This window comes from Lissotriton vulgaris, chromosome 8 (assembly GCF_964263255.1).
Source record: "Lissotriton vulgaris chromosome 8, aLisVul1.2, whole genome shotgun sequence".
Lineage (NCBI taxonomy): Eukaryota > Metazoa > Chordata > Amphibia > Caudata > Salamandridae > Lissotriton > Lissotriton vulgaris.
Genome location: NC_141696.1, coordinates 679333176 through 679405264, shown reverse-complemented (window position 1 = coordinate 679405264; position 72089 = coordinate 679333176).

Here is a 72089-nt window from a genome sequence, read left to right as displayed (position 1 = left end):
CATCTGCACGAAAGACAACAGAAACATTGGAGGCTGAAGAGGATTGGCTAGCTCTGCGTGGGTTTGGTTCTCAAAAGGTCAGAGGCACAGCAAGAGCTACGCAAAGTGGAGGAACCTTGGAGGAGGACCTTGAGTCGATGGTGAAGGACTATCTGAATGACTCCACAGAGGTCTATGTTAATTCTGACCCATTGGCGTATTGGCATGGGAAAAAAGAATTGTGGCCACAGCTCACCAACCTGGCTTTAAACTACTTGTCTTGCCCACTCGCAAGTGTGTCTTCTGAACGGGTTTTCAGTGCGGCTGGTGGGATTGTAACTCCCAAACGGAGCCGCCTCTCGCCCAAAAATGTGGAGAGGTTAACAATGATCAAGATGAATCAGCACCTCATACCACCAGATATAAGAGTACGAGAGAGCGTGCCGGATGAAGAGGAGGTGGCCAGCACCATAGATGAGGGAATTTCTACTCTGTCAGGTGGCACTGACCTCACCCTGGCTGAATTCGCAGAGTATGATGACGAAGCCTTATTCTTATTCCTGGACCGTGATACCGACTTCGAGCCCTGAAAATGAGACAACGAATCAATAACTTTCTTTTTCATCCTTATTCACTTTTATTCCTGTGTGTCTGTCTTTCTTTGTTGTGCACAGTTAATATAATTCAAACTTTAATCAGATAATCACAAAAACAAGCCCATCAGCAGAACTGTCTTCACTTGTTTGCTAATTTATTTGAAGGTGCCGCAGTCTGCATTCCTCAGGTTCACAAGTTCAGAAGAACATGCTCCTCTATCCTCCTCCTCCAGACTCCTATTTCCATCAAAGCAGAGGGCTGGTTTACGCCCAATGAAGAAAGACTCAGCACTTGTGGGGGTGTTGTTCTACCTCTTTGCAGGTGAGTTGACGGGTCTGGGGCCATTGCTGGGAAGCACTAAAAGTGGTTTGTGCCAAATCCGAGGCGGAATTTTTTTGGTGTTTTTGATGACTTGCTTGCCTTTGAGGTGCTCTTAGGGGGGGTTCCGTCTGTTTGTGGGTGAGTTTCGTGGTCTGAGAGCATTGCTGGGACACTCTAATCTTGATTGCATTTGCTTTTCAGGAAATCCGTCGTGCCAACCCCGACTTATGGCCTAGCTACGCAGCGCGTTTGGACCGAAGGCCCAGAAATATTGCAAGTATGAGATTTTGCTTTTGGCCTGTTTGGGGGTGTTATGCTTCTTGGCGGGTGGGTTGCCGGGTCTTGGGGCATTCCTGGGAAGGTCTAATACCGGGTAGAAGTGGTTGGGACAAAATCCAGGCCGATTTTTTTTTGGGCTATTTCTGACATTTTGCTCTATGTAGCGTTTTCGGGGGCCTGTTTGGGGGGCTTCCTGGTGTTTGTGGGTGAGTTTCGTGGTCTGGGAGCACTGCTGGGACACTCTAATCTTGATTGCATTTGCTTTTCAGGAAATCCGTCGTGCCAACCCCGACTTATGGCCTAGCTACGCAGCGCGTTTGGACCGAAGGCCCAGAAATATTGCAAGTATGAGATTTTGCTTTTGGCCTGTTTGGGGGTGTTATGCTTCTTGGCGGGTGGGTTGCCGGGTCTTGGGGCATTCCTGGGAAGGTCTAATACCGGGTAGAAGTGGTTGGGACAAAATCCAGGCCGATTTTTTTTGGGGCTATTTCTGACATTTTGCTCTATGTAGCGTTTTCGGGGGCCTGTTTGGGGGGCTTCCTGGTGTTTGTGGGTGAGTTTCGTGGTCTGGGAGCACTGCTGGGACACTCTAATCTTGATTGCATTTGCTTTTCAGGAAATCCGTCGTGCCAACCCCGACTTATGGCCTAGCTACGCAGCGCGTTTGGACCGAAGGCCCAGAAATATTGCAAGTATGAGATTTTGCTTTTGGCCTGTTTGGGGGTGTTATGCTTCTTGGCGGGTGGGTTGCCGGGTCTTGGGGCATTCCTGGGAAGGTCTAATACCGGGTAGAAGTGGTGGGGACAAAATCCAGGCCGATTTTTTTTTGGGCTATTTCTGACATTTTGCTCTATGTAGCGTTTTCGGGGGCCTGTTTGGGGGGCTTCCTGGTGTTTGCGGGTGAGTTTCGTGGTCTGGGAGCACTGCTGGGACACTTTAATCTTGATTGCATTTGCTTTTCAGGAAATCCGTCGTGCCAACCCCGACTTATGGCCTAGCTACGCAGCGCGTTTGGACCGAAGGCCCAGAAATATTGCAAGTATGAGATTTTGCTTTTGGCCTGTTTGGGGGTGTTATGCTTCTTGGCGGGTGGGTTGCCGGGTCTTGGGGCATTCCTGGGAAGGTCTAATACCGGGTAGAAGTGGTTGGGACAAAATCCAGGCCGATTTTTTTTTGGGCTATTTCTGACATTTTGCTCTATGTAGCGTTTTCGGGGGCCTGTTTGGGGGGCTTCCTGGTGTTTGTGGGTGAGTTTCGTGGTCTGGGAGCACTGCTGGGACACTCTAATCTTGATTGCATTTGCTTTTCAGGAAATCCGTCGTGCCAACCCCGACTTATGGCCTAGCTACGCAGCGCGTTTGGACCGAAGGCCCAGAAATATTGCAAGTATGAGATTTTGCTTTTGGCCTGTTTGGGGGTGTTATGCTTCTTGGCGGGTGGGTTGCCGGGTCTTGGGGCATTCCTGGGAAGGTCTAATACCGGGTAGAAGTGGTTGGGACAAAATCCAGGCCGATTTTTTTTTGGGCTATTTCTGACATTTTGCTCTATGTAGCGTTTTCGGGGGCCTGTTTGGGGGGCTTCCTGGTGTTTGTGGGTGAGTTTCGTGGTCTGGGAGCACTGCTGGGACACTCTAATCTTGATTGCATTTGCTTTTCAGGAAATCCGTCGTGCCAACCCCGACTTATGGCCTAGCTACGCAGCGCGTTTGGACCGAAGGCCCAGAAATATTGCAAGTATGAGATTTTGCTTTTGGCCTGTTTGGGGGTGTTATGCTTCTTGGCGGGTGGGTTGCCGGGTCTTGGGGCATTCCTGGGAAGGTCTAATACCGGGTAGAAGTGGTTGGGACAAAATCCAGGCCGATTTTTTTTGGGCTATTTCTGACATTTTGCTCTATGTAGCGTTTTCGGGGGCCTGTTTGGGGGGCTTCCTGGTGTTTGTGGGTGAGTTTCGTGGTCTGGGAGCACTGCTGGGACACTCTAATCTTGATTGCATTTGCTTTTCAGGAAATCCGTCGTGCCAACCCCGACTTATGGCCTAGCTACGCAGCGCGTTTGGACCGAAGGCCCAGAAATATTGCAAGTATGAGATTTTGCTTTTGGCCTGTTTGGGGGTGTTATGCTTCTTGGCGGGTGGGTTGCCGGGTCTTGGGGCATTCCTGGGAAGGTCTAATACCGGGTAGAAGTGGTTGGGACAAAATCCAGGCCGATTTTTTTTGGGGCTATTTCTGACATTTTGCTCTATGTAGCGTTTTCGGGGGCCTGTTTGGGGGGCTTCCTGGTGTTTGTGGGTGAGTTTCGTGGTGTGGGAGCACTGCTGGCTATATATACTTTACTTTGCAAGAGGTTTGAAGCAAATCCATGGTGGCTGAGGGGACTTAGGGCCTAGCTGCAGAGTGCGCGCGGAGTGATTTGGGAAATTTGTGAAAAAGTGACTAAGTCCCCATTTTTGTACTTTTGCTCTTTGGCTGTTTGGGGGTCTTCTACTCGTTTTCTCCTGGGTTGACGGCTCTGGGGCCATTGCTGGGAAGCTCTAATACCGGATAAAAGTGTTTTGGACCAAATCCCAGGCGGAATTTTTTTTGTGTTTTTGATGACTTGCTTGCCTTTGAGGTGCTCTTAGGGGGGGTTCCGTCTGTTTGCGGGTGAGTTTCGTGGTCTGGGAGCACTGCTGGGACACTCTAATCTTGATTGCATTTGCTTTTCAGGAAATCCGTCGTGCCAACCCCGACTTATGGCCTAGCTACGCAGCGCGTTTGGACCGAAGGCCCAGAAATATTGCAAGTATGAGATTTTGCTTTTGGCCTGTTTGGGGGTGTTATGCTTCTTGGCGGGTGGGTTGCCGGGTCTTGGGGCATTCCTGGGAAGGTCTAATACCGGGTAGAAGTGGTTGGGACAAAATCCAGGCCGATTTTTTTTTGGGCTATTTCTGACATTTTGCTCTATGTAGCGTTTTCGGGGGCCTGTTTGGGGGGCTTCCTGGTGTTTGCGGGTGAGTTTCGTGGTCTGGGAGCACTGCTGGGACACTTTAATCTTGATTGCATTTGCTTTTCAGGAAATCCGTCGTGCCAACCCCGACTTATGGCCTAGCTACGCAGCGCGTTTGGACCGAAGGCCCAGAAATATTGCAAGTATGAGATTTTGCTTTTGGCCTGTTTGGGGGTGTTACGCTTCTTGGCGGGTGGGTTGCCGGGTCTTGGGGCATTCCTGGGAAGGTCTAATACCGGGTAGAAGTGGTTGGGACAAAATCCGCGCGGAAAAGCCTTTAGTTTTGGCACTTTTTGTAACTTAGGGTTCGTTAGGGTTAGCCCTAGCAGCAGGATTGCATGTGTTTCGGGGTGTTCTAGATTTTTCAAACTGAGTTCTGGGGTCTTAGAGCACTCGTGAGAATGTGTAATTTTGGTTGCAAGTCATTTGAAGAAAATCCATGGTGGGAAAGGGGGGATTTGGCATAGTTAAAGAAAGCCTTTGCCACTATTCTTAACTTAGCGTTCGTTAGGGTTAGCAGTATTTCTATTGCATGTGTTTGAGTGGGGGGGATTTCGAGTCTTGGAGCGATGCTGGCTATGGCTACTTTTGCTTGGTTGCTTGCAAGTGGTTTGAATGCAATCCACGGTGGGTAATGGGTAATTAGGGTACTTCGGCCTACTTTTACTTTCAAAGTAAGTTTTGTCACCAGTTTTCTGCTAGGCCTCGTTTTTTGAGATTTGATTGGGGGTCTTCTACATTTTTGCGACTGGCTTTAGTAAGGGTCTGGGTGGGAGCACTGCTAGGAAGATCTAATTTTGTTCTAAAACACAGTTTACAGTACACCTAGCTTGAGGGGCAAGATCCGATACATTAATTTGCCCATACATCCTTCAAAAGGTGACTCAGAGTACGCACTTTCAAAAACATTGTACTGTCTACTAGGAAAAACAAATTGTGACTTTTTGCACTCCACAGCCTACATGCCTTATATTTATTTATCAGTGGTGTTGTAATATTATATCACTTCCTGTTTTTCGTTGAATAATTACAGGCCGGGTTTCAGTCTCTGCAATGGGGAAAAAAGGATGGAGTCAGGCTTCACAGTAGCGAGCCACAATTCAGCATCAGGCAGGCAGTGGACAGGGTGTCTTCTGGTGACCAACATCGATGGACGAAGCGTCGGCTGCAATGGAGGAGTGCCGCTAATAGGAGGATTTTTTTTCTGCGGGCAACTTACTTACCACTTCCAACAGGACCACTACAACCACATAGATACAGTATCCCTTGCCTTTTTCTCTGACTGTGACTGCATTTCTTGGCTCTCTCTCTGCTTCTACATTGATCCCTTAACACATCACTTAGTCCACTCCACTATCACATCTGCACCACACATAGTCATTTGTAAGTGCTCCTACGTAATTCGCAAGTCGCAGCACGCCCCAGGCCGTAGAGGACTGGGATGGCCCCAATGATGAAGCATGTCACCAAGGGGCAACCCTGGTGAGTGAGGGGACACCTAGAAAAAAAGCAATTTCTCCTTTTCTATCTACTATACCTTCTGTCAGGTTACGCAGCCCCTAAGCGCCTACCGTACTATGAAACTACATTTCCCATGAGTAGGCGGGAGACTTGCAGACTATTTAGTGAGACTATATGAGAGTACCCTTGTATGTTAGGACAGCACTTCACTGATGCCTGTCTTGTCTTCTGTTACAGGTATCCTTTCCCTGCTGACCCTACCTTTACCCATCCCACATTTTTTATTTTAGTTTGTTATTTTTCTCCCCCGCCTAATGCCTCGAACACCCTGTGTTTACACTTCTGGGTGTTGGTGACATTTGGAGGTGGAACCATATTTGCATCGACTGGATCACGGGGAGTAAACCTGACACCTTCCAGACCAACCCCATTGAGTGTTGTTGTGAATGGATTTATAGTGACCAGCAAGGCTCTCAGGTATCTGGCTACAGAGACCTTATGTTGAATATAGTTATCAATATTTCCACCCACGCCCTGTACTGTCGCATTCTTTCTTCCACAGTTGTCGAAAGTACTAATTACTTTTAACTGACATGCATGCAGTTAAAGTAGTGTATGCACTTTCAAAGATTGAGGGATAGGTTTGTACCCAAAGATTTGTTTATGTTCACAATTGTTCGTCCATGCTGTGCTACTTTTTCTTGTCTCCCAAAACCTTTCCCAAAAACCCCCGTACCCATCCATTTTTCAAACCCTAACCCTCTTCCCCCGGGCTGTGTGGTTTTGATTGATGTGTGACTAAATTACAGCAATAAATCCACACACTTGCTGGGGAGGATAAGGTGATAGCAACAGGCTGGTGAAGAAATCCGAGGATATATTCTTACTCTGCTTGACAAAGACCCATGGCTAATGTCAAAGAACTTCAACCGAATTAGTTATACTTTAACATTTGTTAGGCTACAACGTGGCACTGTTCTAGTCTACTTCTGTCACCTGCTATATTCTGTATTGTACCTTTGTATTGCTCAGGAGGACAAACCAGATTTCATTTTCTTTTTTTCATAGGCAAGCAACTGCCACTGTGTCACACCAGTAGTACCACCGCTATGAGGAAATTTTATCCGCCCAGGATTGCCAATGCCAACCTTATTTGCTGTTTCCCGTGGAGCCAGCCCTGGGCCTAGCCCTACTTGCAAACAGAAATTACAGGTAAGATAGGCGTTTGGTTGGAGGTAGTATAATGGAGTATTAGGAGAGACGAGAGATTTGATTGACGGTAGTACTACTAAAGTCCTAGGACTATTCAGGAAAACAAACTTACTGTTATGTTAAACCCCCACCCACCAGACTCAAAAGCAGTAAAAAACAGGTATGGTCAGATAAAGTTTCAAAAAGTATATTTTTATAGCCCTAACAAAAGAATCTCCCGCAAGACCCTCCCTAACCCCAACGATTGTCCTTCAAAAGTCCCCAAAAATCACAACTCCCAATTCCCACCCCCCAAAAGTCTCTAAAAAAGGGGCAAGGGACACTATGGCAGGGTGCTGTTGGAATTAGCAGCCAGGGCATCATGCTCCTTGCGGAGGGTGGCAAGTTCGAAGCGGAGGCCCTCCACCACGTTCTTATAATTATGGACCTCCTGCTCCAGGTAGGACAGTCTGAGGGATAAGCGGCGCCGGTGTGCCTTGCAAATCCTGTGAGGGGCAGCTGCTTTCTTTGCTGCTGGGCGGTGGCGTTTGGCTTTGGTAGCCCGGCTCCGTACCGCTGGAGCACTGCGCTGGCTGGCAGCCCGCACGGAGGAGGAGGCAGCTGTCCCAGTGGACGTTGTTGTTGTTCCAGACTGCGTCTCCTCCTCCTCCAGGGCCACCAGCCGCCGATATTCAGCAACAGTGGCATCCAGCCTCCGTTGCCGGGCCATTCGAGCCTGCTCCTTCCTCCTTGATGGTGTCTTGGATTTGGAAGGAGCAACTACATGAAAAAAGAAAGACATAGTCTGTAACCAATGCTCCTTAAGATTAACACAAAATGATTGAGCAGAAAGTTGTCACAGTACAAGTAGCAAATTGAAAGCACAGTGCATAACTATTGAGGACAGTATCTATGTAACCTCCGACTTCTTCATCCTTGCTCTAACATTAGTGGGAGTTTAAGGAACAAATTCTACGAGCACTATGGACTTCTATTACAGTCGACTATGACAGTACACCACTCTTATTCTTCTTCTTCTCTCTTGTTTAGGAAAATTGGTACGTTATCTTATGCAAGCCGGCATAATGCCAGCGCAGTGAACTTGCACCCGAGAAAAACAGACGCACACCATGGTGAGTGAGACAGACTTGCGTTACTGTACCGGTCCAGTACATGCAGGTGGTGAAGCTCTTACTTTTCTATTACGGGTGGCACTGAGAATACTCTGTTAAAAGGGCTACTGCTTAATTAATTTAGCTTTCACCCTACAGTGCAAATGAGTATTAGAAAAGGAAAATGAAGAAGCTAAATTATCTGATTATCTATCACTTCACATGGGATGTATTTGATGACATATGGGATGACTTTAGGTGCTTTGCTTATTATTGAGTGAACAGTGATACCCCCACACATGAATGACGTACTACTACTAAACTAAAGTTATTAAGGGAGGTAGGGAGTGCCCACCGTAATAACTGGATATATGCTGTGCTTGCAGTTGCAATACAAACTACTGCTACTATTCATGGTAGTCTTTGGACAACGTTACAACTTCTTTTCCTTGCCTTTCCTACACTGGAACGGACGTGCGGGTGCGGTGTTACATGCTCTTCAAAGTAACACTTAGTTCATCCAGTGACCGTCTACTCTCTCTAGATTCACATATGCTATCTAAGAGTCAGATAGTACCATGAATGATCCAGGCATCCATCCATTCAAAGTATATTGCACACATACAGTTTCTGTCTCACCCACCCAGGCTGTTCTCCTTCCACCCATCCTTGCTTCATCATTCACCCAGCCATGCACCATACCATTTTCTTACCTTCCCAGCCACCTCGGGGACCAAGCAAACACATATCATTCTTCTTTGCCAGTCATCATTACATTTCTCGTGCTTCCACACTTACTTACACCCTTCTTTCGCTTTTCGTTCATCCCATCCATCAAGTTCACCTCAGATCTGATTGGGATTCTTCTCGCCAAAAACTTCACAGCTAAGTCGAAGTACATTTAGAGGAGGCTACTACCTGCTTTTTTTATAATACACCCGTGCAGAAAGCACACTCTGCAGTCTTCAATCTCAATGACTAAGGAATGTATAGCTTACCTCTGCCCGCCACCACCGTGTGAACCCTCACAGGCATGTCCTTTTCCGGCACTTGCACCGCCTCCTCCCCAGAGTTGTCCTCCTCGTCCAATGCCACCACCTCCGCGCTGGCCCCGTCTCCAGATGTTCCACCTACAAAGTACATTTAATAATGTTAGAATACACCACTCACTACTATATAATATTTGGTCTAGGAGGAAGAAAGAAATGTGAAAAAAAGTGTACAATTTAATAATTTTTGACTGTGTACTCTAGAGTAAAAATGTCCCTTTTTCCAGGGAAGGCTGTTGTCTTGCTGCACTTTTTGGCACAACTGATGAATGTTTGCTTTTTACTTTTTAACACGCACCACTTTTTCTCCTAACAGACAGAACCTTGACTTCTAAGAACACGAGCAGGATCAAGTTCAAACCAGGTGAGAGCTCGGCTCGACCACAAGAAATGTGTCCAATTAATCGTCAGCACTAAGCACTTTTCCATTTTCAGTTACACGTTCACTTTTATGACAAACTTGAATTTAATAAATGTGTTTACTTTTAATAAAGCTTTTAAACTTAAATAGACTCTGTGGTTTTTGGTCCTCCAGACTAGAGTGGATGAGCTAAAGGTTTTCGAATTTTTGCAAGCATGAGTCCGTGCCTCTGCCATCGGTGACTTTGGGAGCTAAATGACTCTGCCACACTATCTAGTCAGTAAGGAGATTGGGGCCGGGGTTCAACTACAAAGTCTGTTATCACTGAGGTATGTGGAAAGTCTAACAGTTACAGCACCTATTATAATTGATAAGCTAAGCGATGCATTATTTAGTGTCCATAGTTCTGTTTGTGCAGATTTGTCCCTGCAACAGTAGTAGAATGGATTGTCCTATCCAAACCAAAAGTAAAGTAGTATCTTATTATTTCTTGGTGGTGGTCATTCACCTTTTTATTGTTGGCAATGGTCAAAGCATAAACATTTAGAATACTTGAAAAGACAATATGGACAATCCCAGAGGACTACACTCAGTGCATAGAGCTATTGCTGACTAGAATGGGAGTCCAATGGAAATGCCAAATGTGCAATCTTAGTTAGCTACACAGACAGACTAATAAGAATAATCTAGTAATACCACACGGAGTCATAGGGATAAGAATTTAGATCCTGTCTACAAGAAGATCAAAGACGATTTAGAAAAAATCGAATGAGGAACGCTAGGAAAAAATAAGTACTCTATATTAAAATTAAAACTTACTGGGGCCAGCAAAGGAGCCCTCGACTGCCCGGTCCTGGCCTGCATCGACAACAGCACCCTCCTCCTCCTCCTCCTGTGTCCTCCTCTTGCCCCTGGGGGAAGCTGATGTACAACATGAAAGAAAGAAAAACAGAAAACATGGATGATATTTATTTCTCAACCAAATCAAACATTTAAAAAAGAACTAACAAAGTAACAAAATATTTTTGCGAAATAGCAAATAGGGAACGACTCCACAGGATATATTATTGACCAATCTCATGTGGTCGACTACGTCATTACTTTAGTATTGCTTGATTTGCGGACCGTCGAATTGGAAACTACCCTATGTAACTCACTAAACAAAGTACTAAAAAGGTTTGCCTAGGATTGGCAGGCAGCAGTCCGCAGCACGCAAAGTGACAGCCAAAGTCCATCGTGATTGAAGATCAGCGACAACACTAAAGTTTCCTACTACATTCACCAGTCATTAAAATACTCAAACTATTAATCCACCACCACTATTTCTTCTTATCGCCATGTGTACAAAGGAAGGACTGGACTTGAGTCTGTAGGGGCTGATTTATAAGGCCCTTGCGGCTCTTTTGCTCCATTGTTGCGTGACTTTTGTGACGCAGCGACAGCACAAAAGAGGCGCAATGGTGCGGCGTATATTAACAACGTGACGCATCTGGGAGATGCATCACGTTGTAAAGCCCTGCGCCAATAGGGGTGTTCCGGCGCAAGGGAGGGCGTTCCTGCGCAGGAACGCATCCTAAAAGTGGCTGAGGGAAATCTACAAGATTTCAATCAGTCACTTTGAGGACAATGATGCGTGACTCAAACCCTGCGCCTGCTTGAAGCAGACGTACGGCTTGACGCAGCATTGGGGAGATAGGGCACCCCAGAGAATTGATGGAGCTGCACCATCGTTGCGACGCAACTCCAGCAATGCGCCACCTTTACGGCACAGATGCGTAACGCTTTGGTGACGTTTTGGGCCCATGGCGCGCCGCATTGTAATACGGCGCACCATGGGTGATGGTGGCGTGACGCACAATTACTGGCGCATCCCTGCAACTTTGCAGGGATGCGCCGGTAATTAAAAATCTGAACCTTAGTGTGTAGCATTGCGCAGTTCTTTCAACTACACTCATACATAATTTCACAGGCCAATGAAATGAACACAAAATCTAAAACAAATAAGCATAGTAGCAACACTACTGAGAAGGAGAGCAGTGTACCTGAAATGCACAGAAGATTTTGAAATAAAATGTACCTACAATGTAATGAGCAGCATTATTGCTCTTGGTAAAAAACAAAAATTTGCAATATAATAACACAGCAGGAGAAAACATAGTAGTAAAGACATAGCTACTACTACTCACCAAGCCCGGGGATCTCAAGGCCAAGGAGGTCGAGCAGATCTCGCTCACGGGTCAGGACATCCGTCCAGCGGTGGGTGGCCTGGTTGTAGGTGCGCCAGACCCGAGAGTGGTGGTAAATGGCCTGGCACACCTTCTCCCACCGCTTCCGGCGCTCCCGGGCCCCGTACCCGGCACTGATCTTGCCGCCTCCCATGATGGTCCTGGGGAGGCGGCGCTGAACATAAAAAATGAGTTGGGCCACCTCCTCCGGGGTAAAGATCTCCCGTGGCATCACTAGCTCCCCCCTCAAACGCCCGCACGGGAGCCGGACACGGGGTGCGGGACCCTTCCCCTTCTCGGGATGCTTCCCGGCTCCCTTCACCATGGTCTGGGCGGAAAGGAATAAAGAAAATAGAATAGGGAAGAGAAGAAAAGAAAAGAGTTTACAAAAGTAGTTTAAAATTAACCAAAAGTAGCAGTAAACACAAAAATATAGGGCTAGAAAAATAGAGGGATAGATAATAAGTAAAATAGATAAAAAAAAACTTCAAACAAGCAAAGGATGGCAGAGATTGACAGAGGATACAAAGACCATGCCCAGAACCATAGCAATGAATGAGAAACAAGATGGCCGCGCCCGTTCACGACCGCGCGGGTAAGTTCGCGCGAGATTTTCCTTGCGAACACGCGCAAGACTGTACTGGCAAACCGCGGACTTTGCGAGATTACACTTCGCGCCCGGAAACGGAAATACGTCAGGCAAACAAGATGGCTGCGCCCTTGAACGACCGCGAGGGTAACTTCGCGTCTTGCGCTACGAGCGGCTCGCAAAAACGCACAAAACCTTGCCAACTAACACGCCGCAAAAAAAACAAATTGCATATTCGCACGAATTTGCGGCTTCCGAATCCGATCTTGCGCGTGTTCGCACCCCGCGAACCCCGCGAAATTGCAGAAAAACGAGTTTTTCAAAAGTGAAAGCACTCGGCAGGGGCAAGAGTTCAAACTCATCATTAGTAACAATTCCCGGTAGTGCTTCCTGACTGGGGCCCCTCCAGAATTCAGTTGCTAGTTGCAACAATTGTATGACCCTGCTCTGACCCTCACAGCAGGCTCATACAATAGCTACAAGTAGGCCACAAAGAAGGTCCTGGGGAAAAAAAATGCACTGCAACAGAAAGCAAAATTACAGATAAGGAAGCAGGTGCCAGACTGGAATTTTAAAACAGTGACACATTAATAAACTAACCCCAAATTAATTCATCTGAGTTGAAGCAGGGATGGTGTGCTTGCTTTCCCCCCCCATAATCTACAGTAATGATGAACCAGAGGGTGGCATTGATGTAACAGAGGGTTGCAGTGGTGAAACAGAGGGTGCTGGGAACCTGTGATGATGAACTAGACGTAGAAACAACATAATTCGCGACCGTTGCGCGACGAAATGTAAGTTCGCAATTGCGAACTGGTACGAAACCCTCGCGAACTGGCAGAAATCCTTGCGAACACAAAAAAAAAAAAAAATCCGCAAATTCGCAAGAATTCGCGGATTTTGCGGATTGCGAGTTCAAAAATCCGCAAATTCGCGAACGCGAGATCCGCAAAATTCGCCCATGCTTACCGCAGAGGCGGTCATTGGATGCATTTGAATGATGCACCAACGGGGTAGCGCACACCAGGCCCCAGCAGTGTGTCACCGCCATGGAGCATGCCCTAGAGCCAATGGGAACGATGATTGCGGTGGCATGATGCAATTTTGAAAATCGCGGTAGGCGTGCTCTGCCACTGCAGAAGTGGCCATTGAATGCATTTGAATGATGCACCATCACGGTAGTGCACACCGGGACCGAGCGGTGTGTCACCGCCATGGAGCATGCCCTAGAGCCAATGGGAATGATGATCGCGGTGGCATGATGCAATTCTGAAAATCGCGGTAGGGGTGCTCTGCCACCGCAGAGGCAGTCATTGGATGCATTTGAAAGAGGCAGATCTGGACTACCAATTGCTGCAGCTTGGCACCTTTGAAACGACCCCAGGGGGATATATATGTGTGGGAGAGAGGCTCACATTTCCACTGCTATCAGAGCCTGCTGCCTGAGACCCCTGACCTGCTGCTGCTGCCTCCAGAGACTGCTCCCTGAGACCCCTCATCTACTGCTGCCTCCAGGGACTGCTGCCTGAGACCCCTGACTTGCTGCTGCTACCTCCTGGGACTGCTGCCTGAGACCCCTCATCTGCTGCTGTCTCAAGGGACTGCTGCCTGAGAACCCTTATCTGCTGCTGCCTCCAGGGACTGCTGCCTGAGACCACTCATCTGCTGCTGCCTCCAGGGACAGCTGTCTGAGACCCCTGACCTGCTGCTGCTGCCTCCAGGGACTGCTGCCTGAGACCCCTTACCACCCAATTCCACCACAGTTGTTCCATGTCCACAGGGATGGCAAGGACAGAGAAAATCCATGCCAGTCCATTCACAAGTGACTAGCTTGAGGTCCTAGTGGACGAGGTGCTCACACAGTACCCAAGGCTGTATAGTACCCCAAATGTTGTGGTAAGTCACCAAAAGTGGAGGTGTAGGGTGGAGGTGCACACATGTAGTTGGACTGATGCAGTATATGCCTGAGGGTGTGGGGTTGTGTCATGAATTGACAAACATGCTGTCTCCAGGGGGAAGGAGTGTTTTTTCACAATGTCACAGGTTTCCCTGCTTGCAGTTGTAGGTATGAGTGAAGTGTGTTGTATTGTCAGCCATATAGTGACGCAGTATGTTGGTCATGCAGGTGCCAGGACAGTCATTGCTTGGCTAAATGGATGTGTGTGCCCCTGTTGTCAATCTCAGTGTGAGCCCAGATGGTCAGCACAGTACCCGCCCACCAAGATGAGGTCACATCACTTCACTTACTGTGTCCTTACTAGTTTTCTTCTCATTGCACTCCAGCTATGCACCATCTCATCCCTGTAGATTGCACACAACTGGACTTGTGTTGAGGTTTTTTTTGTTTGTGAGTCCATGTCGCTCAATGCCACACACATGACATACTCATAGATTCACAGGACAGGGACATTGAGTGCTGCACAAACTTGGAAACAGTGAATTCACCCCCAGACACAGGTTGATATGTGATGTATGGGGTGCCCAGACATGCAAAGGACTGGAGATGTGTGCAAGCCACATTGGGGTTTCAGTGCTGGCATCCTGCATGCGTGTGAGATTTACAGGGACTGTAGACCCCCTCACAACTGCATGCAATCACATCAGGTAATCCCATGCACATGTCCCATGTGAGATGTACCCTAGTGTAGGATGGACATATCGCAGAATTTGTAACGAGTTTGCATCTTGCTCCTATACTGGTATATGTCGGTACATACCACTGTGTCACTGATCATATCCCCCTCTTGTATCCCATGCCTGCAGCTCAAGGTACACCAGCGTGAGGCCGTGTGGAGGGCCATTGCAACAAAGGTGCGAGCTCTGGGGGTCTCTAACCAACGGCCTACCAACTGGCACAAGAGGTGGGACGATATCAGCTGGCTGGCAAAAATGTGGCAGAGATGACCTTGGGGCTGATCCTCGCACTGGGCAGTTTGCACGGGCAAGCATGACACCACTGATGGGCCACATCTTGGAGGTGACTCAGCCTGAGCTGGATGCACATCTGACGGAAAATCAGCAGCAAGGCAGGGGTGAGTATTTGGAGAGGGTGGCTGGGAGCGGCTGCATGTGTACAGGGCGTGTGCCAGCACTGATCTATGTGATGTTGGTGGAGTGATGCAGTGTCATGTAAGTGGCTGCTGGGCTGGGTGCCAGTGTCATGCATTTGCCCAAAATGTTCTTACAAAGGTAATTCTCCATGCTGTGCATTCCCATTGCAGTCTGAGTTGTGCTCTTCAGGTTTCTTCAGCATTGGGGTAGTCTGGGGAATCACATTGGGAGGGAACAGCTGTGTTCCCAATCTGAGTGTGAGTTCATCAATGCGTCCATTGCATGCACCCAGAATGTTGAGGCCTAGACATTAGACAACAATGTGCACCAGTCTTTGGGCCTCAAAATACAAAATGGTGGTTGTCATGGGCTATTTGCCATTGTGGACTGTCATGTTGTAATCAGTGTGTGTGTTATACCCTCCTGTTCCATCCAGGTCTGTTAGTGGTAACAAGTGGTGTGCCCCAATCATGTCCCTAGGTGTGTTTAGAGCTAGTTGTGTGTCTGGTAGACTACAGTCACAGGCAGGGTGTTGTGCTATGTGACCATCACATGGCTCAGTCATAGCAGATAATCAGGGTTCCATGCACTATTGGGGTCTATGTAGTGACTTGCCGCAATGTGATTGCAGAGTGTGGTGTGCAACATGTCGATTTGGTCCTCTTTTGTACTGCATTGATGCATTGGTTTGTTCTGTTGCTGCCACAAAACTGACCCAGCATCTCTCTTTCATGCAGATTCACCAGTGGTCACGGAGGGACAGGAGCCGGACACCAGTGGGGTGAGACTAGCACGACAGCTGCACAGGAGCCCAGTGACACAGATGTCACCAGCGCCTCAGAGGGAGGCCAGAGTCTGCAGGAGGAATCCCAGCCTGAGACGCAAAGTACCACATCATCTGATGCCAGTGGTGATGCATCCATGTTGGCGGGCACAGGGAATGGAGAATCTGCATCATCTTCAACCACACAGCAGCCAGTGCCCACCCTCCCAGCCACTTCCTCTGGTGCTGCCGGTGTCCGAGTCAGTAAGAGGGCATGAGTTTCCTTCACACCTGGTACCGCTGCCCCGTCCCCCCTGCTGCCCTAAGTGCTGAGTCCGGGGAGATTTTGCGCCAGCTGTGTGTGGGCCAGACAGCTCTACTCAATGCATTCAATGACCTTGACAAAAAATTAGCCCAGGTGGTTGCTTACATGGAGGGCATACATTTCGACGTGGGTGGGCTGCACCGTACTGTCCAGGCTTTGTCCTCCACAGTGACGTCTGCCCTTCAACAGGCACATACTCCAATTCCTGCTCCAGGGCCTTTGTCTACCCCCCAGGTAGTGGCAACATCTGATGATAGTGACAACAGTTCACATGCGTCACACTCACGATACAGCACACGAAGCACACAGCAGAAACAACCCAAGCAGTAACGCCCACAGACACCATCCCCACAGAAGAGCAAAGCTAGCCCAGAATGCAAAGACTAAAGCCCGTCAGGCAAAACCAAGGCCCAAAAAGGAAAAAGGCAGACCTAAGGCTCACAGGCCTCAGAGGCATCCCCAGCTAAGGACTCCCCTGTCTCTAAAGCATCTCGCAAAGAGAGGCATACAGTTTCTGTGCTGACAGAGGAGGTGGTGCATGGCAAGGGTACACCTAAGAAGGGCTCCAAGGCAGATTCACCCACCACCTCGACTCCCATTCCAAGCCCAGTGAAGCAGTGGAAGGAGGGCACTGTAGGAGGCACATCTGGCAAACTGGGGAAGGAGGGTCACAGACGAAGCCAGATGAAGTGTTCGCTGAATTCAGCACGTCCCCAGATGGAGTGCTTGTGTATGCACCTGATGAAGCTTTGTTGGAGTCTGTGCCTGTTGTGTCCACACCAATTTCCATCAATCCCTGTACAGGGAAGCCATTTCAAATCCCCAAGAAGTGGAAAGTCACACCGCCACAATCTCCCAGCCACACTGTGTCTCAGGTCTGCATGACTCCACCTCCACGTGCCACTACACCACCTGGTCCAAGCAGCCCTCTGGCTTGCCAAGCCACTGATAGCACTACCTCACCTGGGCCGCTCTGTCCCCAGTCAAGTGCTCTAACTGTCCCCGACACACAGCAAGCTCCCAGTCTGCATGACAGCCAAGTCTTAATGGTAGTTCCCCTCACACACCTGTCTCTCAAACAGGTGGACCTGTACTGCCCATTGTTATCCCCCTGACTGTATTGCCGCCCTTGGAAGGGTACAGTCGCATACACTCCCTGTGCAGCCTCTCATGTACTAGCTTTGCACATTGCCGTGTCCACTGGGCTTCCTGTTCTGCCCTTGCCTGTGCAACCTCTCATGTACTCGCTCTGCACTTTGCCCCGGACACTGGCCTTGTTGCTCTTTGCTGTGTTGAACTGTTACCTGTGCAGCCTCTCATGTACTCGCTCTGCACTTTGCCCTGGACACTGGCCTTGTTGCTCTTTGCTGTGTTGGACTGTTCCCTGTACAGCCTCTCATGTACTCGCTCTGCACTTTGCCCTGGACTCTGGCCTTGTTTCTCTCTGCTGTGTTGGACTATTACCTGTGCAGCCTCTCATGTACTCACTCTGCACTTTGCCCTGGACGCTGGCCTTGTTGCTCTTTGCTGTGTTGGACTATTCCCTGTGCAGCCTCTTATGTACTCGCTCTGCATTTTGCCCTGCCCACTGGCCTTCCTGTTTTGCCCTTGCCTGTGCAGATTCTCATGGATATGCTGTGCACCCTGAACTGGCAACTGGCTTTCCTGTTTTGACCTTGTCTGTGCAGATTCTCATGGATAGGCTCTGAATTTTGTGCCTTGTTCTTTTCTACTGTTAGTGCCTATCTGTGCAGTTACTCATGTTGTCTGTTTTGTCAGTGTCCTTACTGAATAAAGTTATTTTGGTGTGTGCATATGGTTGACTGTGCCCCATGTTTAGTGTGCCAAAGTCTTTGCTCGCCTACTCTTTTTTCACAGGGGTGACAGGGACTTCAGTTCTTTCTGACACTGATAGTTGTGGTGTCTGTGATGTCAATTTTAACTGTAATGCAGTTGTCATGTTCAATGTTTGTAAATGTTGGCTACATTCTTCACATGTCAGGTTGGGAGACACTGAAAGCACAGAGTGTGATTCTGTGCACAGGTTTGCAGGCAGGCTGGGCAATGCCATCATGTATGTGTGTTATTCCATTATGTGTGCCCGGCAGTGTATGTGTATGGTCAACTTGTGATGGCCCGTCATCCTGGTCCCCTGGCCTACCTGAGATCTGTTATCTTGGGTAGTCAAGAAGTGTGCAGTGTGAAGGGTGTGACTTTGTAGGGAGTGTTGATGTGTGTGTGCCCCTGCATTTTCAACCACACACATGTGTATCCTGCAAATATGTATTGTGATTTTATGGTAGATTGTTTTGTTTTTAAATTGATGTATACTTTTATGATTTCCTTGTGGAATCGAAATAAAGTTATTTGAATCGAATCGTGTCACCCAGGAGTTGTGTGCCTGTTGTTTTGATTGTTCAGCCCTGTGAATATGGTTGTATGCACATGTGTGAGTTGTATATTGTGCACTGTGCAGTGTGTTGGTGTGTCCATGCAGTTCTGTCTGACTCCTATGTGTTGTTTTTGTCACTTGTGAGTGTGCAGAGTGTGTGACTGGCACATCGGTGTTGTGTTTGATTGATCATCCATGTGTCTTGATTCTGTTTGTGTAGACTGTGCAGACCTGCTGCTCCACACTGCCATTGTGGTTGTGTTTTCTCATGCATTGCTGACACATGGTGCCTTTTTGCCTCCAGTATGGCATGTTGTGTTTGGTATATGATCCAATTGGAATATGGATTGTAGCACTCCTTATTCTCTTGATGTAGTGAACTTTAGATAGTAGGTGGGTGCCGAAATGGTAAACCCTCCTGGGCTTGAGGGTGATACACTATGTAGAAACACGTGCTATTTCCCTTTGGAGTAACGTCTCCAACTAGGCACTCCTTCTTGTGATTTCATATATTTTCAATAAAATTCTCCAACAATTTTTTCAATTTGTAGTGTTTTTTATTCTTTCATCTTTGTACTATTGAATCCATAGTATCTCATTTAACAATTCAATTTCACTTATTTCCACCCAATGCATTTTGGACTGGGGCCCTTCTTTAGGGAACTTGACTTCTTAAAGCATATAAGGTGTGACTTTTTTGAGCACCGACTCAAACATTAATACTATCACATTTGTAAAAAGTGAACACAAAAGAACAGTCCTAAATCATCTGTCTTAAACAACCTAATGCATGCCATTTTATCATGTCTTCATATATAGTGGTATGTAGTGTACTAGTAATTATCTGAACGCAATCAAAACTGTGATCATACTTTAAAACCATCCTTATAACCCGATGTGCATAAATGCGCCCGACCGGTGCTTCCGTTTTACAATGAGTGAACACAAAACCCGAGTGAACGTAAATGTGAGTGTATCTCCAAAAAGTTAAACAGAAACCTGGTCACTTGCATAATTCGATACTTCCCTTTACCTTGCGGATAGCAGGTAGTCTTTTTCGAGATACACTCACATTTACGTTCACTTGGGTTTTGTGTTCACTCATTGTAAAACAGAAACACCGGTCGGGCGCTTTTATGCACATCGGGTTATAAGGATGGTTTTAAAGTACAATCAAATTTTTTGATTGCGTTCAGATAATTACTAGTGCACTAAATACCACTATATAAGAAGACATGATAAAATGGCATGTATTAGGTTGTTTAAGACAGATAATTTAGGACTGTTCTTTTGTGTTTACTTTTTACAAATGTGATAGTATTAATGTTTGAGTTAGTGCTCAAAAAAGTCACACTTTATATGCTTTCAGAAGTCAAGTCACCTAAAGAAGGGCCCCAGCCCGAAATGCATTGGGCGAAAGTAAGTGAAATTGAATTGTTAATTGAGATACTATGGATTCAATAGTACAAAGATGATGAAAGAATAAAAAACACTACAAATTGAAAAGAATTGTTGGAGAATTTTATTGAAAATATATGAAATCACAAGAAGGAGTGCCTAATTGGAGATGTTGTGTGTGGTGTCATGCCATCTCCTATGTGTGCTTCTAATGCCTACCCATTGTGGGTCTGGACTCCCTATGTTTGGTGCATTCCTGCCATGTCCACTACTGACGTGCAGTACACTTCACTTAGTTGTCGGCTGTCCCCTTGGTCTGTATATGTGTGTGCCTCCTCATCACTTCATTTGTGACATTGTGCTGTGTGGTGCAGTTCTTTGGCCAAGAGCTATGTGCCACTCAGGATGTTTCCCCAATTGTTTATTTGTGATGTTCTTGTGCTGTTTGGCAGTCATGGATGCTCATCTGCTGTTCAGCTGCGTGTGCTGCCCAGTCCTCTGGTCAAGTTGATTCCACCTTTGTATCCCAGATGAGTTCATCTGTTGTTGTTGGGTTGGATGTATGTGTATTGGCTGTGGTATTGCTTCACTCCCTGGGTGTGCTGTTGTGTTTGTGCTGTGCTGATTTGTGTTGTGTGGGTTGATGTTGTGTCACTCATGTCTGTGTGTGACTGGTATGCTTGGTGTGCACACACTGCTTGTTGTGCGTACAGTGCTGTGTGTATGTTGCACTGTCATTGCCTGGTGTGCATCTCCTGATGTCCTGCAGTGTTTGTTCTGTTTCTTTGCCTTTTCATCTGTTGTTTATTTGATGTGGCTGTGCTGTTCTGTGATGGTGCACTACTTGTGTGTGTTATGGTATGTTGTGTGTGCATTGTTCTTGAGTGATGAAGTTGTGCACTCCTGTTGTGCCTGTGCTCCCATTGCCTTTCCACAGTTTGACTGCACAGTGCATTTATGTTTTTGTTGTGGGTCTTTGTTTTCTAAAACTAGACGATATGTATTGTTGGGTTTAGCGACAGGAAACAAAGGATTGTTCATTGAAGAGGTACATTTTTCTATGACCCCCTGGTATTCCGACCTGTTTTTTTTCTTCTTGCTTTATAGGATATTGCCTCTGAGCATTAGGTGAAACTTTTAATGGGATCACGTGGTAGGTTGAGTTCTCATCCCATCCTGCATTATTTTTGTACTGTGCTGGAGCTTGGGCTATTGCCCAGTCCTGCGCATAGGCATGTTTTAAGTGAACGGGAACATAGTTGGAAAATGCAGGAAAAATTATAATTTCTCCCCTGGGGCACTCCATAACAATTGAAGGCGGCCAATATTGTTCTGCTAACAGGATGTCATAACCAGATGATAAGTTCTTCCAAAAAAGAGCTTTCACTTTCCTGGGCTTGTCCCCCTCCAGCCGGAGTGTTACTTCATATAACCTATGTGGGACGCTCACCTTGGTGTCTGGTGTTTCCACTGTGATGTAATCATTCAACTCCGCTGTCACACGAAATTCTTTCAGGTTCAGGCGAGCTATTGTTACCTCTGCCGCACTGTCTAGCATCGTCAGAGCTCATTCCTCGTTCAGAAGTTGTGTCCTCAGAATTTTGGGCACGTCTGATTTCAGACCAGCAACTTTCTTTTTCTTAAAGTGAGGTTTTGGATTTTGCTTATCTTCTTTTTTAGAAGTAAAGTCTTGAGCATGCTGCTTGTCTCTGGACTGTGTGTGCTCCTCTCTATTTTCTGACCGTCCTTCCGTTTCGGAGCTTTTCTTCGATCCCTGAAAGGAACTAGAGGAACGTATATCAGTATCCTGATACCATTAGATTTCCTAATATTATCCCTATTCCTGAGGTCATACCTCTTTTCAGAGGGCTCCTGAGGAGGAGACCTACCTTGGGACTGAGATCTCTTGTATTTAGAGTTTTCTTTTTAATTATCCCACTTCTTTTTAGAAGAAGTAGGTGCTTGTTTAAAATTATCCTTCTCAGGACTGCCCTGTAGTTGAGGTTTCAAAGCTTTTCCCCCCAAACTATCCCTGCCTAATTCTGCATATGCAGTGTCAATTATTTTGGGTAGTTCAGCCTCCTGATTTACTGGTGAGAACTCCCTTAGGCGTTGACGGATTGCCACTGATGCTGCTTCCCCTTTAATATTAGCTAGTATTCCGCACTTCACGGGCGGCGTTTCCTCCGCGTTTGCAGCGTTTTGAATCTACGCGCTCACCGCGCTACACTTCTGAACACATTGACCCCCTGAAGAAGAGCTCTTTAGCTCGAAATGCATCGGGGATATTGACCCATGTTGTTCATATTTACTACTACAATGTATTGAACTTTTGTGAATAAGGAATGATTATGGCACAACCAAACAACATTTAATTTAAACCATCTTCATTCAAAAAAATACGTTTTTGATTCAGAAGGATGAATCATGTTGATAAAATTACAAAGTGAATAAAACTTTGAACTTTTGAACACTACTGCGTAATTTGCATTTATATAGCATACAGGAGTGCTCAGGTTTCTCACCTTACGCCTGTAAGGTCCTTCTTCAAATATTGCTACCTTGCCCCTCCCGGACAGAAAGGGGTTCACCCTGAGCACCCTAAACGATTGAACTCCATTGATATTCGTTAAAATCATCATTATTACCATGGAATGCAGCGGACTTCATCTTCTTGTCTACTAGTATTATGGCTGACACCTGGTTGTAGTCATCCCTAAGTTTAGAGCAGGTTCTGCTCCATAGTCATTTTGTATTTGTCTTAATACATTTGGTACTACTTCTAATGAAGGAATACCATGTGTTCTGGTACATATGGCATCAAAGACGGTACCCCAAGAGGAACAACCTTCTAACTGTGGTGTAATCCCCATGTGCAAACAGGTTGTTAACAAGCTATGTTTTTCAAATGGTGTTGTATTTGGAAAAACTGCATCTTACCGGGTTATCTTTTGAGCTACCCAGAAAGGAATTTGTGCACATTTTGTGGGCACTTTGCCCATTACTGCGTGTAATGTTTGTGGAGTAATTTTAGTACCTGAGCTCTGTGTAGGAGCTGCAGTAGTTGTGATTACTGTAGGTTGGACCGCTAGTGTCCTTAAGACAAAATGTTTCATGTTTCTGTAGAGTTTTATCAACTCTTTGAGTTGAACAAGTAGTTCATCACCTGGCATTTTGTTAATGTTTGGATGTGTGCACAGGTCGCTAATATCGGCCATGTTGCTCCTGGAATCTCTAAAGGACCAAGCCTTGCTCTTGTTTTTATGTGCGGTAGGGTGCTAATAAACCAGAAAATATGTTCCTGGAAAGTAAGTGGAATCTATGTCTCCTCAAAAGGAGTGTAGACCGCTTGAATGTCATCATGTATGTAATGATGAAAAGTTTTTGTTACAGCATTGGCTGCAGGGAATATAACCCATGAGTAGAATACCTCTGTTTTGAAATCTTCATGTGCCTCTATCACAAATATTACTACACCTCCTCTGAGTTGTAACCCATGTTTGAGTAGTTTGACTGTAAGTGTTTGTCTTACTTTGGGTGCAATATGTATTGCATCCGTATCTACCTCACCAGACCTATTAGGCCCCTCGCCTAGAAGGTTTAAATCTTCGTCTTGTTCAACCATTGTGTTTTTAGAATGCAGGCTAACTTTCCAAGGAAGTTTTATGAAGTGTTTTATACAAAGGTTTTATGCACAATTTTAGGGATTTTTCCTTTCAAGCTTGATTAACCAACAGCCAATACATTGGATATCTTGCCTACTCAGCTATGGCGGAGTTTTTTCCCAACTACTCCAGACGTTTCTGGGTTTTGTAAGTAGGGTCTCTAAGCACGACTGAAGTACTCAGATTCTACTGTTGAGTATGTGCGCCATGAATTTACCACGTTGGGCAAACCATGTTTGCCGCTTTGTGTGCCATTAGACCACTTTGGATGTCATGTAGTGTACTCCCAAAAAGTACCCTGTCATGCAGGACCAACGACGATTTCGGATAACATATACTGTGGGTCTGGTGTCAGACTGACTCTGTGTATACCCCCGCTGCATATATTAGCCTATGGTTCACATTAGCTAGCTCTCAGTGCCACTAGAATCTCCTGTTATCAGAGAGATTAGTTTATGCAACTTTAGAACATAATGACCTCAGACTTGTGGAAACAATATATTATTTTTCACCGAGTAACTCGTGCTTGCTTGTTTTTACTCTCAGAGAGATACAGAGATGAAACAGTCAATCGTGTTTACAATAAGAATTTATTGTACAGTAGTTCTTCTCATGTAGAATAAGTACGCTGTTACAACTGTAACACAGTAACAGAGATATAGAGCCAGCAGTACAGTGAATAAGAAGAAATAGTACTGTTGTACCATTTTGCAATGGTCACGAACCTATACATGAATATAGAATGCATTTATAAAATAAAGTGCGTACTCCTAAGATGCCTGTCTAGTCGTACCTAAGTGTACCTAGCATGTGACTAGGTGAGAAAGAGCTAATGAGCCTTATAGCCTAGTAGCCTAGATTCTAAAAGCCAAGAATCCAGCTAGGATTTAGTCCAATCCCGATACCTGAATAGTGAGAGTGTGGGACTTTGTCCCGGTCTCGAGTTGGGCACCACGCAAGGGATGGTGAGACCACTGTCAGCTGGAGCAATGTCACGCCGAATCCGCAGCATTTCTGGTCAGTGTGTCGGCCTTGAAGTCTCGGGTTCCTTCTGCTTAATGATAGCAAGAGGTGCATGTGTTACACATTGTTCAGTATGAGGATGACGTTTGGAGAATAAAACTTGTGCGTCAATGGGGAGCTGAACTGTACCTCCTGGAGAGTGTACTCATTAATTATTCATATGTACTAATGATGTTGTCTTAGCAGTATAGATCGGGCAGAACCCACCCTCGTCATAAACTAGATGAAAGGTTCAGTCCATAAAAGGATGCAGACATTATAAGGCGTTATGTCCTTACACAGCAGTCTTTCCATATTTGGAGTGATGTCCTTATAAGGTTTGTTCATATGCAATGACGGGAGCTGATGTAGGGAAAGTGTATGATGTTCCCTGGACCTATATTAGGGTACCAATATTGAATATAACAATTCCTCCCTCACCATGAACCGACAGGTCAACGCTGTACCTTCCACATGTTGCAATACCCTGCGCATCCTCCACACGACCTTCAAATGGATCCCCCCCGAATCCAGAAAGCCTGTCACCCATGCACTCATAACCAGTAGACTGGACTACGGGAATGCCCTCTACACTGGAATCAACAAATCTCTACTCCTTTAACTCCAGACCATCCAGAACGCCGCAGCCAGACTTGTTCTTGGCATCCCACGACAAGACCACAAAACCCAGCATCTACAAGACCTCCACTGGCTCCCAGTCGAAAAGAGATGACCTCCAAGCTGCTCACTCATGCCTACAAATTGCTCCACAACACTGGACCCCAATACCTCAACGAATGAATCTCCTTCTACGCTCCCAAGAGAAACCTCTGCTTCGCCGACCTTTCCCTGGCTGAAATACCACACGTCCACAGAGCCAGAATGGAAGAAAGAGTCTTCTCCTACATCGCAGACAAGACCTGAAATGAATACCCCCTCAGCATCAGACGAACCCCCACACTGCAAACATTCAGGAAGACCTGGCTCTTTAGATGAGACAGAGCTCCTTGAATCCCTCCCCCTCCCCAAGCGTCTGAGATCCTCATGGGTGAGTAGTGCACTTCACAAATCCCTGAATGATTGATTGATCCAGGATTATGTGATGGGTCCTGAAAATTATGGAAATCTCGTACACCATTGAGTCGTTCCGGAGTGTAAGCACAGAGTAGTCAATAGACAAGGGAATTGTTTAGAAGAGAGTTATTGGTTGTGCCTGCAGCATTAAGGTCACGCATTCTGTGTCTGGCACATGAAGGCCTTCTAGTCATGAGTGAGTCTAAGCATAGAATAAGGGCAAAATATTGGTGGCCGAGACTGGACAAACATGTGGTAAGGGTAGCTAGAGAGTGCTTGTCGTGTGCATGGAGTGATGCATCAGTGAGGGTGATGATGCCTGAATTAAAGGAGTGCCCAAGCATGTGGAGGTAAGGAAAAGCAGAGTATATTGCATGCCAAAGCGGTTTGAGGATTTCGTTATGGACCCTTGAGAGCTTGGGACTTGTCATATTTGTACAGTATCACTTTATCCTATTTGTAACTTTGGTAAATATGAACATGGTTATTCTACATCTGTTCAAGAATTCATTTGCTTATGTTATGTATATATGTGTATAATTTTAATGTAGATTCTTTGAAACCATAGATATTCTGTATAGTCTTTGCACCTAGCTCCATGTTAATTTAAATTTTGAATATAAGGGGGTAAGATGTGTTGTATTGTCCCTCCTGAGCCGACACATTCCATGATTCTAAGGAATGTAGGGATCGGAATGGAAAGACTCTGGAGGCTGTTATGTGGACGGTTGTGAAGCTGGCTGGGAGCTCCCTCCTGGCGATATGATAACACCTTGAATAAAAGGGATCTTATACTCATCGTGTTGTCACTTCTTTTCAGGAAACTATACTCCTGCATCCCCCCTGGTGCCAGCATCTAAAACCCTAAGTGTCATGCCCCAGGGGGAAGTCTGTGTTGTTAAGGATTGGCCGAATCGGAGAAGGGAATGTTGACTGTTGTGAGGCCCACTGGGAGAACAACGCTGTCCCATATTTTGAGTGTTGATGCCATCACCAGTGAAGAGTACAAGCCCCAGATCAATGTTTGCAGGGGAGTCAGCCCTCCTTCCAGATATTGGTGCTGGCAAAAGCTTGATCCATGAAAGGCCAATGCTTCTCCAAAGCAGAATGGTTCCATTCTACCAGATATCCAAGACTGGTGACTTAATAGTAATGGATAATAAAGGGAAAATCCAACCCACCCTCTGGCTTCTGGTGGCATGGCCAGAAGAGGCTAAGGTACAGTTTCTTGTTATCCCAAAGAAATCTTTTAATAGTATGCTATAATGCACGGAGGGTATTAGGCAGGGGGTCAGGGGGTCAGGGGAAGCGCTTGAAAATGGAAAAGTATGCGACAGAGAACTGCCATTTTAACTGCTACTCTGCGACCGGTTCATGATAGTTGAAGGCAGCCCCAAGAGGACAGAGTGTTATTTGTCTGAGAGAGAAGAGTATCATAATTTTAAGCTATAGTTTGAGGCAAAGTTTTCGCCACCCGAATTCCCAGATAGTTGATAGATTTTTCGATCCAAGCAAACAGAAATTGAGAGCAAAGTGAGGCTTTGTGTTTGGGAGTGACTGATAGGTTCAAAATCCGAGATTTTTATAGGTTGCACTTGAAGCCAGAGGTCACACGAAAGAGCTGCTGCCAAGAGTGGAGGCAGCGAGGTCAATGGATCGGACAGCGCGAGGATGACTTTGTCCACATAGAGGCTAATAAGCTGTCACTTGTTACCAAATGGGATCCCCGAGATATGTGGCTTGTCTCTCAGGCGTTGTGCCATTGGCCCAGCAAAGAGAAGGAGGTAGAGGGGGCAACCCTGATGGATTCAGCGAAGAATGGAAACAAAGAGGGTGACATTCCGTTGACTTGCACAAAGGCACGGGGAGCACTACATATGCTACTGACCCATCAAAGGAATGTGTCACCAAAGCAGAATGGTTTAAGAGTTGCAAACACATAGGGCCAATGGACGCAATCAAATGCTTTCTCTTATTTGCTAGATAAGAAGAGTGCTTCCTTCCCTTACCATGCTATTTTATCTTTAAGGTGTAAGAGGCATTTAGTGTTGTCACCACATTGTCTTGTCGGTATGAATCTGGATTGCTCTGAGCCCAACAGTCCAGGCATAAAATGGTCCAGAAGCCTTGGCAGAATCCCTGTAAAGAGCTTAGCATCTTTATTAAGAAGCGAGATGGGCCTATATGAACCGCATAATGTAGGGTCCTTGCTTGACTGGAGAATAACCAAGATGGCTGCCTCCAGCATAGCATCAGTCAGAGAGCCTGTATCAGCACATTAATTGTACAGCCTCATCAAAAGGAGTGCAACCTTGTAACAGAATGTTTTTTACAATTGGGCTGTTAAACCTTCAGGTCCTGGTTATTTCAAGGTTTTTAGGCGTGAAATGGCGGAAATCACCTTGTCCACACGCATAGACTGGTCGAGTGCATTTGCCTCTGCAAATGGTAGTGGAGTCAAGATCACGTTCCGTAAGTAGTGTAAGGGGTCCCCAGTATGGCTGTCAGAGAAAGAAAATAGAGAACCATAAAAGGCCTGAAACCGATTTTTCCATTTGCCATCGCTTATCCCGACGCTTCTGATTCTCGTCTAGAGAGATGGCTATAAGTTCTCCTCTGGCCGCTACTTCAACACTTTCCATATCAACGATAAAGTAAGCAGTGCATTGTCATTAGTGTTGAGATAGTCTGTCAAGGTTTTCTGTAGAGCCACAACTGTAGTGGAAGACTGCAGGAGGGAGTCTCTAAATCGTCAATAGTGTAAAGTGGGCATAGAGATGTCTTGACGGAGAATCACTGATAGTGGTGCATGATCAGAAAGGGACCGGGAGCAATGGTAGCTCCTGCAACGTGGACCAACAAGGCTGCAGATTCTGGGATATAATCAGAAGGGCATACGTCTAGTGTGCTGAGAAATAAAACTTGTAATCTCTGAAAGAGGGATTATGTCTGCACCAGACATCACTCAACACACAGTCTGCCATCCACTGCAGGCCCGAAGAAGAGAAAAGCTTCACTGGATTAGAGCGCAGAGTCGAATGATTCAAGTTTGGGTCCAACACTAAGTTTAGATCACCAGGAGTTGAAAGGGACGTCATTAAAGAATTGAGAATAAAGGATTCCTGGCATTCTTTCTGAACATAAAAGTTCACTAAACTAAAGCAGAAGGAGCCTGATTGCTAACAGGTGACTCTTGAACGGGGTAGCTATGCCTTTCTTTCTGTACGTTCCCAAGGACCAGAGTTGGTAGGGGAACCAGTGTGATTACATTCTGACAGTGTATATTGCTAATAAGTGAATTTCTTGTAGCTAGCATATGTCGCAGCCCAATTGATTCAACAGCGAGAGCACTGCAGCCTGCTTCACTGGATTGTTCAGGCCCCAGACATTACAACTAAGGACCTGGAGGTTGTGGAATCGGGACACTAGGAGGGGTAGCTAAATAATGGTCCAGATCCTTAAATATCCCGCAAAGAGAAGGTGGGAAATCTAGAATGTAGATGTCGCACAGAAGAGCAGTGCTAAGGGTGTGCTTAGGAGCAGAAAGAAAAAGGAAACAAAACCCCACAAATAGTAATAAATCTTGAACAAATTTAAGAAACCAAGATAACAATCACAACAGTTCATCATAGTGGTTTACATCTCAGGGAACATGAGCCAGATGGCAAGTTGGACGAATAGTTTCAATCCACTGAAAAAGCATGGGTTCCAGAAAAGAAGGTCCTTGAAGTTGAGCGAGGACCATGGTGAAGGCCACCCCACTCTCCACGCTGTTGTGTAACCTCCCTGCCTGAGTGTACCAGATATTGCTAATTTAGGATCATAAACTTTATTATTATTCTTTATGTTCTAAGCCCTCCCAGAGTATCTTAATAAGTACAGATTGAATCTCCTTTGCCATAGTGGTAGGGTCTAGTTTAGATCCAGCAGTAAAGGCCTTGGCAAGCCGCTATCTGAGTCTTGTGCTTGAAGGGTTCTTTTGTGAGCCTCTATACAGATCCTTCGGAGCGGGATCTGTGATACTTAGGATGTTGCAGGCCTCTTTGAGCAACCATATGTGATGCTGTTTTCAGTCGTAGTGTAATATAATTCGAAAGGGGTGCCCCAGAAGTATGAGATTCTCAGTTTGCGTAGGTATGCTGTTATAGAGCGGAAGTCTTGTCGCTTCTGGATGGTGATCGTTGATAAATCTTGATATAGTACCGGTTGGTGAGTGACCTCTAAATTGAATCGGATGAAGCTCTCGGGCCTTGCAAAGGATATTTTTGTTTGTTTGGAAATTGTGAACGCAAATGAGGTTGTCAGCATCAGGATCCCCCAATACAAACATTATTTCTCTGTGACCAGTTCTCCAGGTCCTCAGTGTGTGCATGTTGGTTGACGTTTTGTTCCTTTAGGCGTAGGACCTCTTGATGAATCCATTTGATTTCCTCATCTCATGAGGTTTGGGGGTCCTCCATTGCTGAGACCCTCTCAGCCACTTCTTCTAGGTCGCGTTGAACTTCAGGAGTTCTGAGGAGAGTTCCATCTTCATGACTTGCAGATCTTCACGGATGGCCAAAAAAAGAGTTTACAGGAAGATTGTTGTCGCCATGTCCTCTGGGTCTGCTGAGGAGACCACATCAGTTAAAGTGATTTGGTGCCTCCCGCTGACCCTGTGGATTTTATCAATAAGTCTTTGACGGATCACTCCTTTTTGGAAATCGTCACGTCGAGCATCCCTATACAGCTAGGATCAAAGACTGCCTCTTGTTTAGGATTGTACTCAGGACGAGAAAGGGCCCAGATTTCAACCAAAAGAGATGTTGTTTCCACCAGGTAGAAGGCAAGAGACCAAGGAGAGCACAACCTCAGTCTCCCAAGGTTTAGAGCTAGGCCCACAAATCGTAAGGCAAAGACTCATCCCGCACAATGTGCAAATGTACCACTGTGTCTCTGTCGTCTTCAGGATCTATCAGGAGTGTCAAGGACTTATAATTAGGCATTCCCAAGGATCAAATGGCCCTCCGCAGAACCACTCTAGCAGGAAGCAGGCAACCTGGGTACTATAGGGCACAGCAGGCACTCAGAATGCATGGAGTACCAAAGGGGTCTTTAGGTCAAAGCTTGGTTGCCCCATGACTATCCGCATCTGAGCAAGGGGGTTGTGCAGATCCCTGGCATGGCCACTGCCACCCCTACGCCACTAACAGGAGTCTACAAGGTAGAAGAGGCACAAAGGAAGCCCTGTGGCCGACATCCTCCAGTAAGCTGCCAGAGGCCGCTGCAGGGTCCCAGACCAGAAATGCATTGTCCTCCTTTGTGCTGAGCATCCGCGTCCCCCAGCGGTCCCTTGAGCTGAAGTCAGCCAGCCTTACTTGGCCTCAGTCTACCACTGGGCCCCCAGTTATCTCAAAATGAGTGTGAGGCAAGAAAGGAGGAGGGGTATGCCACAGTGTCTTCCATCCCCCAAAAGCAGCAGGAAGGTCCCAGCGACTCCTACCCTGGGTCACTACGCCAGGCTTCGCATTCCGCTCTTACAGCCCTCGCCCAGAATGGAAGCAAGAGGGACCCTGTAGGAGAGTAGGATCTGCTTACTATGGTTACCCCCATTTTTCATTGTGTTTCACTGTTTATCAACTTTAATCTGGCTGGAGCCCTGCTATTCAGGACCCCAGCCTAGATGCTTCCTCTCTGAAATGATTGCATGTACTTTAGGTACATTCCAGATTTGTTACTGGATTACCCTTGTATATGTAAACATGTAATATGCCACCACTGGGAATCCTTCCATAATGGCACCAAAGGTCTGCTACTGCATGCACCCCTTACTAAGATATAGGTTACCTATATCTATCAGTCACTCCTTTGGCAGGCCTTGTCAATCCTGAAGGCAGAGTGCTTGGTTTTGTGTGAGAGGGTACCCATGCATGAGCTGGGCCCCTCTGCAGCTTTTAGAGCCTATTCTCTGAGGCTGTTCTGTGATGCAGCCCAGACCATATACTCTTAAGTGCATTATAACCTCACAGTAAATGCTAACTTTGGAATGGCTGCATGGAAACATGTTGTGTTTGGTGTCAAACACTTTGGAATTCTACCCCCCCCCCCGCCAGCCCTGGCAGCGGGGGTAGGATTCCACCCTTCTAGAGGGAGAGACATGAACACACAACGGAAGGTACGTACGGTGTCCTACCCTTCTCCTCTACTTCACTTGTGTTTTCTTGAGCAGTTCTTTGTCAGGTTCTTGCTCTTCCCAAACCTTTGCCTGTTTTCCTGTCACTTATTCCTCAGTACTCCAGTATTCCAATAGCCTTGCCTTTTCTGTATGAATATGCCAATGCATCTCAGGCTTTCTGAGCCTTCATGGATTCAAGGCATCTAAGTCTTCTGGATCCTTCCTAGATCTTTCTTGGAGGATTTAGCAAATTTGGCTTTATTCCTCTTTGGGGTGCCTTTTGGAAGGCACTAACTTCTAGGTCCTTGTCTGTGTCAACTGTATTGTGGCTACTGGAAAGGGCTGCCCTTATCTCTGGAAGACTAAGGGGCTGTTTATGGTTATGGCAGATGCGATGTTGGTGCAGGTAACGCCGCACTGGCAATCTAACCCCCCTATTTCGAATTTGGCAGTCAGACCACCAAAGAGCTGTTGCTGCTGCTGGGGAGCACAAATCCCTGTTGGTGGGGCAGAAGTCTGAGGGCTAGCAGTTAGTTTCCTGGCTGCTACAGGTTTCATGGTGGTTATCCCACCAATGAAAGTGTGGTGTTAAGGAAACTAAGGGTGTCACTGTGCATGGGGGTCCAAGCAGGGAAGCGCATGCTGTGCAGGAACATGCACTGGCAATCCCATTGAGGTGCCTTGTTAAGGCTTACATATGCAGCTGGAGGACCGCCTGTTGGACTTTAACTCGTAATCTGTCGGACGGTGTCTGGACAATTTTGGCAGTCTTTAAACAGGGCGCTGGCATGGTGGCCTGATCAAAGACTGCAAAAGTCATAATCATTTGCTAAGTCTGCAAAGACTAGGAGATTGAGGTTGAGAAGTCGCATAGGAAACCAGGCATCAACACCATGACACTAGCAGCCAAAGCTCATTTTAGTGTACCATTGGCTCTCAACCACATTGTTTGATTTAGGGCAGAAAGGGTGCGAGTACAGAAGTTGCACTCCTTCAGTTGTCATAGCATCCCTGTATGCCTTAACAGCAAATGCAGGACCATTATCTGAGTCAAATGAATGTACTCTTCCTTCACTACAAATCCATGCAAGTCTTTTATCATTACTTAAGCAGTATCAGTATCAGACTTTTGTGGCCATACCCACTTGAATCTAGAAAAGAAATCCACCACAACAATTGTGTACTTATATAGATTGACTCCTGGTTGGGGGCATCAGGTATGTAACCTTCAGTCTGCAATTCTAGTCTGCATAGCCTTAACTCCACAGCCTTCAGTTTGCATGTGCCTTTACTCCACATGCTTTTACTCCACATGCTTTTACTCCACATGCCTTTACTCCACAGGTAAGGGTTTTTATTAGGGTTAAAGTGGGTAGCGGTAAAAGGGGTAAAGGTGTTTTTTTCAGGTTAAAGGGTGGGTAGAGTGGGCAGTTGCATCTGGTGCAGATAAAAATGACGGGACAGTTCAGAGGGGTGAAGTTGACAGACAACGAGGGAAAATATAAAAAGAGAACCACTCAAATTGCGTTTGCTGCACTGCATCGCAAGTTGGCGATGCGATGAGTGCAAGGTGAGTGGTTTTCTTTTTCAAATTTTATTTTTCCTCATCGTCGTCTGTCGACTTCAAACCCCCTGTCCCCCGCCCCACGTCCCCACTGCTCTTACCTGCACTGGCCACGACTGAAAGGGGGCATGGGTAATTTTAGGGTTTAAGGGGGGTAGATGTAATCGAGTAAGGGTTAGTTTAAGATTTAAGAGTGGGTAGAGGTAAAGGAGGGTAATGGGGATGTTAGGGTTTCGGAGAGAGTAAAGGTAAAGATGGCAAGGCAGATTTTAGGGTTAAGGGATAGGTATAGGTAAAGGGATTACGGGGTTAAGGGTGATTTTAGAGTTAAAGGGTGTGTAGAGGTAAAGTGGGTTAAGGTTGATTTTAAGTTTAAATAAGCCACCAATTTTGATACTCTAGCTTTAACACAGCAGTACCAATGTCAACACGAGACAAGGCTACGCCTTCATTAGCTGCCCTAATCAGATTGAATCTTGCTTGCTCATTAGGTGTATGGTTGTAACCATCCTCAGATATCAAAATGATAGGAATGTTTTTTTGGTGAGGCTATAAGAGTATGGGGAAGAGAAACAATCAGGAGGATTTTCTTCTCTCAATGTTGCTTGTATTGCCACCATTATGTCTGAATTGATCCTTGTCTGCGATCAAGTTGCAGCAACTTCCATCACGGTTTGTATTGCTGTCTTTGCAGCAAAATCAGCTGCACAGTTCCCTTTAGTGTGAACTATGTCACTTTAAATTTTACTAGACATGGTGAGCTGTACATAAACTAAAGACCTCTCCTGTAAAACAGCTACCTTTCACCAATGCTTTTTTGCTTTTATCAATGTAGCTTTTGAATCTGTGACTCTGTCCAGGCATTATTATAACCCTGTACACAGGATGCTAAAACCACCAGTGTTTGAATGCATCAATCAGCTTACTGAAGGGCAATCAAAAGAGCATTCGTGTTTGCTATTTGTGCAGTGGGATCACCTGAAACGTTTGTGTATGTATATTACCTTAAAAGTTGCCATCTTTCAGAATTCACTCCATTGCAGGACAAGCTAGAGAATATTTCTGCTTAGTGCCGATCGCAGGCTGTGCAGAATAGAGTGGGCACTTATACTCATATATTGACAAGCTATTTTGAGTGTATGGGATTGTTTGTTTATGGTGTGAAAGCCCCTGAGCCCTAAGTGCAGATTGTAGTCAAACTTTAAACATTCAGTTTTTGTGCATTAGGAACACCTCAACTGTAAGTCCTGGGCAAACTATGACACTCTACTTTCTTTGTGTCAGAGGATTCTCCTTCAAGATTGCTGTCTGAACCATCTTCTTGAACAATAGTACTTAGGGGAATGACTGACATTAACACAGGGCATCTGCAAAGCCCAGTCTAGTTGCTACTGGTCAACAGGTCACTTAAAGAAAATGTCTTTTGCTTTTTATTTCCCTGTATCGAAACAGGTGGTGAGCCAACTGACCCTTACAGTTCACTTCACAGTCCTTGGTACAAGTTGGAGCAATATGTGATAAAAGGATGATACAACGTCCAGCTGTATAGTTGAGTAATCCTTTATTGTAAGTTGGTTCCAGGATAGGAGAGCAGGAGAAGATAGATGATACAAGCACAACCCCACCTGGAGCAATGTCCTAGCAGCTCAGCTTGAGATGACCAACTGACACTCTAGACACAGATAGGCACTCAGGCATTCATTAATATCATGAACATTCCAAAAGGGCAGAACAGTGAGGAATAATAGAGAAGTAGTTTACCACACATCATCCTTCCTTGGGGAGCGACTGCAGAAATAAAGAGAAAGACAAGTACGATACCTCAGAAATAACATTAGCATCAAAGGCAAAACATTGAGATGTAAATATCAAATGGTGTAGTACATGAGGTATCAGAAATCCTGCTGTTATAAGCAGAAATGCATTAAAATACAGAAATAATTGAAAGCATTAAAAGTGCATACAATTGCAAATATCAAAACTACATGCCCCATTCCCCTCCCTTATAAAAAAACAAGGTAAGAGAAGGGTGGTCACTCCCATAACCTCCCCATACGCGGGTACACCACAGGGTTGAGACCCTGGCAAACAAAGGTGGGTGTTGGCAAAAAGGGGCAAACCCTTGGGACAAAAAAATACAACATCCACAAGACCCAAAGTGTATAAGTCACTCTAGATAACAGGAAGAGTGCAACCTCCCCAAGAAGGGTACACCAGAGAGGAAACGCTCTGGAAAAGAACAAAAGTTCCCCTGATTAGGGTAGAAGGCATGCTGACACCGAAATTTAGGATAAAGATCCATTATGGGTGATGGAAGAGGTCTAAACACTAGGGAGAAGCTTCTCACTCAAAGTCCTACGAAAGTGAAACCCTTGGCCGGGATTTCCATGCAGGTGGACTTCGACCGGAGCATAGTGCCATGATGAAAGGATGCTCCATAGGTAGTAACCCTTGGAACTGACAAAACACCTTCCCCCAAACAAGAGAACAACATAGGGTACTCACCCTGGAAAATAACACAACCTCCCCTAAATAGGGTACACCACAGGATAACCACCCTGGAAAACTACACAACCACCCCTAAGTAGGGAACACTACAGGGTAATCACCCTGGAAAATTGCACCACCTCCCCTAAGTAGGGAACGTCACAGGATACACACCATGGAAAACTACTCAAATTCCCCTTAGTAGGGTACACCACAGTATACTCACCATGGAAAATTACTCAACCTCCCCTTAGTTGGGTACACCACCGGGTACTCACCCTGGGAACTGATATGGGACATTGACCACCCACAAACAACACAACCTCCCCTAAGTAGGGTACACCACAGGGTACTCACCCTGGGAACTGATATGGGGCATTGATTACCCACAAGCAACACAACCTCGCCTTAGTAGGGTAAACCGGGTACACTGCAGGGTGCTCACCCTGGGAACTGATACGGGGCATTGACTACCCACAAACGACCGAACCTCCCCTAAATATGGTACACACTTGATAAACAACAAAACTGGGGAACTAACTGTCCGCTCAAGACACTATGCTAAACACTGAGCGCTACCCACAAAATGAAAGCACTGTGCTTTACAGGACATGCATAAAGAATACAGACGTTATTATCACAAAGCACTTGTTAAGCACCGGTGAGCGGTTTCTCACCCGGGATCCCTACAGACAGTTCTAAGCAGTGGCCAGCATCAAATGGGGTGCAGTGAAGGCTTGACAAGAGCCGAATACTTGCAGTGAGCAGACACTGAATTTCGCAATAAAAGTGAAGAATCACGCCTACTATGGAATGTAACATCTGAAAAAGGGTCAAGAGTTGTGGTCTCCATTCTCTCTTGAACCAAAGTATCTCGTCTTTCGCTTGTCGCTCAGGCCGTTTACAACCGGAATGGACTGTAGGACTGACCATGCAGGCCAAACAGGGGTGGATCAGAAGGCAGACAGTAAGACCCTTGCAGACGCTTTGTGGCTGTGATTGCCAGGGTGAAAGAAGCCCAACTAAAATGGCTGGCAAGTGGCAACATGGCTAACATATAGCGTGAACCCGGGCCAAACACAAAATGATGGTACACTTCCAGACGGCACGCCGGGTGGCTCACGGCCGTTTGTGCAGTAGAGTGTCAGTCAGCAGCTGGGAGAATGTGAAGCCGTTGGAGCATCCCTAGTGATGCCACGAAGAATACGTGACGGAGGTAAGGGCGCGCACTATAGCAGGCATGGGAATATTTTGACAAATGCAGCTCACACTGAGATCCAAAGTCAAACCGCTTCGCAGCAACAAGACTCTGTGTGGTCTGGGCAATGCACAAAAAATAAAGTTACCTTATTGATGCTGTCCAGCCACTAAATCCACTGAAATCCCCCAGGGCTGGCAATAAGAGAGGCAGAAAGCCACAATCTGAATATGCTGGCAAACGGCTCTTCAGAAGAGTCTCCCAAGCTCCAAGTCCTATTACCAAGTCCGCTCAAAGTACTCCAATTGGCATAGACTATGGAGGAAAGAAACAAAGCTCTTTTTCCACAGTAACACTTGTGAGCACCCTGCAGTGTACCCAGAAGAACCCAAAGAGTCCGCCTCCCCCCCTTCCGTTCCGCGGCCACCGAAGTCATCTGCGGCGTTCCTCAAGGATCCTCCCTCAGCCCCACCCTCTTCAACGTCTACATGAGCCCTCTCGCAGTCATCGCACGCCAACACAACCTCAACATCATCTCCTACACTGACGACACCCAGCTGATCCTCTCCCTCACCAACGACCCCGCCACCACCAGAGCCTGCCTCCAGGAAGGAATGAAAGACGTCGCGGGAATGGATGAAGCTCAGCCCTCTGAAACTGAACTCAGACAAGACAGAAGTCCTTATCCTGGGACCATCCCCCTCTGCCTGGGATGACTCCTGGTGGCCCTCTGCGCTGGGCACCGCCCCCAAACCAACGGACCATGCACGCAACCTGGGCTTCATCCTGGACTCACCCCTCACGATGACCAAGCAAGTCAACGCCGTCTCGTCATCCTGCTTCAACACCCTGCGCATGCTCCGAAAGATCTTCCGGTGGATCCCCACCGATACCAGGAAGACGGTCACCCAGGCCCTCGTCACCAGCCGACTGGACTACGGGAACACCCTCTACACTGGAACCACAGCCAAACTCCAGAAAAGACTCCAGCACATACAGAACGCTTCTGCACGACTCATCCTGGATATCCCTCGTCACAGCCACATCTCTGCCCATCTGAAAGACCTACACTGGCTCCCCGTCAGCAAGAGGATCACGTTCAGACTTCTCACCCATGCACACAAGGCTCTCCATGACATGGGCCCCAAATACCTCAACAGCCGCGTCACATTCTACACACCCTCTCGCCAGCTCCGATCCGCCAGCCTCGCTCTCGCCGCCGTCCCACGAATTTGCTAAGCCACCGACGGAGGAAGATCCTTCTCCTACCTGCCGGCCAAGAAATGGAACTCCCTCCCCACCCCCCTACGGCTGACCCAGGACCATCTCTCCTTCAAAAAACAACTCAAGACCTGGCTGTTCGAGCAGTAGCAACACCCCCCCCCCTCCCAGCGCCTTGAGACCCTAGCGGGTGAGCAGCACGCTATACAAATTTTCTTGATTGATTGATTGTGTTGCCTCTCGAGTAAGCGCCCATTTCCACACACAGGGCAGACACAGGCAGAGTAACATGCAGCGTCATGGGGCTATTGATGTTTCTCTTTCCACACACAAAACTGTTCACACTGGTAGACACTTTGTTCACAAGACTTGCTGTTGGGCCAGGACAATTCCCACATGGGTTGAAGAATGTTGCTGAATTGCTTAGAAAATTTTCCAGGGGACAGCAGAGTCTTGGGTGATGGAACCACAAACGCTCAGGTTGCAGGCTGTCCAGAAGGTACAGGACTCTGGTGGGACTGTCCAGGGCGTTTTTCTGTGTTTCAGTTGACATTTTGAAAGTCCTTAATGTCTTCGGTTCCTTGTCCTTTAGTTCCTTAGTTGTCCTTACTCCTTACTCCAAGCGTAAGTTCAAGATCGTCGCCAAAATGCAGTAAAATATTGATACAGAGTCCAGCTGTATAGTTGAGTAATCATTTATTGTAACTTGGTTCCAGGATAGGAGAGCAGGAAAAGATAGATGATACACGCTCAACCCCACCAGGAGCAAGCTCCTAGCAGCTCAGCCTGAGATGACCAACTGACACTCTAGACACAGATAGGCACTCAGGCATTCTATGATGTCATGAACATTCCAATAGGGCAGTACAGTGAGGAATAATAGAGAAGTAGTTTACCACACAGTCCCAGCCCTTCAAGTCTCCACACCATTCCCAGTCAGCAGGTCAAATTCTCTTCTATTCTCCCCCAGTCTAAAACGTGTTCTGAGAGGCTGGGGGGAGGTGCCACTGTTTTTCAATGCATTAGCTCCTTTCCCTTTTTTTTTTTTTAATAATTTTTATTGACAAACTGATGAGGAAGACATATCAATGTACATATAATAAAAAACCCATTGTTTACAAAATAAATGTAACTCGTTCCCTAACAAGAACTTGTTTCAGTTTCCACTTGGAACACATTGCAGCATAATTCATTTTGTTCATACAGAAAGCAAAAACAGCAAAAAGAATATAGTTGTATACAAAATCAAAGTATCTATCCAACAGACAATGTTAGGTAGCCACAAAGCCTTCATATAAAATTACCCCAAATTTTCTAAAACATTTTTAGTGAGCGAACTCCTCTAAGGTTTGCTAGCCCAAACTCCATAGAGTGAATGCCATTGATTAGTGACCACCATTCCCAGATGTTAGGGGGTTTGAGACAAATCCAAGCTCTAGCCAATATAAGTTTAGCACAAGATATGAGAATCGTTACCAGAGCAGACTGGGGAGGGAGACAGGATGTATATCAAGTAGTACTGTTGAAGCAGTAAGAGAGGGTAGAAAGATCTTCTTGATTTCCAAACCTTTATATATTTCCCCCCAAAATCCTTCAGAGTTGGGCAGGAGAACAACATGTGTTCCAAATCTGCTGCGCAAGCGAGGCATTTGGGACATTTGGTACGATCGCCTTGGATATTATTAAGGGACCACTTGGAAATCCTTTCTGGTGTGTAATATAACTGCAAGTTGTTCGAAACTGTTGCAACCTTAGGCTAGATGATCGTACGGAATTATTGATATTGGATAGAGAGCATGTTATTTGTTTGGGAGTTATATTTAGGCCCATTTTGCTACTCCATTTTTCAGCTAATTTTGGACAATCATCGGTTTTGAGAGCGCAGAAATGCTTGTAAGCCTCACTTATCACTGATTTATTTTTAGTAGAGTAAAAACAGTTCCAGATATCACAATCTAGGTTATTGTATATTTGATTCTTCCTTATTAAAAAGTCATGTATTTGTAAGTATTTAAATCTCATTGTTTCCTACAAGTCATACAGAGTTTGAAGTGTGTGAAAATCTAAAAACCCTTGTGCGCCATATAAGTCTCCCAAAACATTAATTCCCTGAGCAGACCATCTGAGGGCCATACCATCGTTAAAAATCCCCGGAAGACCCGGGTTGCCCCAAAACTGCAATTTCGGATGGTAAAAAGAAGTATTACAGTAGGCTAGAATATTAACCCATATCCTAACAATATCTTTGGCGGTCTTAAATTTCACCCTCTTGTAGTAGTTAGGGTCGTTAATTCGGAGTAAAAACATGTTTGAATTAGATTTTAGCAAAACAAAATGGAAAAAAAAGGTGTCTTCGTTTTGACCGGAGGCTCCTGATAAATGAGGACCAAAAGAACAACTTAACATCGGGAAAGTTTAGACCACCCTTATCTGTGCTATTTTTAAGGAGTTTCAACGATCTTCTAGCTTTTTTGTACCCCCAGATGAAGCTGCTAAATATTCCATCTAATTGCTTAAAAAAAGAGTTGTTTAGTGCTAGTGGAATGGAGCAAAAAAGATATAAGAATTTAGGTAGTACCTTCATTTTAATGAGATTGATTCTGCCAATTAGGTTCAAAGGCAATCTGTGCCACTTTTTTAGCAATACGGTAGTAGATTTAATTAATTTGTTATAGTTGATATTATTTATTTCTCGTATTTTAGATGTAATTTTGACACCTAGGTATGTAGCGATTTTTCAGATCTCAGGGACCTTTACCACTGGTGCATGATTAGCTATGATTTGTGTTTTGTTTATATTTAACTTGTAACCGAAAATTTTGCCGAATTTACAAGCCTCGATGTTGATCCCTTGTAGTGCCTTAATAATATCAGGAGAGTAGATGGCAATATCGTCGGCATATGCCGTAATTTTCAATACCTGTTCATTAGACTTGAAATGTACGATTCTGGATTGTGCCTGAAGGGCATGCAAAAATGGTTCTAGTGAAAGGGCAAATAATAAAGGTGATAGGGGGCAGCCTTGACAGGTGCCCCGGGAAATCATAAAATCTGTGGAGGTCTGTCCCCCATAGCTAATACGGGCTGAGGGGTTATGATATAATGCCTGTATCCACTTTAAAAAATGTCCACTAAACCCCATTTTAATCATAACGTGCCAAAGATAGTCCCACCCCACTCGGTCAAAAGCCTTCTCGGCATCCAGCAAGATCATGCTGAGTGGGCTGGACTCAGTCTCAGCCATGCCGAACGCTGTTATGGCCATATTGACGTGAGTGGTAGTGTCTCTCCCAGTCAGAAATCCGTGTTGCTGCGGATTAACTATTTTGGGCATAAGAGGAGCCAGTCTAGTAGCTAAACTTTTCGCAAATATTTTTGCGTCGGTGTTAATCAGAGAGATGGGTCTATATGACCCCCTCTCTTCCTTTGGTTTGCCTTTTTTAAGAAAGAATAATATTTTAGCTCTATTCCATGAATTGGGGGCCCTTCCAGTCACCCCGATAGATTGCATGACCTGTAGTAGTAAGGGTACTAGTTCCTGTAAACAGATTTTATAGATCTCTAGTGGAATGGTATCTTCCCCTGCGGCTTTTCCTGCAGGTAAGGCAGCAATAGCTTGGCGTAGTTCTTGCCCTGTAATATCTTCAGACAGTGGATCTGTTTCTGAAGTATCAACTGAAGTTATTGAGGTCTCATCTAAATAATTCTGTATTGTAGCTTCATTCGGGGTAGATTCAGGAGTGTACAAGGTCCTATAAAAATCCACGAATTGTTCCAATATATCATGCGGCTGGTCATATAGCTTGTTATCAGAGTCTCGGATATTAGCGATCATGGTGCTAGCTCTATCTTCCGCCACTTTGTACGCCAGAATTTTGCCAATTTTATCCCCGCCCTCATATTGTGAGATCTTAAATTTGTGTATATTGGAGCTGTTTTTTTGGATAAACTTTGCTTTAGTTTCAGATTTTAATTGGCCTAGTTTAAGACCTATTTCTACTACCGTTGGCAAGTTTAACAGTAGCGCTGAAGCCAACTGTACTTCCTGGGCAGCAATACTGGAAATCAGGGATTCGCTAAGTTTCTGACGCTCAGAGTTTTGTCTAAACACGTATTCCTGCGTGAATCCCCGGATGCTTGCCTTGCAGGCGTCCCAGACCGTTTTACATTTAAATAATCAAAAACCCTAGGCTCATCTTGGTTTGAGCCGTACACCACACAGACAACCTATTTGTAGTTTTCAATGTTCATTTGAGCAATGACCCATCTACCGTCTTTATCGTGAGCAGTTTGCAAAATTTCTCTTCAGAGGGGGTGAGGAGCTCCAGGTTTAGCTGCCGCTTGTCCGCGTCCTCACTCCACCATCTTGGACCGCGAACCGCATTAGCTCCTTTCCCAAAGGCTAAAAAGTTCCTAAGCGTAAATCTTCCCACTATTGCAGTGCATAATTTAGCATCCTCTGTAATATCCAAAGTGAAAGGACTCTTCTGCCATTGATGGTACCTTGTCACAACCCTGTGCCCTTTCATTCATCAGTTCAAACTGGGTCTGAGGCCAGCTCCCTTCTCCACTAAAACTGACAATAAAAGGGCTAAAGTGTATCATGGGATCAGAAGGCTCATCTCTTCCAGACTTGGAGAAGTGTGGCTCAATGGTTAGAGCGGCAGACCTTGATGCAGAGTGCTGGCCAGGGACCAGGGTTCGATTCCCGCCTTGGCGGGCTCGGGCTTAAATTCCTCTGACCGGATATTCTCGCCTCAGTGCCGAATCTAAGCATGGGCCCCACGCTGCAACTCTGGGCAATAGCTTGCTTAGTCTCCACAACGGCCCCCGATACACAAGGGATACCTGGTTTCACCATGGGATGCCCAGGAGTGGACACCTCACAAGGAAAAGCCAGGAGGGGTTCCCTTGTGGTAGGAGTACAAGCGCCGGGATGCTTACGGGTTACTGTTCGCGCTATACAAATACAACACATTTATATTTACATTTACTTCCCCTTATCATTAACCTATAAAAATACAGGTGTCCCATGGTTCCTTTCACTTCATTTAAAGTCTTGGAACCTCTTTAACTGCCCTTCTTGGGTTAAGTTGTATCACATATGCTATGTTATGCTGTCCTATATTATGTTATGTTATGTGTATTTGCATGGTGCACATTGCACCAGAGAGTATGCTAGAACTTTTATAAGGACGGTGCAGCCCTTGCTGGAACCTATTAGAAAAGCTAGGTTTTCAGTTTCTTATGAAATTTATGAACCTCACCCAAGAGGGTGAGGCATAACAGCCAGAGTGGCAGACTTTGCAGTTGGGGAATCAGGTGAAAATCTCTGCATTTGGTCAACATCCTGTGATTATGTGCAAATCACTTATTCTCCCTATGCCTACCAAAAATGAATATGTCCATTCTCCAAACCAAAACAGACTATTTCTCTAAGAAGGTTCTAAACTCAGCTAACAAGTCTAAAGATATTTTTTCGATAATAAATGAGCTCTCTAAACCAGACAAATTCACGTTGAAACCGACCCCCTCACAGTCCCTCTGTGATTCTCTCAACTCATATTTTATGGAGAAAATCACTGCCATTAAGGCTAGTATTTTGACCTCAGACACCTTCACAGACGTGAAAAAAAACAACAAGAAAGTAGCCTGGTCCCAAATCGATGCTTGTGTGCCATGTAGAGCCTAGAACCTAGAGTCCATTAGTGACACTTGAGTGAAAACACTGAGCTAGAAAAAATCCCATCAGCCCACCCATTTGGTGGAGTATCGTCACGTGGGAGATGTATCATGAATCCAAATCTTAGTCAAGGCATCCAATGTTGGTGCAAAAGATGGATTCTGTAGATATAGTCTTAGCCCACAGTGTTTCACTGGTGATGCCAATGGAGTGCAGTGCAGGTGAAAAAAGTGCAAGTGAATATAAAATTGACTCAAAGGACCAAAAATGAATTTATTGAGTATGGTGCTAGGGTCAAGATTAAAACAACAGAGCCCAATAGTTTTAAATAATAACTATATCGGGGCGTGATGTGGTGGGGTCGACATGTTTCAGCTAGATGGACAATTGGTCCTAGCTTTCTTCAGGACCTAGTGAATACTGCGACTGCAAATGAAATGTGAATTACAAAAAATAGATGAACTTGTACACTTATAATGGATAAATCCTACCAGTCACTCTGAGCCCAGATGTGTACCAGTGGCAATCCAATCATGCGGTCTTTCCTAAAACAAAAAGAAAGAGTGTACAACTCTATCAATGGTGTATAATGGTATCTAGGATACAACAGACTAGACAGGCACACAAACAAAACAGAGGAGAAACTCTCCTCAGTAGGTAGTAGTCATAAGGTACTACTTGGTATTCTGTGTATAAATCACAAAACATTCAAGAATATATTAACTCACCCAGCTTTTTGTGGGATTAAGCCTCACCTCACCCGGCACCCACTCGGGAAAAAGGAGGCCCCGCTCTGTTAGAATGGAAATAAAATAAGCACCTCAGAAAAATATCAAAGGTACTAGGGTCCATATGGTCACCTACTCCCAATATTAATCTAACAAAATCTAGTTGTGAAAGAAGGAGACTCAACCTTTTTAGAACATAAGACATAAACTATGCAGGGTTTGTATAAAAAAGGGCAAGCCAAACCTAGATAACTGTATAAAAAGGTATGGCTTGGGAGCATGGCAATAAGATGACAGAAATGTCAAATCACACAGTATCTATTTGCAGGTCCTAAAACATAGACTAGGAGTCATAGCAAAGAGCATCCTACCTCTCCGTCGGTACCTCAGCTCCTACGTCCGAGTGGAAGTGGAGGTAACTGACCCAGAAGCTCACATGGCCTTTTATACCCCACCAAATTGGATAATTGCCTGCAGCTGTCGAAAGAACCTTTGTTGTGCTGCTAGGCTGCGGGGTCTTAGTGTTAAGAACACACTTGCGCCGCCTGAAAATACTGATTTAAAGCGCATGCGCGGTACACGCGAAGCGTTGTGTTTTGAGAAACGCTCGCGTCACCTGAAGTGTACTATCTACTGCACATGCGCGCTGCCGGCAGCTCCTTCAGCGCGATCTGCGCAGACTCAAAGTCCACGCACTGTCCGTATCTGAGCGCTGTTGGCGGACTCCTTGTTTGTCTGCATACAAATGCCGCGCTATCTGCTCATGCGCGCTCAGTGTATAGCGTTTTCATACGAGACGCGCTGAACTGTGTTCTAATGTGGTATTGCTGAAGCGCGCTTTCGGTAAGTGTGGCGAGTATCGAGCTGCACATAAACATTGGAGCTACCCTAGTGTGGTAATGTTAGTGGCAGTCCATTCAGATATTCGTGGTGAAATATGTTTAAGACACTATAAAGGCAAGTGTATGTGCCTATACTGCCTAACAGATGTTCCTATATTTCAGGTGTAGCGTCCCTTTGTACAGTCATGCTCAAATCAACGTGATAGTATGCCAAAGGTGTGTTGGCACTATGATCAGGGGGCATATGTTAATATTGTCAAGGTACTATGTGAGATACATAGCGATGTGTGATGGGCCTGAGAAGGGGATTTAAGCCTTAGAGGACGCAGTGAGGGTGAGGAATACCACTCTGTTATTGGATGCAAATCTCAGAGTCACCTAGTCACAGGACTGTGTATAAATGGACCTCCTGGTAATTCATAATGATGCCCATGGTATTTCATCATTGAGTCCTTGAACGTGGCTCTTAAGAAGGAAAATCCACTTCTGTTCCTTTCTAAATAGAAATTTCGACACATCACTGATGTGAGGAGGGATGTAGGGCTGTTCTAAAATGACCCATTTCATGTCATCAGCTGCATGTTTAGAATCCAGGAAATGGTTAGTGAGTTTGGTTGCTTGTTTGCGACACCTGATGGTACTCTTGTGTTCTCCGATTCTCAGTTTGATTTTTCTAGTAGTGTAGCCGATGTATCTCAAAGAACAGGGGCATGTGATCATATAGATGACGTTGTCGGTGTTCCAATTTGTATGTTTCTTAAGGACCCATGTTCTGCCTGTCCCGATGTCAACTGTGTTGGTTTTAGTTGTCTGTGGGCACACACTACATGAACCACATGGGTAGTGGCCAGAGACCGGTGGGAGACCCCATAAGGTAGCCGAACTTTCAATGTTATGTGTCCAAGGTCTGGTATGGACAAGGGAGTCTCGCAAACTTGGTGCCCTCTTGAATGCAAACAGAGGAGGGGGAATGTTGGCATTAGTAGTGTTAAGAATCCCCCAGTGCTTTCGAACTGTCTTCTGAACATTGGTTGACAAAGCATTGAATGTGCTAACAAAAGTGAGTCGTTCCATTGGTGGTTTTGGTGGACGTCTTTCAATCAATGACTCACGATTGTTATTAGATGCACGTTTCCATGCTCTTCTAACGAGATGTTTAGGGTACTGACGTTCCTGAAGTTGGGTAGCCAGATCAGTGGCATGCTTTTCAAACAGATTCTTAGATGAGCAATTCCTCCTAACTCGGAGGAATTGGCCTACCGGGAGATTCTCCCTTAAGGAACGTGGGTGATGGCTATTGAAGAGTAAAAGTGAGTTTCTCGCCATAGGTTTAGTGTATAACTCACTTTGAAGGCCACCAGCTTCTGAAAAGATAGATAGGTCCAGAAAGGAGAGTCTTTCGTGACTGTACTCCAACGTGAAGTTAAGATGTTCATTGCGTTCGTTCAACCATAGGTGGAATAGCTGAACTTCTGCCACTGAGCCTCGCCATACTACAAAAATATCATCTATATACCTCTTCCATAGCACCAGATGATCAAAGAATGGGTTGCTATGGTTGAGGATATGATTTTGTTCGAACTGATGTACGTAGAGGTTGGCGAGGCTCGGAGCAAAGACACTCCCCATGGAGGTCCCGGAGATTTGAAGGAACAGTTGTTCTTCAAATTTGAAGAAATTTCTCTTCATGGCCAATTCTGCACAGGTCAAAATGAAACTGACCGGGGTGATGCTATCGAGATCTTCCGCTGATAGCAGGCTTCTGTTTGTGTCTAATGTATCCTGTTGAGGTATGCAGGTGTAGAGTGATTCCACATCAAAACTGACCAACAGGTCAGTCTCTGCATTGTATTCCACTGTTGGTAGAAGCCTCAAAACATCCGCTGTATCCTCTAGATAGGTCGGCATTTTCTTGACCAAAGGTCTAAGAAAAAAGTCCACAAAGGTGGAAAGCGGTTCCAAAAGGGAACCAATCCCTGAAATAATGGGACGTCCTGGTGGTGGTCTAGTGGCTTTGTGTATCTTGGGTAGACAGTAGAAACCAGGGGTGATGAGTTTTTCTGTCACCAAGAACCTGGCTTCCTGTGGTGTAATCCACCCTTCAGTGTTACCCTCATCTATCAGAGTTTTGATCTCGATAAGAAGATGTGGGGTGGGATCTTCAGTCAGACGTTGATAGAACTTTTCGTTGTCCAATTGTCTCAGGCATTCCTGTCGGTATTGAGCCAAATCCATAATAACAGTGGCTCCCCCTTTATCCGCGGGTTTAATAATGATGGACGGATCTTGCGAAAGATTTTTGAGGGCCTGTTGTTCTGATTTGGAGAAGTTGTGAAAAGTTCGCCGATCAGTATCCTGCAAAAGTGACATATCATGTCTGACTGCCTGTTCAAAAGTAGTGACATGGGATGGAACCTGATGACTCAAAGGGGTGAAAGTGGACATCGGACGTAAACCTGTATTGGTAGGTATAACGTCTCCAGATTGAGAGTCTTCCGTTCTCTCTTTAAAAAAGAAATGAAGGCGTACTTTCCGGAAAAATTTCTCGAGTTCGGTTCTCATCAAAAATGGATCTCCTTGATTAGTAGGAACAAAGCCTAAGCCCTTTTCCAGGACTGAATGTTCAACAGTTGTCAGGGCACGAGAACTTAAGTTGACTATCAAATCTCGTTTGTCTCTGTGCTGTTGCTCTGTTGAGCTGCTTTCCTGCTCCGGGTGTTGGGGAACGTCTGGTCGGCCTCCCAATGGACAGTCTGTGGTCCTTTTCTTCTGCCTCTGTTTTGTCCCCGGCCACGCCCTAAAAAAGGCTGGTCAGGAAAAAACTGAGGATACTGATATGGATTAGGTTGTTGTGCAAATGGTGGTGGTGGTTGAAAACCCCATGGACCTGGTGGCCACCAAGGACCTGGGTTTTGGTAATTGCCCGGATATTGGTTGAACATGCCACCTCTCTGGCGTCCACCTCTTTTGGATGGTCGTTGTTGTTGTCCACCCCTATTAGGATATGTTCCAGTGCGACTGGATGTATCCGAATCGCTGGAGTTTGAGTCAGAGCCAGTGGAAGAATAGTTGGACCCATAATTTCTCCCTTTGCTGTTAACGCTTGGGGCTACATAGTTGTCGCTGGTGTATGGATAAACCTTTTCCAGAGAGAATCGCTCTAAATCTTTCTTAAATTTATCCATTTTGCTAGTTAGGATGTTATCTTTATAATCCTTATTGGCTTTATTTGTTTCATCAAGGCGTTTCTTGAATAAAGTGCTACAAGTAGCCTTGATCTGGCCTTCAAGTATCTGAATGTCTACGAGGATAGCATCGGCTATTCTTTTGGCCGTGCTGATGATTAATATTAGCCAATCCCGCGTGCAGCGCCACGCAATAAGGGACCAGTCACGTAAAAAAACTTTGTCGGTCAGAAAAAGTCTGGGTGTATTTGTGACAATAAGGCCCGTAGGGGCGCACTTTCCTCTAAGATACTGTGCCATGATGGTGCCATGGATAGAGGTGCGTGTATGTGATTTTTTCAAATTTAGTAATGTTGGCCAATCATCCTTAGCTATGCTGGAAGTCTCAGGCAATGAATCTAGAAGACATGGGTTGTCATCTAGAACAGTTTTGAGCATTTCATCATCAAAAGCCAGCCCTGCAAAGTCAGCCATAGTTCAACAAGGGAGTCTCCAAAAGGGATCAACTAAATGAGCAAAGAGAAGGGATATGACCTTCTAACAATTTGTGGTAGAGAAAAGACCCGCAACCGAGGTTGCTCTAAAACATGAAAAAATACAGTGGGAGGGTCAAGAAGGGCATTTTTAACGACCAGGGCAACTTAGGCCCTTATATCAACTAGAAAAACAACAAGAAAGTAGCCTGGTCCCAAATCGATGCTTGTGTGCCATGTAGAGCCTAGAACCTAGAGTCCATTAGTGACACTTGAGTGAAAACACTGAGCTAGAAAAAATCCCATCAGCCCACCCATTTGGTGGAGTATCGTCACGTGGGAGATGTATCATGAATCCAAATCTTAGTCAAGGCATCCAATGTTGGTGCAAAAGATGGATTCTGTAGATATAGTCTTAGCCCACAGTGTTTCACTGGTGATGCCAATGGAGTGCAGTGCAGGTGAAAAAAGTGCAAGTGAATATAAAATTGACTCAAAGGACCAAAAATGAATTTATTGAGTATGGTGCTAGGGTCAAGATTAAAACAACAGAGCCCAATAGTTTTAAATAATAACTATATCGGGGCGTGATGTGGTGGGGTCGACATGTTTCAGCTAGATGGACAATTGGTCCTAGCTTTCTTCAGGACCTAGTGAATACTGCGACTGCAAATGAAATGTGAATTACAAAAAATAGATGAACTTGTACACTTATAATGGATAAATCCTACCAGTCACTCTGAGCCCAGATGTGTACCAGTGGCAATCCAATCATGCGGTCTTTCCTAAAACAAAAAGAAAGAGTGTACAACTCTATCAATGGTGTATAATGGTATCTAGGATACAACAGACTAGACAGGCACACAAACAAAACAGAGGAGAAACTCTCCTCAGTAGGTAGTAGTCATAAGGTACTACTTGGTATTCTGTGTATAAATCACAAAACATTCAAGAATATATTAACTCACCCAGCTTTTTGTGGGATTAAGCCTCACCTCACCCGGCACCCACTCGGGAAAAAGGAGGCCCCGCTCTGTTAGAATAGAAATAAAATAAGCACCTCAGAAAAATATCAAAGGTACTAGGGTCCATATGGTCACCTACTCCCAATATTAATCTAACAAAATCTAGTTGTGAAAGAAGGAGACTCAACCTTTTTAGAACATAAGACATAAACTATGCAGGGTTTGTATAAAAAAGGGCAAGCCAAACCTAGATAACTGTATAAAAAGGTATGGCTTGGGAGCATGGCAATAAGATGACAGAAATGTCAAATCACACAGTATCTATTTGCAGGTCCTAAAACATAGACTAGGAGTCATAGCAAAGAGCATCCTACCTCTCCGTCGGTACCTCAGCTCCTACGTCCGAGTGGAAGTGGAGGTAACTGACCCAGAAGCTCACATGGCCTTTTATACCCCACCAAATTGGATAATTGCCTGCAGCTGTCGAAAGAACCTTTGTTGTGCTGCTAGGCTGCGGGGTCTTAGTGTTAAGAACACACTCGCGCCGCCTGAAAATACTGATTTAAAGCGCATGCGCGGTACACGCAAAGCGTTGTGTTTTGAGAAACGCTCGCGTCACCTGAAGTGTACTATCTACTGCACATGCGCGCTGCCGGCAGCTCCTTCAGCGCGATCTGCGCAGACTCAAAGTCCACGCACTGTCCGTATCTGAGCGCTGTTGGCGGACTCCTTGTTTGTCTGCATACAAATGCCGCGCTATCTGCTCATGCGCGCTCAGTGTATAGCGTTTTCATACGAGACGCGCTGAACTGTGTTCTAATGTGGTATTGCTGAAGCGCGCTTTCGGTAAGTGTGGCGAGTATCGAGCTGCACATAAACATTGGAGCTACCCTAGTGTGGTAATGTTAGTGGCAGTCCATTCAGATATTCGTGGTGAAATATGTTTAAGACACTATAAAGGCAAGTGTATGTGCCTATACTGCCTAACAGATGTTCCTATATTTCAGGTGTAGCGTCCCTTTGTACAGTCATGCTCAAATCAACGTGATAGTATGCCAAAGGTGTGTTGGCACTATGATCAGGGGGCATATGTTAATATTGTCAAGGTACTATGTGAGATACATAGCGATGTGTGATGGGCCTGAGAAGGGGATTTAAGCCTTAGAGGACGCAGTGAGGGTGAGGAATACCACTCTGTTATTGGATGCAAATCTCAGAGTCACCTAGTCACAGGACTGTGTATAAATGGACCTCCTGGTAATTCATAATGATGCCCATGGTATTTCATCATTGAGTCCTTGAACGTGGCTCTTAAGAAGGAAAATCCACTTCTGTTCCTTTCTAAATAGAAATTTCGACACATCACTGATGTGAGGAGGGATGTAGGGCTGTTCTAAAATGACCCATTTCATGTCATCAGCTGCATGTTTAGAATCCAGGAAATGGTTAGTGAGTTTGGTTGCTTGTTTGCGACACCTGATGGTACTCTTGTGTTCTCCGATTCTCAGTTTGATTTTTCTAGTAGTGTAGCCGATGTATCTCAAAGAACAGGGGCATGTGATCATATAGATGACGTTGTCGGTGTTGCAATTTGTATGTTTCTTAAGGACCCATGTTCTGCCTGTCCCGATGTCAACTGTGTTGGTTTTAGTTGTCTGTGGGCACACACTACATGAACCACATGGGTAGTGGCCAGAGACCGGTGGGAGACCCCATAAGGTAGCCGAACTTTCAATGTTATGTGTCCAAGGTCTGGTATGGACAAGGGAGTCTCGCAAACTTGGTACCCTCTTGAATGCAAACAGAGGAGGGGGAATGTTGGCATTAGTAGTGTTAAGAATCCCCCAGTGCTTTCGAACTGTCTTCTGAACATTGGTTGACAAAGCATTGAATGTGCTAACAAAAGTGAGTCGTTCCATTGGTGGTTTTGGTGGACGTCTTTCAATCAATGACTCACGATTGTTATTAGATGCACGTTTCCATGCTCTTCTAACGAGATGTTTAGGGTACTGACGTTCCTGAAGTTGGGTAGCCAGATCAGTGGCATGCTTTTCAAACAGATTCTTAGATGAGCAATTCCTCCTAACTCGGAGGAATTGGCCTACCGGGAGATTCTCCCTTAAGGAACGTGGGTGATGGCTATTGAAGAGTAAAAGTGAGTTTCTCGCCATAGGTTTAGTGTATAACTCACTTTGAAGGCCACCAGCTTCTGAAAAGATAGATAGGTCCAGAAAGGAGAGTCTTTCGTGACTGTACTCCAACGTGAAGTTAAGATGTTCATTGCGTTCGTTCAACCATAGGTGGAATAGCTGAACTTCTGCCACTGAGCCTCGCCATACTACAAAAATATCATCTATATACCTCTTCCATAGCACCAGATGATCAAAGAATGGGTTGCTATGGTTGAGGATATGATTTTGTTCGAACTGATGTACGTAGAGGTTGGCGAGGCTCGGAGCAAAGACACTCCCCATGGAGGTCCCGGAGATTTGAAGGAACAGTTGTTCTTCAAATTTGAAGAAATTTCTCTTCATGGCCAATTCTGCACAGGTCAAGATGAAACTGACCGGGGTGATGCTATCGAGATCTTCCGCTGATAGCAGGCTTCTGATTGTGTCTAATGTATCCTGTTGAGGTATGCAGGTGTAGAGTGATTCCACATCAAAACTGACCAACAGGTCAGTCTCTGCATTGTATTCCACTGTTGGTAGAAGCCTCAAAACATCCGCTGTATCCTCTAGATAGGTCGGCATTTTCTTGACCAAAGGTCTAAGAAAAAAGTCCACAAAGGTGGAAAGCGGTTCCAAAAGGGAACCAATCCCTGAAATAATGGGACGTCCTGGTGGTGGTCTAGTGGCTTTGTGTATCTTGGGTAGACAGTAGAAACCAGGGGTGATGGGTTTTTCTGTCACCAAGAACCTGGCTTCCTGTGGTGTAATCCACCCTTCAGTGTTACCCTCATCTATCAGAGTTTTGATCTCGATAAGAAGATGTGGGGTGGGATCTTCAGTCAGACGTTGATAGAACTTTTCGTTGTCCAATTGTCTCAGGCATTCCTGTCGGTATTGAGCCAAATCCATAATAACAGTGGCTCCCCCTTTATCCGCGGGTTTAATAATGATGGACGGATCTTGCGAAAGATTTTTGAGGGCCTGTTGTTCTGATTTGGAGAAGTTGTGAAAAGTTCACCGATCAGTATCCTGCAAAAGTGACATATCATGTCTGACTGCCTGTTCAAAAGTAGTGACATGGGATGGAACCTGATGACTCAAAGGGGTGAAAGTGGACATCGGACGTAAACCTGTATTGGTAGGTATAACGTCTCCAGATTGAGAGTCTTCCGTTCTCTCTTTAAAAAAGAAATGAAGGCGTACTTTCCGGAAAAATTTCTCGAGTTCGGTTCTCATCAAAAATGGATCTCCTTGATTAGTAGGAACAAAGCCTAAGCCCTTTTCCAGGACTGAATGTTCAACAGTTGTCAGGGCACGAGAACTTAAGTTGACTATCAAATCTCGTTTGTCTCTGTGCTGTTGCTCTGTTGAGCTGCTTTCCTGCTCCGGGTGTTGGGGAACGTCTGGTCGGCCTCCCAATGGACAGTCTGTGGTCCTTTTCTTCTGCCTCTGTTTTGTCCCCGGCCACGCCCTAAAAAAGGCTGGTCAGGAAAAAACTGAGGATACTGATATGGATTAGGTTGTTGTGCAAATGGTGGTGGTGGTTGAAAACCCCATGGACCTGGTGGCCACCAAGGACCTGGGTTTTGGTAATTGCCCGGATATTGGTTGAACATGCCACCTCTCTGGCGTCCACCTCTTTTGGATGGTCGTTGTTGTTGTCCACCCCTATTAGGATATGTTCCAGTGCGACTGGATGTATCCGAATCGCTGGAGTTTGAGTCAGAGCCAGTGGAAGAATAGTTGGACCCATAATTTCTCCCTTTGCTGTTAACGCTTGGGGCTACATAGTTGTCGCTGGTGTATGGATAAACCTTTTCCAGAGAGAATCGCTCTAAATCTTTCTTAAATTTATCCATTTTGCTAGTTAGGATGTTATCTTTATAATCCTTATTGGCTTTATTTGTTTCATCAAGGCGTTTCTTGAATAAAGTGCTACAAGTAGCCTTGATCTGGCCTTCAAGTATCTGAATGTCTACGAGGATAGCATCGGCTATTCTTTTGGCCGTGCTGATGATTAATATTAGCCAATCCCGCGTGCAGCGCCACGCAATAAGGGACCAGTCACGTAAAAAAACTTTGTCGGTCAGAAAAAGTCTGGGTGTATTTGTGACAATAAGGCCCGTAGGGGCGCACTTTCCTCTAAGATACTGTGCCATGATGGTGCCATGGATAGAGGTGCGTGTATGTGATTTTTAATATTAATCATCAGCACGGCCAAAAGAATAGCCAATGCTATCCTCGTAGACATTCAGATACTTGAAGGCCAGATCAAGGCTACTTGTAGCACTTTATTCAAGAAACGCCTTGATGAAACAAATAAAGCCAATAAGGATTATAAAGATAACATCCTAACTAGCAAAATGGATAAATTTAAGAAAGATTTAGAGCGATTCTCTCTGGAAAAGGTTTATCCTAACACCAGCGACAACTATGTAGCCCCAAGCGTTAACAGCAAAGGGAGAAATTATGGGTCCAACTATTCTTCCACTGGCTCTGACTCAAACTCCAGCGATTCGGATACATCCAGTCGCACTGGAACATATCCTAATAGGGGTGGACAACAACAACGACCATCCAAAAGAGGTGGACGCCAGAGAGGTGGCATGTTCAACCAATATCCGGGCAATTACCAAAACCCAGGTCCTTGGTGGCCACCAGGTCCATGGGGTTTTCAACCACCACCACCATTTGCACAACAACCTAATCCATATCAGTATCCTCAGTTTTTTCCTGACCAGCCTTTTTTAGGGCGTGGCCGGGGACAAAACAGAGGCAGAAGAAAAGGACCACAGACTGTCCATTGGGAGGCCGACCAGACGTTCCCCAACACCCGGAGCAGGAAAGCAGCTCAACAGAGCAACAGCACAGAGACAAACGAGATTTGATAGTCAACTTAAGTTCTCGTGCCCTGACAACTGTTGAACATTCAGTCCTGGAAAAGGGCTTAGGCTTTGTTCCTACTAATCAAGGAGATCCATTTTTGATGAGAACCGAACTCGAGAAATTTTTCCGGAAAGTACGCCTTCATTTCTTTTTTAAAGAGAGAACGGAAGACTCTCAATCTGGAGACGTTATACCTACCAATACAGGTTTACGTCCGATGTCCACTTTCACCCCTTTGAGTCATCAGGTTCCATCCCATGTCACTACTTTTGAACAGGCAGTCAGACATGATATGTCACTTTTGCAGGATACTGATCGGCGAACTTTTCACAACTTCTCCAAATCAGAACAACAGGCCCTCAAAAATCTTTCGCAAGATCCGTCCATCATTATTAAACCCGCGGATAAAGGGGGAGCCACTGTTATTATGGATTTGGCTCAATACCGACAGGAATGCCTGAGACAATTGGACAACGAAAAGTTCTATCAACGTCTGACTGAAGATCCCACCCCACATCTTCTTATCGAGATCAAAACTCTGATAGATGAGGGTAACACTGAAGGGTGGATTACACCACAGGAAGCCAGGTTCTTGGTGACAGAAAAACCCATCACCCCTGGTTTCTACTGTCTACCCAAGATACACAAAGCCACTAGACCACCACCAGGACGTCCCATTATTTCAGGGATTGGTTCCCTTTTGGAACCGCTTTCCACCTTTGTGGACTTTTTTCTTAGACCTTTGGTCAAGAAAATGCCGACCTATCTAGAGGATACAGCGGATGTTTTGAGGCTTCTACCAACAGTGGAATACAATGCAGAGACTGACCTGTTGGTCAGTTTTGATGTGGAATCACTCTACACCTGCATACCTCAACAGGATACATTAGACACAATCAGAAGCCTGCTATCAGCGGAAGATCTCGATAGCATCACCCCGGTCAGTTTCATCTTGACCTGTGCAGAATTGGCCATGAAGAGAAATTTCTTCAAATTTGAAGAACAACTGTTCCTTCAAATCTCCGGGACCTCCATGGGGAGTGTCTTTGCTCCGAGCCTCGCCAACCTCTACGTACATCAGTTCGAACAAAATCATATCCTCAACCATAGCAACCCATTCTTTGATCATCTGGTGCTATGGAAGAGGTATATAGATGATATTTTTGTAGTATGGCGAGGCTCAGTGGCAGAAGTTCAGCTATTCCACCTATGGTTGAACGAACGCAATGAACATCTTAACTTCACGTTGGAGTACAGTCACGAAAGACTCTCCTTTCTGGACCTATCTATCTTTTCAGAAGCTGGTGGCCTTCAAAGTGAGTTATACACTAAACCTATGGCGAGAAACTCACTTTTACTCTTCAATAGCCATCGCCCACGTTCCTTAAGGGAGAATCTCCCGGTAGGCCAATTCCTCCGAGTTAGGAGGAATTGCTCATCTAAGAATCTGTTTGAAAAGCATGCCACTGATCTGGCTACCCAACTTCAGGAACGTCAGTACCCTAAACATCTCGTTAGAAGAGCATGGAAACGTGCATCTAATAACAATCGTGAGTCATTGATTCAAAGACGTCCACCAAAACCACCAATGGAACGACTCACTTTTGTTAGCACATTCAATGCTTTGTCAACCAATGTTCAGAAGACAGTTCGAAAGCACTGGGGGATTCTTAACACTACTAATGCCAACATTCCCCCTCCTCTGTTTGCATTCAAGAGGGCACCAAGTTTGCGAGACTCCCTTGTCCATACCAGACCTTGGACACATAACATTGAAAGTTCGGCTACCTTATGGGGTCTCCCACCGGTCTCTGGCCACTACCCATGTGGTTCATGTAGTGTGTGCCCACAGACAACTAAAACCAACACAGTTGACATCGGGACAGGCAGAACATGGGTCCTTAAGAAACATACAAATTGCAACACCGACAACGTCATCTATATGATCACATGCCCCTGTTCTTTGAGATACATCGGCTACACTACTAGAAAAATCAAACTGAGAATCGGAGAACACAAGAGTACCATCAGGTGTCGCAAACAAGCAACCAAACTCACTAACCATTTCCTGGATTCTAAACATGCAGCTGATGACATGAAATGGGTCATTTTAGAACAGCCCTACATCCCTCCTCACATCAGTGATGTGTCGAAATTTCTATTTAGAAAGGAACAGAAGTGGATTTTCCTTCTTAAGAGCCACGTTCAAGGACTCAATGATGAAATACCATGGGCATCATTATGAATTACCAGGAGGTCCATTTATACACAGTCCTGTGACTAGGTGACTCTGAGATTTGCATCCAATAACAGAGTGGTATTCCTCACCCTCACTGCGTCCTCTAAGGCTTAAATCCCCTTCTCAGGCCCATCACACATCGCTATGTATCTCACATAGTACCTTGACAATATTAACATATGCCCCCTGATCATAGTGCCAACACACCTTTGGCATACTATCACGTTGATTTGAGCATGACTGTACAAAGGGACGCTACACCTGAAATATAGGAACATCTGTTAGGCAGTATAGGCACATACACTTGCCTTTATAGTGTCTTAAACATATTTCACCACGAATATCTGAATGGACTGCCACTAACATTACCACACTAGGGTAGCTCCAATGTTTATGTGCAGCTCGATACTCGCCACACTTACCGAAAGCGCGCTTCAGCAATACCACATTAGAACACAGTTCAGCGCGTCTCGTATGAAAACGCTATACACTGAGCGCGCATGAGCAGATAGCGCGGCATTTGTATGCAGACAAACAAGGAGTCCGCCAACAGCGCTCAGATACGGACAGTGCGTGGACTTTGAGTCTGCGCAGATCGCGCTGAAGGAGCTGCCGGCAGCGCGCATGTGCAGTAGATAGTACACTTCAGGTGACGCGAGCGTTTCTCAAAACACAACGCTTCGCGTGTACCGCGCATGCGCTTTAAATCAGTATTTTCAGGCGGCGCGAGTGTGTTCTTAACACTAAGACCCCGCAGCCTAGCAGCACAACAAAGGTTCTTTCGACAGCTGCAGGCAATTATCCAATTTGGTGGGGTATAAAAGGCCATGTGAGCTTCTGGGCCAGTTACCTCCACTTCCACTCGGACGTAGGAGCTGAGGTACCGACGGAGAGGTAGGATGCTCTTTGCTATGACTCCTAGTCTATGTTTTAGGACCTGCAAATAGATACTGTGTGATTTGACATTTCTGTCATCTTATTGCCATGCTCCCAAGCCATACCTTTTTATACAGTTATCTAGGTTTGGCTTGCCCTTTTTTATACAAACCCTGCATAGTTTATGTCTTATGTTCTAAAAAGGTTGAGTCTCCTTCTTTCACAACTAGATTTTGTTAGATTAATATTGGGAGTAGGTGACCATATGGACCCTAGTACCTTTGATATTTTTCTGAGGTGCTTATTTTATTTCCATTCTAACAGAGCGGGGCCTCCTTTTTCCCGAGTGGGTGCCGGGTGAGGTGAGGCTTAATCCCACAAAAAGCTGGGTGAGTTAATATATTCTTGAATGTTTTGTGATTTATACACAGAATACCAAGTAGTACCTTATGACTACTACCTACTGAGGAGAGTTTCTCCTCTGTTTTGTTTGTGTGCCTGTCTAGTCTGTTGTATCCTAGATACCATTATACACCATTGATAGAGTTGTACACTCTTTCTTTTTGTTTTAGGAAAGACCGCATGATTGGATTGCCACTGGTACACATCTGGGCTCAGAGTGACTGGTAGGATTTATCCATTATAAGTGTACAAGTTCATCTATTTTTTGTAATTCACATTTCATTTGCAGTCGCAGTATTCACTAGGTCCTGAAGAAAGCTAGGACCAATTGTCCATCTAGCTGAAACATGTCGACCCCACCACATCACGCCCCGATATAGTTATTATTTAAAACTATTGGGCTCTGTTGTTTTAATCTTGACCCTAGCACCATACTCAATAAATTCATTTTTGGTCCTTTGAGTCAATTTTATATTCACTTGCACTTTTTTCACCTGCACTGCACTCCATTGGCATCACCAGTGAAACACTGTGGGCTAAGACTATATCTACAGAATCCATCTTTTGCACCAACATTGGATGCCTTGACTAAGATTTGGATTCATGATACATCTCCCACGTGACGATACTCCACCAAATGGGTGGGCTGATGGGATTTTTTCTAGCTCAGTGTTTTCACTCAAGTGTCACTAATGGACTCTAGGTTCTAGGCTCTACATGGCACACAAGCATCGATTTGGGACCAGGCTACTTTCTTGTTGTTTTTCTAGTTGATATAAGGGCCTAAGTTGCCCTGGTCGTTAAAAATGCCCTTCTTGACCCTCCCACTGTATTTTTTCACCTTCACAGACGTTCCTAATACGTGAAGATCATCGTCTCAGCTGACTTTGATTCCCACTATTTCTAAGGAGACCTTCATAGGTTACCTTAAAAAGTTGGCTTTGGTTCTCCATCTGATTGCTGTCCTCCTCACATCCTTCGGGAAGTTTTTTCTAAATGCCCAGGCCCCCCACTTTCTCTTCTTAACAATTCACTTAAGTCAGGCATTGTTCATGACTTTTTTTAAAGTGCGGAAATTATCCCTATCTTAAAGAAGCCAGGTGCAGATCCATCTATTCTTAGCAACTATCGCCCAATCTCCTTATTGCCTTACCTTGGTAAGGTTCTAGAGGCACATAGGTACATAGTTCTGAGCTCAGTCCGGTAGGCCGTGTAGGACCACCCTCCAGCAAACCAGTCATGGATGACAATGATTCGGGTGGCCAGGTAATAGAGGTGAAGATTGGTCACCCCCATGCCCCCATCAAAGGGAGGTATCCGACAGCGGGTCAAGGCCATACGTGGTCTCCCATTCCCGCACAGAAATTTAGTAAGTACCCAGTCAAACTCACGGAACCAGCTACCCGGGATATGGAAAGTTATATTTTGAAGGATGTATACAAAAAAACAGGGGAGGATCATCATTTTGAAATGTGACTCTCTGCCCAGGAGGTTAAGTGGGAGGGACAGCCAATGCTTAAGGTCGGATTTGGCTTTCGTGACCAGGGGCTTGAGGTTAAGAGCCCACTCTAATTTGGGAGGTAAGGTTATTCAAATCTCCAGATATTTAAATTATTGCCCCTGCAGGGGAATAGAGGACTGCCAATCAAAGCAGGCCCTCAAGGGGAGGAGTGGGACCAAGGCGAAATTCGCCGGGTTTAGGAGCAGATCCGAAGCGGTCTCAATTCTGAAGCACCTCCAGACAGCGCGGGTCGGTGGTCTCTGGGTCAGGCAGAAAAAGCAGAACATCGTCCGCGTAGACGGCAATTTTATCAATCTGGTTGGGGTCCCAGGAGCACCCTCAGATTTGAGGGTCACTACGTATGAGGCATGCCAGCGGTTCCTTTGCTATCGTGAATAATAGCAGTGAGAGGGGGTATCCTTGACGGGTGCCTCTGCGGATGGGGAATGCTTCAGGGAGGGAGCCGTTGGTCACAACCCTTGCCTTAGGACTCGAGTACAGGACTCAGATGAGGTGTTGGAAGTGGGGGCTGAAACCCATTGTGGCCATTACACCCTCCAAGTAGCCCCAATCCACCATATCTAAGGCCTTCTCAAAGTCTATTAGCAGTAGTGCCAAATACGGGGTGAGCAGGTGATGATGGGCTAGGGCAAGATGGAGGCACCATATACAATACAGAGTGCCGCGAGCGGGCATGAAACCGCATTGGTCCGTCTGGATCAGCTCAAGCAGCAAGGGGCAAAGATGCTGCACTAACGCAGTAGCGAAGATTTTCATTTCAGTGTTGATGAGAGAGATCGGGTGATACTCTGCGCAGGAAAGGGAAGGTGGCTGGGTTTTCGGAATAACCGCTATGGTGGACACGTTGGTCTCAGGGGAAAAAAGCCTGTCTCTACCACATGTTGAAAGAGGTCGAACAAGTGAGGGACCAATACGTTGTGGTAAGTCGCGTAGTATTCCTGAGGAAAACCATTGGGTCCCGGCGTCTTCCCTGAGTTGGGTAGGGAGATAGCACCCTGGATCTCCTCAGGAGTAAGGGGAAGATCGAGGTCGCCGAGTTGGTCTCGGGTAAGCAAGGGAGTTGGGCTCTGGTTCCATTCAGCATGTCGGCTAGGGAGGCCCCAGGGGGCCGGGCAGAATAGAGCTGAGAATAGTAGCCCGTGGAACTTTGGAAGATAGCCTCCAAGGTACAGTGGTGGGTACCAGCGGCATGATGAGAGTTTGACTGGGGGTTTCAGTTGTACATTATGGGGCGCTCATATAGTGCAATATGTAGTAGTAGTGATGGACAGATTGCAAAAATGTTTAGACGGTGCTGACAGTATAGAGGGAAACCCTGAAGCCTCTCTAGGGTGGTCAGGCACAAGATGCCTGAACACTGAACAAAATAAACAGCAGGTACTGTGCACACGTTTGATAAAGACAGTATAGGTAATACAGTAGTACTAGACAAAGAGAGCAGTGGATGTCGTTGATGAAGTGAAGGCAGTCTGTAATGTTAAATATTGGTCTTTATTTCTTTTTTTCTCTTTAACAAACGCCAGCCGACACGTGTTTCATCAACAGGGCAATGCCTGTGACTCATCAGGGCTGTGAGCGGCGCGAAATGTAATCGGGGTACGGTGATCGAGGAATGTATCAGAGTGATGTAGTCAACATGGATAAGAACTGGTCGAGGAAACGCGAAGCGGTCGGGTATGACTGTTGCGGGCTGACCTTGAGGAAGTAGGGTTGCTCCGGGCCGTAGTCTGGCGGAAAGTTGTTGTGGGTACCCGGATTTCAGGAATAATTCTATTAGCTCTGGGGTAGGAGACCAGATTATGAAGCAGCTTACCATTTTTGTCACCCCATCTGTAGACACGTGCCATGGAGGAGTGCCAGAGCATCTTGGCCGAATTCAGGGAGATCTGGAAGATCTCATCACGGAGCATCGCCAGTTGTCTAGCTGAGTGGGCGTCCTCAGTATCTCCCGAGGTCACTCCAGTCGCGTGGCTTGTAACTCGAGTTGGATCAAGCGTGTATTTTTTTCCACCCATTTTGCAAGGACCATGCTTCTAACTACTCCACGCAGGGTGGCCTTGCCGGCCTCCCACAACGTGTCCAAAGAGAAGACCGAGCCTGTGTTGGTCAGAAAATAGTGTTTCAGCTCCACCACAAGCACGTCCCTGAGGTCCGCGTCTTGCAAAAACCAAGCATTGAACCTCCATACCGAGCGCAGACCCCTTAGGGTGTGTCCCAGGTGAAGAGAGATAGCTGTGTGGTCCAAGATTCCCCGTGGGAAAATAGAGACACCAGAGACTAGCTGGCAATCGGTGGCGGGAAGGAGGATGAGGTCAATACGGGCCACTGAGGTGTGAGTGTATTGCTTCAGGCAGGGGTGCCAGATCCTCCACAGGTCACACAACACAAGGGTAGGCGACCAGTCCGATATTAATTTCAAACAGGTAAGGTGTGATGAGGAGGGATATCCTGTGGCGTCGAGGGTCGTCTGCATTACTGCATTAAAGTCCCCCTCTATTATGGTGTGGCCTTAGGGCAGGGCGGAGATTACCTCCGTAAAGTGGTGGAGAGTGGAGGGAAGCCTGGCCGGAGGAATGTATGTGAAAAGTCCTCCCCTGCATAGGGGCGAAGGGGAGCCCACGCCGAGTCAGTATAGCCACCCACGAGATCCCTGTGTGAAACCCGAGTGCCAGACCCTATCAAAGCCATATTGGGCAAGGAAAGAGTGTTGGGTTCCCAGGAGGTGTGTCTCCTGGAGGAGAAGTATATCAGGAGATTGACATTGGGCGCTTTTGAGGATGGCAGTGTGGGGGGGCCTACTGTGGACGGGCATCTAGGAAACAGGAGGCCAGGGGAGAAAAGAGCTGGAAGAGGCTCAGGCCTCGGGTGAAATGCCATGTCTCGGTTGCGAGAAAGGAATGGGGCTGGACGGTTTGACCCAGGTCGTGGAAGTGTGAATGCATGTGCATTGGGCTGTCTGAAAATCTATCAGTGCAAACAATGCTGTAAACAGTGACTTAAACGGAGTCAGAATGAACAGAAGATGAAGGGCATTAACCCCCCAATCCCCAACCCCCTCCCAACACCTCCCACCCTATACTTCCAAACTTGAAGCATCTGTTGTCCAATTCAGGAACAAGAAGCTACACTAAAACGGCTAGCTGGGAAAGTCGTGGCGATGGCAATGGACCCCGCCATGTAGTCGGATAATTCAGTATCGATGGTTGATTATTGCTGCCACGAGCCCCAAAAGTTTGGTGTTGCTCTATTCCCCTGAAGCCCCACAATCAGAGTCCGGTATCCTCCCCAGATTCACGGAACGTGGGACTTTGAGATAGGTCTGAGTAAGAGAGGGCCAGGCGCAGCAGCAAGGTTGGATCTTGGTAATGGTGCAAGTTAATCAGTGAGCTGGCTCTGCTGTGTTCATCCAAGATCAGAGGAGCCCCAGAGGCAGTCTGTGACTGGGAAGCAGCCGCGGGTGATCCTGAGTGTTCCACTCATCGTTCCCCCTTCTTACAAGATCGGTTGCACCTCCTTTGTTGTTTGGGGAAGATGACAGGGCTCGGGAGGGGCCAGACATGGGATGAGGCCACAGGGGCTGCTCCTCCGTGAGCCAGGTCCATGCTGCCTGCGGTGTATCAAAGAAGAGTGTCTTGTCCTAGAAAATGACGCTGAGGCGGGCTGGGAAGAGGAGCCCATAGGGCAAGCCGAGGTTTCAGAAATTTTGTTTGACCTCACTATATCTGCTACGCTGAGCCTGAACGTCCCTCGTGTAGTCCGGTGTAGGAGAGTAGGCTCTGCTTCCTATGGTTATCCCACTTTTTGCTGTGTTTCACTGGTTTTTCGACTTTAGTCTGGCTGTTGCCCTGCTGATCAGGACCACAGCCTAGCTGTTCTCTCTCTAAATTGATACCATGTACTTTAGGTACATACCAGATTGGCTACTGAGTCACCTTTGTGAGTCCCTGTATATGGTACCTTACGTACCCAGGGCATAGGTACCCTAGAGGCCCACCAGGGGCTGAAGCATGTATTGTGCCACCCCTGGTTAGCCTTCCAAACTGACACCACAGGTCTGAACTTGCAGCCTGGGCAAGGTGGTGTAAGCACCCCTTACTTAGATATAGTATACCTATATCTACCTTTACATATAGACACATAGTAAGCTATAAGTCACTCTTATGGCAGGCCTTGACAATCCTGAAGGCAGAGTGCTTGGTTTTATGTGAGAGTGTGCCCTAGCATGAGCTGACCCCCTCTGCAGCTTTCGGAAATATCTCCTTATAGCTGTTCTATGATATAGCCATACCATATACTCTTAAGTGCATTATTATCCTCGCAGTTAATGCTAACTTTGGTGTGGCTTTATCAAAACATGTCATGTAAGGTGTCAAACACTTTGGAATACTACCCCCCCCCCCCCAGTTTTGGCGGCTGGGGTAGCATTCCCCCCTTCTAGAGGGAGAAAACATGTACAAACTGATAAACCCGGTTAAAGTTAAACAGAGCCCAAGCATCACAAAATAGATGCTGCTGCCACAGACACGAGTCTGCCCTCCTGCTGCTGGATGAAACTCCAGCAGGGTAGGCCTGGATAATAGGTTTTCTGTCCAGGGAGGTGCTTGCACCTCCCTGGACAGGCTTTAGTGTATTGGGACAGGGTGGGTTGCATTCAGTGAATGCTTTTCAGACACTGCCTGGGGCACACAAGAAGCTCCATGCATTTCCCAGTTCAAACCGGTTGCTGGGGCACTCAGCCCCAGCTCTGGTGCAAAACTGGACAAAGGGGAAGGGGTGTAACCAACCCCTCCCCAGGACCACCCATAGGTGGGACCCTAATGTTAGTCCAACCCCTAAACTTAGTATAAGTAAAGGAACCCAGTCCCTAGGACTTTAGATTACCCTGGACAAAACTCTGCAACATATATCCTGGACCTTCGACATTCCATATTGACTGGAAGACTGAAGAAATCTCCCTTGTGGTCAAGGACTGACCACCCTGTTCATCCAGGCACTAAAAGCATCTTTGCCAGTCTGCATTTTCGAGGCTCCCGCCGGATTCCGAAGAATCTTCGACACAGGACATGGACTTCCAGACATCTCTGAAGCTGACCCGAGATCCCAGCAAACCTGAGACCCGTAGCTGACACAAGAGACGTGGGACTGGAACTCTTGGACATCTTGCATTTTTGCAACTGCACATACTTCCCGAGGTATCCCAAAGTTTAAAACCCCTGCCCTAAGCATGTTTTGCACCAAAGTACTGAGGCCAGCACTCCACGAGTGACCCGTGAGTCCTGTTTCTTCATCGCAGCTTGAGGCTCCTTTGTAGTTCTTAGTCCGTTGGCTAGTGAGCCCCCATGAAGGCCAATCCTTTATTTCTTGAGCTTTCCTGGTTGCACCAGACGTGCTCTGATTCCTTCCAAAGGAGGACTCCCCCAGACCTTGCTGGTCTGAACTGAAGCCAATCTTGTCATCTTGCATGGGTTGCTGTTACCAAGGCTTGTTGGGTCCAATCTGGATTCTGATGCTGCATCACTCGCCATCCTTTGTGGGACAGCTCGAATCCAGCTCCTGGTCATCGTCAACGCCTCCTGGTCGTCGTGGCTGAAGAGTCCAGCTTCACCTCTTTCACCTGAAAACACCAGACATTGGTTTTGCCATCCTGGTCACTGGCCAGTGACCCAGACTCTGTCCCCTCTGCTTTCAGGTTCCCTACATCTCCGATCCACCCTTTGATCCACACAGACACTTTTCCTCTGGTCGCCTGCAGCATTTCTTTGCAGCTCTCCATTGGAATCGACGACCAAACCCGACACGAAAAGACACCTATTCACCTGGCTTTCCTGGGTGAGGTAACACAAGTACTCCGGTGCTCCCGTGGGTCTTGACTCTCGAAGTTTCTTAGACTTAAAGGGTTCCATTGTAGTTCATCTCTACGTGCCCTTAATCTTTAAAATGGTAACTTGTTTGTTCTCCAAAGAAAGTCATTGGTGATGCGCGGCTGTGTATAGACAATGAAGGCGTCCCCCGAGGGCCTCCTGCCTCCCTACCTTGGGAGTTTCATGGTAGCCCCAGCGGTTCTACAGGCCCTAGGCCTGCTCTCTAACCTTCACGTGGTTCTTATACCACTATTTTAGTATATGGTTTGTGAGGCCCCTAGGGCATAAAGTATACTGTGCAACTTATCGTAGGCTAATTAAGTTCCTTGTATTGTACTTTTACCTTTGGCCTCATAAAGAGTCTAGAGGAGTTGTGTTTAGATTAAATACATATATATTTAATATATACCTTGTGTGGTATGCTTTCATTTGATCATTCAGGAGATTATACCAGTAAAACAACTTGCTTAACTCGCCTCTAAGTCTTAGCCTGAAGGCTGCTCTCCACAGCTACCACTAGGATAGCTTTTTATAAAGGTTGACTTTAAACCTACCATCAATAAGGGTCGTTTGGACTGGTGCAAGGTGCCTACTAGAATAGTGAACATCATATGCCAGGCCAACTTCTCACATTGGTGTGCAGCGTGTGGGATTACAGCTTGCATTGTTTTACTGGATAATCTTGAGAATATTGATTGAAAAATCACATTAACACCATCACTGCTGCAGCAATTCCCCCTCTGTGCTGAAGAACTCAGAAAACAATGCAATCATAACGAGCTCAGCTCGTCATGAGCGTACAAGAGGTGTACCTCATGACGAGCTGAGCTCGTCATGAGCATCGAAGGGGTTAAGGTACCAGTATATACAGATAACTCAAGCTTAAAATACATAGGTTCTACTGAACTTAGCAGTTGTAGGTGTTAAGGGCCTAGCACACCCGGACTACAACTACTAGAAAGGTTTAGTAGGAAACCAAGTAGTGTAGGTAGGTGCACACACCACACCTCACTAGTCATGGCTTTAAAGGCAGGACCTAGTGGGTCTATGCCAGATGACAGCCAGGGACAGACATCTAAATATGACACATTCACCTTCCAAGAGTTAAGGGGTCTGTGTGCCATAAGAAAATTAAAGCAAGGACAAAGTTCCACTACCGAACACCTCATAGAAATATTAGTGTTAGAGTACTTGGAAAAAGCATCAGATCCTGATAGACTAGGTAATGGGGAAGGGGTGCAACCATCAGCAGAAGAGGATTCTAGTGGGGTGCCTCACCAGAACTTTGATGATGATGCAGAACTGGTTTATGTCAGTAGACTCAACCTAGGGAATCCAAGTCTACCTGGAGATAAAGAAGGCCAACATGGCCCTCCCTCCAACCCCCAAGTAGACCTGGTGGTGTGCCTAGAAGGGAAAGATCACCTTCAGTGGAATCTGACCATTCTGGTACATCTGTAGTGTCCTCTGCCTCTGATCATAGGAGGAGAACTTCTCCTGAGAAGAGGGAGCATGAAGCTAGGATGAAAGAAGCCAAGCTTAGGATAAGGAGACAAGAAGTAGCCTTTAAAAAAGAGACCCTAGCTCTTGAGAGAGAGAAAAAAAGATGGGACTAGAGCCCTGTGGTGGCAGCAATATCCCTAGTGGTAGGGATAGGTCTTATGACCATAGAAACCTAAGCAAGATTGTCCCTCCCTATCAGACTCTGGATGACACCCACAAATGAATAACTGCTCTGGAAAGAGCCTGCAAAGAACCGCAGGTGCCATCAGGGCAATGGGCAGCAATCTTGTGGCTCTCCTTTGCAGACAATGGTAGAGACACACTCCTCACTGTAAGAGAAGAGGATGCTGACAATTACAATGTCCTGAAAGTGCTCTGATAGCTGGGTTTGGCTTATTCACTGAACAGTATAGGTTGCAGTTCTGAGAGACCCAGAAGACACAGACTCAGGACTGGACTGACTTTGTAGATTGTGCTACTAAGGTTCTGGAGGGCTGGTAACTGGGCAGTAAAGTGTGTGACTATACAGGATTGTATAATCTAATCATGAGAGAACAGAATCTTAATAACTGTCAGAACCAGTTGTTGCATCAGCACTTGGTTGACTCTGATCTGACCTCTCCCTAAGAATTGGGAAAGAAGGCAGCCAAATGGGTCAGAACCAGGGTGAAGCAGAATGTACAGAACCAAGGTGGTGACCAAAAGAAGTAAGACCAAAAGGGTGAGGAGAAAGGTAAAGACCAGAAGTCTTCACAAGGTCCCCAAAAAGCTTCTAATGGTGGGGGTCCCCAATCTAAGAAGAAAGAAGGCCCAAGAAAGCCATGGTAGAAGAATTCCAAGAATAATACACACCGGACAAGTGAGTGCACCAAGAAGGAGACAGCTCCAGCCACCATTGCCCCTAAGGCAAATGTTCCCCCTAGTTCAACTCCTAGTGGTGGTTCCCAACAGAAGGGTGTAGTAGGGTTAACCCTGGGAACTGAGATGAACTCTGGCCTAGTCAGAGTGCCAACTCAAGCTGTTTTGATTGGCGATGGAGGCATAGACATGACCTCCTCTGTGAGTCTCAGTAACCTGGGCAAGTACAGACAAACTCCTTTAATCAATGAGAAAAAGGCTCAGGCCTACGGGGACTTAGGTGCCAGTGTCACAATGGTGATACCTGACTTTGTGGACCCTGGACAAGTCATTATTGGTGAAACTTACCAAGTGACTAATGCCAGCAATGTCAGTACTACCCATAGTATGGCAGTTGTTAATTTCTCCTGGGGAGGGGTAACTGGCCTTAGGAAGGTTGTGATTAGTGCAGACCTCCCTGTAGAATGTTTGCCTCGTAATGACCTAGAGACTTCAGCCTGGGCTCAAGTGGAGTTTAGGACTCATGCAGAAATGTTAGGAATCTCAGCACCTGTCCTTGCAGTGACTAGGTCACAGGTCAAAAAGTCTAACACTGAGCAGGTACTGGATTCTGAAATATTGGCTCTAAAAAGAGAGAGGGACCCAACAGCCAAAGGAGTAGGTTAACTTAAAAGACAAATGTCAAAAGTAAAATCCCCTTTGGGTAATTTTAGTCACAAACACTCAATCCACAACAGACATATTTCTATTCGCACCAATGTGATGAACAAAGAGGAAATGTACATTAAAAATGTATACAATTTATTCAAATGAAAATTAAAAACATATCAGCCCTTGTTAAAAACCACCATAAGTACAGTATTAATCAATTACATAATACAGATAAATTTAAACATAAACATTATTACAGCAAAAATGGAAATCACATTAAGGAAAAATAGTCTCTATTACACAGAGGGAAATACAGTAGTCAAACAGGGATCAACTCTGATCAATATTCCAATTTTCAGACCCACATGGGCATCGACGCGTTTTGGTGGGCAGTTTAATAAATAGCCCACACCTTCTTCAGGAAAAACTATATTTATTCCCACTTTAACATTTTAAATCTGTAAAATAAAAACATTATATAAAGAACATTTTAATACACACATTATAAAAAAATATATAATATATCACTACATCATTACATAACCTCTATGTTCAAACAAATAGTGCTCTAGAGAGAAATAAATTAATTTTGACACCACATCAATCACAGCAAAACACACAAGATGATGGACGGAAGGTTGCACAATGGCAAAACATCCACCCCCAGTCACAGATCTGGGTTTAATACATTGTTATTTTGATCACCAAGCCACCCAAGTTCAGATATGGCCATATGCAAAACAGTCTTGACCCTGTGCCTCATGGGAACAGTCCTGCCCGAACTGCCAAGCCATGTCTTCCCTGGACCGGACTCAAGCATCCTAGGACCGGTTTCTGGCTATCAGCCGTCTTCAGCCAGGATAGCTTGACTCCAGTGGCTTAGTGAGCACGGGACCCACGTCTGGGCATACCCTTCCCACATAGGGTGAACAGCAAAACACACAAGATGATGGATGGAATGTTGCACAATGGCAAAACATCCCCCCCATTCACATATTTGGGTTTAATCCATCGTTATTTTGCTCACCAAGCTACCCCAGTTCAGACATGACCATATGCAAATCAGTCTTGAACCTGTGCCTCATGGGAACAGTCCAGCCCGAACTGCCAAGCCATGTCTTCCCTGGACCGGAATCAAGCATCCTAGGACCGGTTTCTGGTTATCAGCCGTCTTCAGCCAGGATAGCTTGACTCCAGTGGCTTAGTGAGCATGGGACCCACGTCTGGGCATACCCTTCCCACATAGGGTGAACAGCAAAACACACAAGATGATGGTCGGAATGTTGCACAACTGCAAAACATTCACCCCCAGTCACAGATCTGGGTTTAATCCATCGTTATTTTGCTCACCAAGCCACCCCAGTTCAGACATGGTCATATGCAAATCAGTCTTGACCCTGTGCCTCAGACATGGCCATATGCACATCAGCATATTATGTCTATAACACTGGATATGTTTAGGCATGATCTGGCATTTAAAGATATTCAAATCGGGGCCAAAAAGTCCTTCAACATCTAGCCACAATACGCAACCAATCAGGATAATATAGTTTCTAACATTCAAAACTAAAATACCTTTTTGTATGGTTTGACAAAAGACCTTAATTAACATTGGAAGGTCTTTTGTCAAACCATACAAAAAAGTATTTTAGTTTTGAAAGAACTATACTTAAAAATGTCCATAATTAATTGGAATAATGGGTTTGGCTACAAATATTCTATGGCCTTCTCTGATAAACCACAATATAATTGGTTCCCATATGGGGACATCCGTCTGAATGCAATCATAACAATTGGAGGTGGTTTTGCCCCACATGTTAGAAACTATATTATCCTGATTGGTTGCGTATTGTGGCTAGATGTCTAAACATATCCAGTGTTATAGACCTAATATGCTGCTGTGATTGATGTAGTGTCAAAGTAAATTTCTTGCTCCGTAGAGCACTATTTGTTTGAACATAGAGGTTATGTAATGATGTAATGATATATTGTATATGTTTTTATAATTTGTGTATTAAAATGTACTTTATATAATGTTTTTATTTTACAGATTTAAAATGTTAAAGTGGGAATGAATATAGATTTTACTGAAGAAGGTGTTGGCTATTTATTAAACTGACCACCGAAAACCGTCAATACCCATGTGGGGTATAGTCACTTTAAGTCTGTGGAGACAAAACTCTGACTGAAAATTGGAATATTGATCAGAGTTGATCCCTGTTTGACTGCTGTATTTCCCTCTGTGTAATAGGAACTACTTTTCCTTAATGTGATTCCCGTTTTTGCTGTAATTTTGTTTATGTTGAAATGTATCTGTATTATGTAATTGAATAGTACTGTACTTATGGTGGTTTTTAACAAGGGCTGATATGTTTTTAATTTTCATTTGAATAAATTGTATGCATTTTTAATGTACATTTCCTCTTTGTTCATCACGTTGGTGCGAATAGAATGATGTCTGTTGTGGATTGAGTTTTTGTGACTAAAATGACCCAAAGGGGATTTCACTTTTGACATTTATTCTTCTGAAATAATGGGCCAGTTGCCTACCAAGAAAATGAGCAGTAGGGTCAAGGCAGTGTCCCCCTCCCCCCCGAATCAGAGTGAGGATCAACCTTCTAAGGAAGCTGATTGTGAGCCTGAAGAAGCAACTGTCCCAGATGAGCTTGAACCTGATCAGGTTGAGTTCTTAGGTACAGGGGGGCCTTCCAGGGCAGATCTGAGTCAGGCCCAGTTGGACTGCCCTTCTCATGGACCCCTAAAACGGCAAGCTGCTGCTGAGGCTGCTGGGAATGCTAGTGG